This window comes from Ambystoma mexicanum, chromosome 1q (genome assembly GCF_040938575.1).
Source record: "Ambystoma mexicanum isolate Mex_15411 chromosome 1q, UKY_AmexF1_1, whole genome shotgun sequence".
Classification (NCBI taxonomy): domain Eukaryota; kingdom Metazoa; phylum Chordata; class Amphibia; order Caudata; family Ambystomatidae; genus Ambystoma; species Ambystoma mexicanum.
The window spans coordinates 1134925305-1134997393 of record NC_090922.1 but is presented as its reverse complement, the minus strand read 5'-3'; positions in this window follow the sequence as shown (position 1 = coordinate 1134997393).

Sequence of the window (72089 nt, the reverse complement as noted above, 5' to 3'; positions counted from 1 at the left end):
GTGGTAGGTGTTGGCACTGGGTATTGCAACCGAATTGTGAACATCATGGCAATCCAGGAGATCATGGTAGATGTTGATAAGCAATGAGTTTGAGTTGATTGACCTTGGAGATGGAGAGGAGGTCCTTGACATTATGCAGGAAGGCTGTATAGGAGAGGTGTGAGGCTCCTGGGACAGATGCCAAGGATGATAAAATGGAGATGTATCCGGGCATGAAAGAGAAATAGCTTACTGTGTGTGATAGCAGTAAAATGTTTTTTTTGTATATTCTCATTGACCCTTCTATTCAAAGGACAGTAGAACAAAAGATGATATAGAATATCCCGTTTACTTAGATTAAAAGCACAATAAATAATATCCCACTCCATTGATATTAGTAGTGCTCACACTCCTCAAAACTGACACATGATATGTTTTTGGCTACCTGCCATTTGTGACATGTGACATTTGGTGGGTCACTGTTGGGGGAGCAAACCTGCACACTTCCCCCCACATTGTTCTCCATATCCCCTCTGGCCCAAAACCAGCATCACAAAAAAGGATTGAAACTTTTACAATTGTCTTTCAAATTCCACCTTAAGAGTGCAGGCCATAGAAAACATTTTTAACACGTCCTTACGCCAATCCGGGATCTGTCAGTCCCCACTAGAGAGGGGGGAATTTGATAGAGCCTAGACAGGGATGACTGTATCCTTCTCCCTCTAAGGTCCCTTATTTTGTATATTTTGGTATGATCCAATTATTCAGTCAGAACCGCCCAAAATGTGTGTAACTTGATTTATGACTAGGTTTTCTCACGCACCGTGAGCATTGTTTACTCCTGAATCTGGTTTAAAAACATACATGTTGGTCCCTTGGAATTCATTCTGGTGCCAGAGGTGTGATTCTTGTGGGTCAGTATTAAGAAATGTGTGACATGATGTCAGAAAGGTACAGCAAGAATTGTTGCACTATCTAATGAAGGTAGAATCATCACAAAGGTCATGCTGACATTGGAACATGGCGCACTGTCATGTAATAATACAAAGGTTTTTCAGAATGATTACCTAATTCTCCAACAAGGTAAAAACTTAAGAATGTTCACTATATTTAACCTAAACTATTCTGGGTAAATGTACTTCGTAAATTGTGTTTTTTAACTGACTTGTAATTGCAGTGCTAGCTCACTTAGGAATGCCATGTTTTAGACCACTCATCATTACGTACAAATTGCATCTCCGCATCTACTGGGAATGGCTTTGCATTGTCTGTGTGTTTTTTGTTGGAATCAATGAGGAATACAAACCACAACATTTAGAAGATCCTGTGCTAATTGTCCTGTGCCAACTGAACTGACAGCTACTGCATCAGTGGTAGGAAAAGCAATTTTGAAACCTGTTATTCTTGCTTACTTATTTTCATTTATTTATTTATTTGTAAAGCGCCTAAGCCCAGAGGCATCAAGGTACTGTTGCTAACCAGTTACACAGTACATTTACTTAACTAATTTGCTGGATGGAAGCGAAAACGGTGCCTGGGGAGAAGTTTGTACAGCATCTCAGTGTACCCTAACACTGCCAGTTTAATGCTAAGGGCAGAGTGCAATGCAATTCTAATGCACAGATTGTGTGGCAAGACAAATTGAAACGTGCATTGCTTCTGAACCAAATGACTTGAACACTGTCGGCTAGAAAAAGCAGCACAATTCAAAGGAGTGCATATAATTTGATTGTGTAATTTGCACTGTTTTCATAAATGCTCAGGTTACCTTTTTCCCAAAGATAACCAAACATTTCTTGAGGGCTGGACTGTAGCATAAAAATGTGCTGTCCGGCCCACTTGCTTAAATTAGTGTTGGAAGCAAGCTTGCAGCTGTAACGCTTCTTACAAAAAGATAACCCTGACAGGGTCCGAAATGACGCATCACAAGGTGCGCCTCGCCCTGCGCCTCTCTCAAAGGACAATGGGATTACCCTCATTTCTGGGCATTTTAAAGTGCCTCATGTTTGTGAATTTGGGTGCACTTTAAAATGGCTAGAAATCATTGTTAGGACCCGGTCTGGGTCATATTGATATAAGAAAAGATACTGTGGCAGGTATACTTCATAGATGCTTTATTCCAGTTCTTCAGTTACAGGTACAAATCAGGTCTCATCAAGTCCATAAGGAGATAGGAAGAAATCACGAGGGAAACCCACTGGCTCCCACCACCCAGGCTATCAATCTTCAACTGCCTGGATTAGAACTCAATCATACACAAACACTCCAAGCTTACCTCATACATTCCACAAATGACATACAACATTCACAGGAGAAACCGGAGGAAGTAAGCCTAATCCTAAAGGAAGGCTACTCCTAACACCTCCTTCCCTTGCAATCACAAACACACACCGGGCCTCATTACGACCCAGGCGTTAAGGGTTAACGCCGTCGTTAACCCTTAACACCTATTCTGATTTTAACGGCTGCTTTTAGCAGCCGTTAAAATCCATGGCGGTAACCTGCCATGATGCTAATTACGCCACCGTAATTTACGGTGGCGTAATTAGCGCCTTCCCCACTCCCATTATGCCCTATGGGGCAAAAATGGGAATGGGGAAGGGAAAATGGGAAATGGGGATTTACCGCCCCACTCACCTTGGAATGGGGCGGTAAATCCGCCATCCACCATGGTGTAAACATAGTTTACACCATGGTGGTAAAGTTGGAGCAATTAGCGCCTGGGTTGTAATGACCCCCACCGTGACCTACAAATGGCATCACACCTACCATCATAAGGCCCTCAGGCACCTACATCATCCTCCTTCCCTACTGTCACAAACTCACCCCATGACACACACTTCACATCTAGACAAGACATCTAATGAACCAAGCACAACTCCACTGCCACAACACTCTAAGTAGCCAGGGAGATAAACAGCTAGACAAATAGGTGTAACTAACAATCCGATAAAGGCACTCCACCAACAAAACAGCAAAACGTCTGTCCTCCAAAGAATTCACACATCACCTTTCACCCGCCGCCACCACCAATGGGTAACCAGACTGCCATAATGGAGCACAAACCTGCCCCTCTGGTCTAATAACCAGCACTCCATACACAACATATGGAAAACAAGACACCTCTCATCCACCACTGCCACTGGTAGACCTCAGGGCTGACACACTTGAGCACAAACAGCCACCTATATGGGCTGGCACGAATTCCGCTACACACCAACAAGGACAATCTCTAACATACTACTCCAGACCAAAGTCATAGCAACTAGAGAGACAGGCATAACTACAATCAACTCAACACACTCACCTGACTCATCCTCAAACACTCAACATTCATAACAACACTCACAACAGAGGCAACCAATGGGGCACCCATCACCCATACCACTATACTTCCTCAAGGTGTTGGCCAGACACCTGAGCCCTCTTAGCTATACCAAAAACAAACCGGATGGCACAGCCACAAAGATGGTAAGTTGCCATGCTCCAAGAACCATCCAAAAAGATAATTCAGGATGATCCCAGAAGAAACTCAAAAGTTAAGAAACAACAAATGCCAGGTGGGGTACTGGCAAAAACAAACACATCGAACATCCACACTAACAAATACAACCTAAAATCCATATAGACCCCACACACAAACACCACTGATGAGAAGGCCTGCATCCAAAACAATTGTACCACTGGATACATCAACGAGGCCGTTCTCGACCAGCTCACTGCTGATCACTAACCATCACCTTCCTGTGGATGCATACTCATTAACTCAACAGCAGAGTCCCCAATCCAGCCTCAACTGGACATACACCCAAGCCACGTGGACACACCACCATGCACCACACACTCAATACAAGAGTCATCTGACCAGCTGCAACTGGTCACTACCCAAACCTCAAAACATGGCTTCAAACACACCATGCACAGCGCATTCTGCGCTAGAGTCACCTGGCCAACCACAGCTATTCACTACACAAGCCTAAAAACATGTGGCATCAAAACACATGGCTTCATACACACCATGTACTACACACTCTACACCAGAGTCCCTAACCATTCAAATATGCGCTGCAGACACTTTGAATAGTCACAAAACACATTAGCGGTGTGAGCAGGGCCCTACCCACACCTCACACTAAACATGTACATGCTTAAAAACCAACAAGCTTTTCAAAATATGCAACTCTCAAATTGCAAGTAACTCCCAAAGCCTAAAAGTCCATGTTGCCATGATGCAACCTAAATCCTGCAAATCCTCAATTTTGTTAAAAGCTAACGTGTTAGGCAGCATCAATAAAACACTTTACATGCAACATCAAATCAACATCACTCACCAAATGCACAAACATGCATCATACATAACCGCTTTAAAACCTTGTTGCATTCTTAAAGAATGTAACTTAATGTATCCTGCAAAACTCACCAATGTCATTAAAGAGTGTAAACATCCACACCCAATGTGTTATTAAAAGTCCAACACTGCAGCTTTGCAACATAACCCTCCTGCAAATCCTCAAAAAAGGTTAAACTCCTGACCTAAAAATTCAAAACCCTCAATTTCAATCATTCATCAACTAATCTGACATGAATCAGATCGCTGTCCGACTCACTAAAACACTTTGCTCATGTCCATTACCACTCATCCAAACCTGCGGCGAAATTACGTTTGCATTAATGGTACCAACACCAGGTAAAGAACACTTAAAATCATAACAGTATAGCGTCCTTCAAGAAAATGTCTTAATATAAACATCAAAGTCAACACAGCAAACAGAATAATGGTGCTTCCCGTGCAGCAAATAGTAAACTAGTGATGGCTCACTGCTTTTCACTTCTTCTCCGATGCTGACTTACTCCACTGAGAAGCAGCTGTTAACCTTTGTAGCTGCACCACACAGGTACGCTCCTAGCGATCCGCTTCTCATTTATCTAGCGATGCCAAGTTTGCTTAACTGAGCAGATCTTAATTTTCATAGCCGCTCACTAACCCTACCTCCGGACACCTCACTTCTCTTGGCCGCCTCCCACGAAAGGCCACATCACTTCTCAACGGTCTGTAAACTCAGCGAGAATTGCTTCCTGGTCACGTTATGACATTTTGGAAGGTGCCTTCTTCTAATCCTGACGCTGCTTGCAGCAGAGCAACAGACGTTTCAGGCATCTGACCGAATTATTTGACCAGGGTCAACATTCCAAGACATCGCACAGTCCCCAGCTGCTTGACTGACGTCATCATTGCAGCAATGGGCACAGAGCCTCACAAAGTTCCTCAGCCCCAACGGTCGCCTCGGCTGCCCAGTGGGTCACGTATTATTAGGCCTATCACCCACTGCTTTGGGACACACCAGGATTCACAGAAGCACAGAGAACATAACGATCCTTAATGAATCGGACAGTATATAGAATGCCTTTAGTTTAATAGGTGGTATAATTTAAAAAATGTCTGCGCCCAATACGAGCTGCCCTGCACTCTTGAACTGTATCAGCTTTGAATATATGGGCAGCCCTTCACCTTAGTCCAGTCCTTGGGCACAAAAATGCCCAACAAACATTAGGTGCACTCAACAGTTAGTAGCACAACATTTCCCAAAGTGCTAGCACCTCAGCTCCCCAGAGTGTTGGGAGGTCTCTGTCTCTTCACTAGGTGCCTCTGCCAGGATCCTCCTTTACTTCACCCTGGGTGAATAACAGGGCACTCTCTCTCCTCACTGAGCCCCTGCCCTAGGTGCCTACCTGGGCATCCAGGTTCTCTCATCCCTGGGTGGTAGGATGCTTTCTGGACTATGCGGGGCAGTGGGTTCCCTTTACTTGCACCAGACTCTCATTTGAATTTCCTCCTGCTCTGCACCCCCTGCAGCAGTATCTCCTTTCTCCTTTATCTGAACCACTCACACACAGGTACCTGTTGCTTCAGGGTCCATCCAACCAGTCCTCTTGAAGACCAGACCTCTTCGCCAATTGTTATGACCCAGTCTGGGTCATATTGACATAAGAAAAGATACAGTGGCAGGTATACTTCATAGATGCTTTATTCCAGTTCTTCAGTTACAGGTACAAATCAGTTCTCATCAAGTCCATAAGGAGATTGGAGGAAATCACGAGGGAAACCCACTGGCTCCCACCACCCAGGCTATCAATCTTCAACTGCCTGGATTAGAACTCAGTCATACACAAACACTCCAAGCTTACCTCATACATTCCACAAATGACATACAGCATTCACAGGAGAAACCAGAGGAAGGAAGGCTAATCCTAAAGGAAGGCTACTCCTAACAGCCCCCTTTGCTTGCCCAAATAGGGAAAAGGGGAAAAAGTGCATCTGAATGAGCGCATCTAAGAAGCAGTCATTCAGATGCCCTTTTTTCAATTGGGGTGCTACTTAATTGGGCGCTAGAGTGGTTATTCATGAATGAACACAATAAGGGAACAGTGTGTAAAAGGAAGATGGGCACCTATAATATGTTACAAGCTGTTCTATGATGAATTAATTGCTAGCAAGCACCAGCTTCAATATTTCAATTCCTTAAATACCTATCTGGGCCTTCATTTCAGAAACGTTTCCCTGTTGCAGTATTATTTTGCATGGTATTACCAGTGGGGTAGAATTGCATTGTGCAAAAATGCACTGTGTATTTGCAGTGGGGAATTTCTCTGTTGCAATTCAATTACTATCCTAAATTGCAAATACACATGTGAAGAGTTTCTTTAACGAAGACCCCGGAGATAACTGAATTTAATTTAAGGCACCATATGTTCGTGTGTGTGACGTGCTTTTAATATTTAGGAAAGCAACCGTTTAAGACAGGTATTGGAAGGAATACAATGCGGCAGAACTGCAATTGTGTAATGTCCAAGTCAAAAAAATGTTGCACGATGCACCTTGTACCATATTTTAAAATAATCCTTTTTTTTCTTTGTCATGGACATTGTAATATCACTGAATTTTTCCTAAATGCAACAAACCATGTTTTATTTTGGAAAATCATCCCACCCGTGACTAATCATTTATCACTGTGGCCGTCTAATGAGCAAGCAGCCACTCAATTGGCCTTTTCTAACATGACGCTCGTGACTCATTCCAGGCCCAAACATTCTTTTGACCTCACTGTTTTCATTACTGTAGGGCAGCAACATCAGCACAAGATGACAGCTCCTTTCATCTTGGAACAATGAGCCAGGTGAGACCTCGTCTCCCTTACCATCGTCCTGGTAGGCAGCTCCTCCATTGGCTCTTTTGTTTCACGTGACTCTCTTGACCACCTGTAGGCCTGAATTTCTTTGATGGAGGGGAGCTTTAGTCAACGGCGGTATGGGACCCAAAAGAGATAATTTTCAAAGTGGCCCCATATTACACATTTACAGCAAGCCCAACCCTTTCCCTATGAGAAAATGCTGAAATAAAATAGGTTACCAAACAAAAGCGACCTAGGGTACAGAGGCCTACCAGGAACTTTCCAATGTTCCCGATAGGTCAGTCCACCCGTGGCTTCAGTGACACTAGATACAGCTTCTTCCACCGTGTTGGAGTGAGCCCTGGTGAGACATTAACCAGGCAGCCTTCAAGCAGGCAGGCAACGCCTTCGCTTTCCCTTTTGTGTCATGTTCAATACACATACATTCAAGCTACGTGGCACACCTATGTCTAGCATTTTCAGTCAATGACCTTAAAACAAAGGGTAACATTTGGTTGGGCCTGTTCTGTCCAATTAAGACCAAAGTCCCCCCATCCCGGTCCCTCATTTGCCAAACCTGATCCAACCATGAGACGCCAATCACTCCTCACTTTTCATACCATTACTTACCCACCTATCTACCTAGACGACCTCAAAACCTGCATTCTGACCACACAGTGAGTGTTATTTGTCACAAATGGCCTACTTTCTATTTATTACTGAATGTTACTACAGGGAAAGCCATCTTGTTTTAAAAATGTTTGGTCACTTCCAGCCTACCTCATTATTTGTACGGTTATTTGCTACTGCCCTAAATGATTTACTGTTGCTTACTACCAGCCCAGCCTTTCTGATATTTATTTATGTTTGCTTGATACCAGTCTCCCTGAATTTTGTTTTAAACTTTTGGTTACTAACAGCCTCATGCTTCAGCAGGTTCAGTATTGAAAGGGCCCCTGGTCCCACTTTACTCTTCAGTAACCTGGCAAGGAAAGCACCACCCCCTGAGATCCCACAGTTCCTCAACTGCAAAGCCATCTACTTGCAACTCACCCACTTGCTTACTTGCCACACTCCTGCAAATATTACTACTTCTGTTCTCACTCATACTCTCTCAATGGGCCTCTGTCTATTCCCAGGCTCTCTACCTATATATTGCTTAAACCTCATAAAGGGTGCCTGAGTTGCATCTCTATCTCTCCCAATCTACCCACTCCATTCTCATCTACGCTAATAGTCTACCTCCTACAAATTCCCCATCTGCTTTTTGCCAACTGAAATCACACTGGGCTTCACACTGGGCATCCTGAATGCCCAACGCCTCTTGAGAAATACTTAATTTTGACTCCCATTGCCCCAAATCATCCTGATCACCATCAATGTGATATGGAGTGCCTCTCCTGACATCTGTCTACTCGCAGGTCTCCATGCTGACATTGCTAGCATTTCCCCTCATCAAACAAATAAAGAGGATGGAGTTGGTCAGTTGATAGCAACGACACACTATGGACCCTCTTCCCCCTTATGACCTCACTACATCCTCCTTTGAAAACAAAACATCGTCCTGAAACATCTTGCTCTCACCCTCTCAGTATCCCCCTGATGTACAGTCTTCATCTATGAATAACTCCAATCTGAATATTCTACTGAATATTCTACTGTTTTACTGGGTGACATCACCTTATCAAATATGACCAAGGCTCATCAACTGCATCCGGACTCCACTCTTTCTGACAACACTCTGGTCAGCGCATATACGTGCCACAATACTAGCAATTGAAACTCCCAAAATCACCTCCTCCTATCTTCCATTCTTAATTCCTCTCTATTGACACATCTCCAACTGACTGATCACTCATCCTCTTCATAATCTACACTCACCTCCAAAATTGCTCCCTCTTAGCTCAGCTATCACTTAAGAGCATTCAAACTAGAATTCATGGTCCCCTATCTCGTCAAGCCTTCACTACAAGCTATTTATCATTTGCCTGCCAAATGGATTGAATGTGTATGTTGAATTTAATATTTCCAACGCCCTTTGATTATCACTATCCTACCCACTCTTTTACACCACACCGCCAACCATGGATCTCCCCAGCCATCAACCAGTTAAGTATAACAATTGGCCCCCCATTTACAGTATGCATCTCATTCAAAAATGCTTCACTTATTCCCTACAAATAGCCTCTCATTGCCCTCACCACCACACTTACCGCTGCCAAATCATCATACTAAACATTACTCTTCATGCCATTCTTTCATTCCCTAGGAAACACTCCATATGCCCTTTCTCTCTGCTGATGACAATCAAAATGTACCACCCACTGTCTACCCTTCTCTCACTCCACCTCTCTCGCTACTATCATTTTGTTTCTATCCCACTTCAGAAACTGTTGCCCCACAGAGCTCATACCGAACCCTACTTTCTACCTCCATGCAATCTTTAATCTCTTCACTTCAAGCAGAATCTTTTCAGCCTATTACAACGTGTGCACTGCCATATCAACAAACACACACGTTATAATCCTTCATCCCACGAACCCTTTCTCTTCTGCTTTAAGACTCTGAAATCCTCAAAACCTGGATTATCACAGTCTCATCAAATGCATTGATTCACATGCAATATACAACTACTTTAATCTGGATTCTATAGTAAACACTTCACTGAATTGTTCTCACTCATGTCTTCAACTTTCTGACAATTGCTGGCCACTTTCACCTCTCCTCTCATTTTAAACTATTTGAGCACTCTGCTGCTTTGTTGATCTTCACTCCCACCTCCAAACCCTTTTCTCCCATGTTTCAAAGGAACCATTCTTAATTAGTTCAGCCTGATTTACAAAGTGTTTTTGAAAGGGATGTTACCAATTAAAAGTGCTTAGTAAATTAGAATTGCAGTCTCTTATCTCTTTTTTCAACATCATGGAACTTTATCAACACCACACAAACCTCATTTAGTGGAGGTCCATCAAGGAATCAGTACTGGCACCCCACATCATCACCCTTTATGCATGTTCCCTGGCTAACCAAATTTCATCCTTTGGCTTCCACTAATCATTTGTTGATGTGACCCATATTATTATCCCTTCCCATATCACACCCACGTTATCTTAAAGCTCATCACCAGGTACTTCACCACCATCCACCACAGGATGACCCTATGCTGCCTTATATTACACTCCACCAAAACAGACATTTCTTTCTCCTAGACTCCAATTCTAAACTTGTTATTCCAACTCCCATCTCCTTCTCTTCTGACCTCCTCAATCCAATACACATGGTTCAGTACCTTAGGTCTTCTTTCATAGTTACCTTAAAAGTGGCATTTCATTACTGCCACCACAGTCAGGGTGAACCGTCTCAACAAAAGGAGGCATCACCCACACCTCACTCACCCTTCAGAAAAATCTCTGAACACTAACATCTTTGTCTCCAATCCTTACTACTGCTCAAACCTACTCGCTGGCGTTCCCCTCTACCCCTTTACCTCCCTAAACAAAGTCTTCAATGTTGCTATACTCATCCTTAAAAACTTATCTGGATCATCTTCCACCACAACATACGATCACCACACTAAATGTCTCTCCAAGCAAACACAATCCCTATGTTTAAACTACTTGCCTCTAAATATACGTACAATGTTGTCTTGAATACCTTACTGATTTCATGACTCTATTCTGCCCCCCTTAGTCATCATCTCTCTACAACCTGCATGCCCCCACATTCTCTGCACTGCCTGTTCTCTATACCTCCCTTTTCAATGGAATGCTCTCATCTCAGACATCAAGTCAATCAATGGAATGGTTAAACATGCAACTCAAGCTCAACTTGCTAGATGGTGAATGGGCATTCCCAACAGCTTTGATATCCTTTCTCAAATGAATGCCAAGTTGGCCCTTTCCTAGAGCATCACATTTGAATGTATATATGAATATTGTGTTTTTGAAGACAACTTGAAAAGAAGAGCAGATGCAGAAGGATGCACTGCACACATCCTCCTTGATATATCAGCAGCATTTGACACAATTGAACACTGCATCTCCACTGACAGACTCCACTCCCTTGCCATCTGAGATTCTACCCTTAGATGGATTTCCTCCTTTCTTGCCAACTGCTCACAAATCATCACCCTCCCACCTTTCTCCTCTCCCCCCACCCTGTCTCCTCCACAGTCCCTAAGGGGGCATCTTTTTCTCCACTTCTCTTACACCTTTACCTAAGCCTCTTCCCCGCAATCATCCACTGTCACAATCCTTCCTGTTACAACTATGCCTATGACACACAGATCATTTTCAAAATCCCCAATGCACCTTCTCCCCCTCCCAGACCTCGCCTCCTGCCTCAACACCTCAACAAACTCGACCACTGGATGACAGCCAACCACCGCCTCCTCAACCCTGGTAAAACTGAAAAACTGGTTTGATGCAAGACAGCACTTCTCCCCTAACTCACACCTTGGCCACCCTCCTGGGCCCCCAACCCTCTGCTGCATCCTACTCAGGAAAGAACCTTGGATGCCCAATGAGCTCTGACTGAACACTCTCTTACCAGATCAACATCATCTCCAGATCTCTGCGTTCTCAGACAAACCTTCCCCTATCTCACCTACTCGCACAGAATCTCAGCAATTCTGGCCATCACCCTCTCATGCCTAGACTATGCCAACTCCCTCTGTATAGGTGGCTCTGCATTTCATCTCAGAAAACCCCAATGTTGCCAGGCTTCTCCTTGCCCTAACTCCAAGAGAACACATATCTCTTGCCCTAGGGCTGCTCAAGTGGTTGCCTATCAGCCAACGGGTTACCGTCAAGACCATGTCCATTGCTCACCATGCCATCCACAATTCAAGCCATAAGTACCCCCAAAACAAACCCACACAATACTAACCCAACAGAAACCTCTGATTCAGCTCTGCACTCCTACTTGTAATCACCCCTTTCAATCTTAATAGAATAGGAGGTTCCTCCTTCTCCATTCTAGTCCTCACACTCTGGGACTCCCTTCCTCTCAACATCCATAGAGGACCACCTTTCCTTCAAGAAGGCCATCAAAACATGTCTTTTCCCACCTGCCGCCTGGCAAACCCTCCCCCAAATTCACGGCGACAAATTGGCCCCAGGACACAACATGAGGTCTGCCCTGTGGTCACCTGTTGGCTATGTGATTCATCTCACTTAACCAGAAGGCACACACTCCCGTGACCCACTGAGAGCAGCCTTGCCCGGGGATCCAGCTGGGGGCTGAGGCATGGGCAGCCACTGGGGCAACTTCCATCCCCGGTTTGCCCTAGTTCAATTGTTGGCTGCCCGACTGAACAAACTACAGCAACAACCAGGTAAAGTGGTACGGGCAGGGAGCACAGACATCACACTCATTCCTATCATGGTATGGATCTGCATGGTGCTCTGTAGTTTTCCTGTGTATGTGTTGCACTTGGAGGAATGACATATGCTGTGCTAAGTGTTGCACTTGAAATTTACGTGGGTTCACTTGTGTGTTGCTCTTGGAGGAGCTGGGTGGGCTGGCCCATGTAGTCATCTGAAGGAATTGTGTGGGTTGACCCATGTGCTGCACTTGGGGATTTTGCATAGGTTGGTCCATGTGCTGCACTTAGAAGATTTCAGTGGGTTGACCAACATAGTGCATTTAGAGGAATTGTGTAGTTTTGCCCTTGTACAGTGTTTTGAAGTTTGTGTAGGCTAGCCTTGGTGCGGGTTGTATAGGTTAGCCAATATATTGTGCTTGAAAAAATTGTGCAGATCAACCCAGGTATTGCAATTAGATGAACTGTGTAGGCTAACCATGTGTGGCACTTGGAGGAACTGTATAGGTTAGCTCTTCTGTCAAACGCAAATTAATTGCATATCTGACTACATGTAGAATGAAGTCACTAATCCAAATTAACTCTAGACACTTTAAAATATGGCAAATATTAGAATACAGACAATGCACTTAAACCTATCGCATTCCATTCTTATAAAACTTTAGCTGACAGAACAGCCACTGTCACACCCACATCTGCTTTAACAACAAAAAAATGTGAACTGTAGCTACACACATAATGACAATCATCTTGCAGGGGCTCCTTCTGTGAATTTCAGTCCAATAAGATGTGCTCACAATCGTTGACAAATGTATTGTTTTGATGCCATTAAAGTGTTTAAATCTCAAAAATAAGGAATCCCGATCAGGGTTAAGGACTTTCCTAAACACATTCAATGTCCATAACATGGGCCTCAACCAGTATGTATAATGTGTTTGCATTTTGTTTAAACTATTCCATGTACATTCTGTAACCCTCACCTGCACCTTACCTTTCTTGATTTGACAATTTTTACACCTATGTATTGGCAACTTTTCATGTGATTTGGCAGTAAAAGTGGTCTAGTACTTTGGCAACCTCTTAGAAATAAAGTAACACTTCATTAAAACTAAAGTAGCAAGACCCCCTGATCTACATATCTGCAATCACCTCATTGAATTTATGTTTGTGAATAAAATGTCTGGGAAACCCCTTCCACATTTTCCAGAGAGAAGAAACGGTAGGAAGAGTCAGTAAGTCTAGGATTCCAGTAGATGCTAACTATAAGTAGGTTGGTAGAACACCCATTCCTGACCTTATCCCAAGAGATTGTGGTTACTAAGAGATATCAGAATCCACGTCCCACACTGTAACGGAAGGGCAAAATGAGTTTTTGATAGCAGCCAACAAACTCCCATAAGCACAGCTGGAAGGGCCATTGCTAGCTTTATTTAGGAATATAGTGTACCCATCCAAGATTGGAACAGCCAGCAACCAAACATCTTGCAATGAAAAGAACTAACATTTGGATATAAGAGGTGAATAATTCGAAGGGTTGAGAAAACTATAATGCGCCCTGGTATTCCATGATAAAGAATCATATGGGCCAAAGAATATGATAGCCTATAAGATAATATTAATAATAATACTAATAATAATAATAATAATAATAATAATAATAATAATACTGATAATAATTATTATTATTATGAGAAGGCTCTTTATGATAAACTCTAGCCAAGACCAGTCGACAGTCATTGTGACCCTGGGCATTCCTATAAGCTACATAGAAACTACTTTAACCCCCTCACCTTGACACTCATACCACAAGCGGTAGGCTCTTAAGGGGAATTGATTGATAATTGTCAGCTGATTTACATGCAAAACAACATCAAAACCTATCCCCCAAAATGTCTCAATTTCCTTCTGAATTGAATTTGCGATTAAATTTGACTTTAAATGTAGGACAACCTTGTCAGTTTGCTAGTCAATGAATTCTATTTGAAAAATGTCAGATGAATCTACAAGTCTCAATGTTGGAATTGTAGCAAATATAGATAACAAATATGCTCTGCTCAGTGGTGGTGCATCAGCATTCCTACAAATACCCTTGATAGTGATGAGCAATAGATATGGGTCATTTCATAAAAGGCTGGGTCATTGAAAATTACCCTTCTTGTGACAAGAGACCCCAAAGAAGCCAAACAAGTCTGAACCACTGTAGAAAAAGTGGAGGATTTATTCACATATGAAAGAGTGTATACAGCTCTGCAAATCCCTTAAGATAATCTTATTTAAATATCTATAGATATCAGTTTCTGTCCTTCAGACTTCAGTACATTTTCTACTGACAATTTCGGAGCGTTTATGAACATCTGCGCCCAGATGTAGTTAAATCTGTTTGGTCCTGCACGCTAAAAGTAGTTCAAATCAAATCAAATCAAATATCTAAATGGTCTCAATCCTTCGGATGTGTGATTTATATGCTTTATTTCAAGCTACTCATTGCAGATAAGGCATTTTTTCCCCTCCATTCCTTCCCCTCCCTCCCTGTGAATACACATGACAGCTCACTTTGTTTGGCGGTGTTTTTTCCTGGATTGAGGGCCATTTTTGTTTTCCGTGTCTGCTCAACAGTTGCATGGTGTATCCGACCATGGCTCTCTGGCTGCTTCTTTCTATATAAATGTTTGATGGCTTGATATATGCCAGAACTCAAAATGGGGACTAGGTAGTGCATGCATGAATTGTAGTCTATTTTACATTCACTTTTAGCATATTTACTGCTGTAAATAATGGCAGTGCCAAACAATGATTTCATTCAAAAAGACTTATATTTGTTTTAACTATTATCTTGTTAATTTTGTCACCAAATTACTACCTACAATGGTTCCATAAAAGCTGTAATAATTATATTGTTTCAGGTTTTTAAATTATTTTCCAGGTCATATAAACAGAATAATTCATATAACAGAGTTGGGATCTCCAAGAAATAAATTGCCATTTAGTGTTGCACCAGAATTTATATTGTCAAGATCAGTTATCAAAATACATTCAAGATGCACATATTTGTCCCGAGAAACATAGCTTTTAGTAAGCAGGGCTATATAATTAAGAATAATATAATTGGCCTATATAGACTATTGTGTATCTGTTGAGGCGCTGTGAAAATTATATTTTCATTAAAGTACTGAGCTTCTTATTGGTGATACATCCAGCACTGAGAATGTGCATCCTGATCCCTTCTGTAGATTTGCTCTGCCCATGTTTTCTCTGCAGTTTTGCAATGAGCACTCAGCAAAACCCAAACGACTTGGTGAGAATTCTAGCAAACATGAGCAGATTTTCCAAATCTAATCAGGCATTCTGGGCCACACATAATTGAAAGTCATACACTTATTATGTCCGGAATAATACAAGGTGCAATGTTTTAAGATGAATCAGTCACATGTAAATTGGGCACATACCTTCATTTAAGAAAATATTACACTGGGTGATATACTGTTGTTGGCTAGTGCTACATCAGATGGACTCATAATTATTGTACCATAAAAGAAGATGCAGAGCCATACCCCTTGTAATTAATGTATATGCCATTCTTTAAGTTGGGGTGGAAAGGAAGGGTTGACGGTGAACTGGGCGTGATGTTGCAAATACAAATGTATCGAGTAATATATATATTTATATAAAACAAAAAGGGAAGACTGGAAACCAGCACTCCGGCTGTGCTGATAGTGAAAAACTCAAACAAAACCATAGACAGACAGTGTTTACCGTGCAGCCAAAGTGTCCTTTATTGATTATAAATGCATGGACAAAGAAGGCAGCAACAGTTTAGTGCAAAAAAAGTTGAACGACGCGTTTCACCTTGCTCGGGCTTCGTCTGGTATGTGACAAGGAGAGAGGACTGTTGTGCTATAGACAAAAGTGTGTAAGTCCATCTACAGGTGAGTTAGCTATTGAAAGACAAAAACACGGCCATGTTGGAACTATGTAAACACTCTTTCAGTGCCCTCATTTAAATCATATTAAAGGGAATACAAAGTTGTAGTTCCCCTTGCAGTCGTCCAAAATGTCATTTAACCCAAGTGGGTTAAAGGTGGACGATTTGCATGGGATTATTGGTTAAATATTAATTCCGTTCAAATTTCCACCATTTCAGAAATTATACAGATGAATAGTTATTCAACATTTCCTTTTTGCACTAACAGCCCAAGTGGGCGAACGAAATACCATATCTAATACTGCAGTAAAGTGCCATGTGCTTTCAGAATACATATAAAATACAGATAATTCATATGTATTAAAGTGCTGTGTGCTATGTAAACACAGATGAACTATTAAATAACAAAGTGCTATGTGCTATCAAAAAGGTCATATTGTAAAACCACATGTGATTCATACATATACCTGTGAGGCTGTATGTAGCCCTTGCGGGTGCCTTTATGGTATGTCTCTATCACATGGGTTTCAACATGAGTACACATGGAGAAAAAGGAAATCAAAAAATATATATATACTGTAAATATTCATAGTGATACACATGAGTCCGGACCCCAAAGTTGATCTGATATAACAATAGAGGCAGTTTGTTACCCTTGCGGGCGCCTTTGTACTATAATTCGACCAACCCAGATTTTAGATAATCTTAATGAAGGATAACAGTTGTAAATACAAAAATGCATGTTACCTTTTCATGTTATTATGATGACATCTCTAATGTATAAAAGTGCATAGTGCTATATATTAAAATTACATTTTATAATTGGGATACAACCCTATTAAAATAAATAGATAATTCACAATTTGTAAATAGAGTCACTTGATGACATAAAGATTACAACTAGAGATGCAAAATGCTGAATATAACAATCATGTATTAATGTATGAGACCCAAAGATTTTAACAATTTAGGTCACAGCATTTTTGACATTAGGGTTTTCACCTTATCCTTTGTATAGATCCTATTAGCTATTATCAGTCTATTATCAAGGGGGTCCCTGCAATTCATGGATAATTTTAATCTTTCCATAACATCTGCAATTTAGTGATGATATATTATACATAAATGACACATCCACGGTAGTGGCCGTGTAGTTATAGTTAAGTTGCTGTTTCCATAGGAAGAGCACTTTTTGTGCGGCTTATAACTCCGCTCCCCCTGGACGAATCCTCACCAAACTTTGCAAAAATAGTATATGGCCCACTCTGATTTCTTTTGCAAACTCTGGTCAGGTTTGGTCCAGGGGGGCAAAGTTATAGGGGGGGTCCCAATACTTCTTTTTCTCCCGTAGACTGAATGGGGAAAAACTTTGCGCACGCCTACAGGCCAAACCGCTGGACGGATTTTCACTGAATTTGCGGCAGGAGCTTGGTCTCGAAAGCGTGCCTTTGTAAATTTGGTGACAATCTGTCCAGTAGTTTCCTTTAAAACGACCAAAAAGTATGTCTGAAAAAATTAGTGATATCTATGTCCGTTCTACCCAGTGCATGTTAAGTTGCCATTGACTTTACTAGTCTTTTTAAAACTACAGACCAAGTGCACCCTATCTTCCCATAGAGTACTCAAAGGGTTAATAGTTATCCCTTTTTGTCTGATTCTCATGTAACATTATGTTGTTCCTCTTTCTCTAAGATTTGGCTGGTGGCAATGGTATCTACCATTTTTATTCTACCGCGGACTATGAAAATAGCCTTGGTACTGTTAGAGGCTATGGTGGTAGCCTGAAACTCTAATCCGCTGGACCTCTTTTATTTTTATTTGGTTCTGGTCGGGTTTATTTGCCATTTCTTTTTGTAAAGGTCTTTCTCATGTTTTACTCTGCGCGCCAAACCAGGTTTGGTTTCTTTGTTCGCCGTCCTTTTGCACCTGAGTGTCTGGGTGGACAGGATGTTAGGGAGGGGTTTGAGGCCCCCTGCACAGGGTCTCCTTGGAGGCCCAAGTCACACTCTAGTTTGATTGGCTAGGTGGCTGTCCTGCTAGGACAGCCACCCTGCTGTGTGATTGACAGCCAGGCTGTGTCAATGGAGGAAAACTGCTTAAAAGCAGGTCTCTGGGACTTGGAAGGCAGAGTCACCACTGAACAAGAGAACCAACGAGGAGCTGAAGGAAGAGGACTGCTGCAACGACTGGACATCCCGGTGAAGCCCTGCTGAAGGCCTGAAACTCAGACTTCTTCCCTTGAGCTTGGTGGGACCAACCAGCTCGCCAAATACCAAACACTGGCCTCCCTCTCCTGGTCAAATTTGCTGTGCCACGATTCAGTGAACCAGATAGCCAGGAGGAACGGAACCTGCTCAGGTTTTAAGGAGCGCACCTTTTATTCAACGCTTTGCTCTGCTGCTGGCTTCTTCCCTGAGCAGTGCAGGTCCCTCCAGTCTTCCTCCTTCTTGTCATCACGATAGTCGCTCCAGAAACTGTGAGCCTGCAGGAACAACCGCCTCAGCTACAGCATTCTTCTTCATTTAAGGTACTGTGCAAATTCGGTTGTTCGTTCTGTCCGACCACGGTGTAAGTGTTTGAAATCTTTCACCTCTCCGAAGGCTTGTCCTTTCCTTCCGACCTCCTTCATTTTGAACTCTTGACAAACATTTAACCACAAACTACTCTGAACTGTGTGATCCTCTGCAAAGACTCTGAACCATTAACATTGGCTCAGGCCTATTGACTTGAATCCTAGTTGTAGTAAGCCTTTTCTAGATTGCCCTGCCTATCACTTGTTGTTGTTGTTGATTTTGGATAACCTTGTCTTTTCCTCCCTTTCAAATTGCTGGAGTGACATTTTGCTTACACTTCATTTTGAGCTTAACTTGTCCGGAATTGATTGGGGGTTATTGTAGTGTATTAAGATTGTGATTTTCTGCTTCTTTATGTTAGTGAACTGTTTTATAACTGATGGTGTAAATAAATGTATATTCTTTTACTCAGAAACCTTGAATCAGTGTTAGTTTGAACCATAGTAATTGCTGTCCTTTGTGCAACTTCTGATACTGCTCACTTTACTCTTGAGATAAGTCTGGCTGCTGAGCCATCGCAACCACTTAACTGTGTAGTACAGGCTTGTACCAAAGGTGAAATTGTACTTACACTTCTAGTCTTAATTGTGTTTGGTGTTCCTTAGGATACTGCATATGATTCTGCATAACAGCCTTAAGCCCCTTTTTTAAAATGGTCCCGGACTTCTTTTTTCACCATTTCATTTTGGAAAGGTTCTTCTAGTGTTTGTCTCTATGTGCTAGACCACGTTTATTCCCTTTGTTTGAGTGCCTTTGGTGGGCTTCAGGACTAAAGTCCGCCCTTGGTGTCTGAGTGTCTACGGTGGGCAGGAAGTGAGGGAGGTGCGCAAACTCCCTGTGCTTAGTCTACTAGGAGACTCAAATGCACTCTAGCGTGATTGGCTGGCTGACTGTCCAGCAAGGACAGCCACCCTGCTAGGTGAGTGACAGCTAAGCTGGATTGAAAGGGAGAGAACTGTTTAAAAGGTGAGTCTCATGGACTGTAAAGCAGAGTCGAGCACTGGAAAGAAAAAACCAAAGACAAGCTGGAAGAGGACAGCTGCTGCAACCACTGGACTGTTGGTTTTCCCAGTGAAGCCCTCTTGCAGGTCCGAATTACAAAACTCCATTCGACAGAGAAGCTCCTTCAAGGGGTCTTCTTCCTTTGAGTTGGTGGGACCAATCGGCACTGGCACGATTACCGGTGCTGTTAAACCCATTCCGCTTACCTCGTAATGAGGCCCTAAGTCTTGGTCCAGCTGCGTCCAGAAAAAGAGTGCTGATATTGTACCAAGGCATAGAAACAATAACCACAAATGATCCTAAAAGCCAGGACATTTTAAAAAAACAATGTGTTAGACACATACTACCCAAACAGAAGTACTGCTTTGTAAAACAAGTGCCTGTACCACATAGCCCAACATTTCTCCTACAAAAATAATGTTAAACCAAATGAAAAATGTGGAAAATACATGGTCTCAGCTTGCGAAGGAAACCTCGGCAAAATTACCAAACCCAGCCTAATTAATCATATGAAATGATCATTTGAAACTCCTCAACATACAGAACTTTACTACATGGCCCTACCACAATTTTTTAAACCATGGGGAAAAGACGAGGCTTTATTAGGTACCCATGACTCATTTAAAGCAGCATACAGTTTAAGTGAAAGCAGTATAACAAATATCAATTTCAAGCAATACAAAAACATGTTGGACAATGAACGCTAACAAGAGGAAGAAGTTCAAGCACAACTAAATGAATACACTTCTGAGGGCAGTGAATCTTCTGTTACAGGAGGCCAAGAACTACTTGGAGAGCCACTCATTGTAAATGAAGCAGAAATAGCCATGACTGAAGTAGAGAACACCATGCATCGCTATGAGCAATCAGAAGAAACTGTGTCAGTGCTGAAATCACAGCTAAATGATGAGCAACTTAGCATTTACCTAAAAATGATTAAAGACATTGAAATCGGGATGAAGCATGAACATAAAACTTGCAGCTGTCAACATTATAAACCTCTACTGCTCTATGTAAATGGTGAAGCTGGTTCTGGAAAAAATGTCTTAATTAAAATCATCAGCAAATTCCTACAAAGGTTTACAAAGAACAACCGTTCTGCTGTTGTAACAGCTTTCACAGGTGTAGCTGCCAATAGGATAGGAGGTGTTACTTTACACCGATTATTGCTCCTTTCAATAGAACACCAAAACAAATTTGAGTACTGCAAACTATCAATAGAAGGTGCTACCGAAGTACGCAGAATTCTGAAACAAATGAAAATGCTCCTAATAGATGAAGTAAGCATGGTTTCCAACCTAATGTTGGCTTTAATTCACCTCAGATTACAAGAAGTCCTTAAAAAGGACAACGAAGAACTCTTTGGAGGAGGAACACACATTATTTTTGGAGCTCCCCTACAATTATCACCATGGAAGGTGAACCTATTATTAAAACCCTAGGACACAAACAGTGCCCCAACACACTTGGCAGCATAGACAATGTAAATCTCTGGCAACATTTCCAATACAGAGAACTAACTCAAAACATGCATCAGTCTGCAGACCTCACCTATGCTAACATTTAAAAAAGCATTATAACTGGTCTTCTTTCTAAAGATGCACAATCCATCTTAAATAGTAGACTCATCAATGAGCTATATGGGCATGACACATCTGCTCCTGTTGTCATGGAACAATTAACATAGAAAAATGTAAAATGTATGTCCTCAATGCCAACCTTAGCAAGCTGTACACAATTCAATGAGACAATGTTAAAAAAAAAGAAATGCAACACACAGTGCATATTAGCTCAACAGATAAACTGGAAGTGCATGGCACAACACTCCCTATGTGTCAACATGCACCAGCACTACTAAGTAGCTTAGAAAAATGTATATCCAACATAGCTGGTTTGGAAAAAATGTTAATGGTGTGTTTAAAATGCAGAGTAATTCTAAAATGCAACCTTGACATGGAGCAGGGTTTAGTCAATGGAGAAATTGGTACAGTTGTTGGCTTCCAAACATATCCACATGACAGCCTTGGTCTCTTCCTCTCAACAACATTCAGTTTGTCAACATCCACTTTGACAAACTTTCAGAAGTTAAAAGGATAGGACGCTCAACAGAATGATTCCTTCTTTTCAAAACATGTATGTACACAGAGAACAATTCTCGCCATTAATTGACATTGGAAGCACAGTCTTTAAAGAAGGTATGCGTTATGTAGCAATTTCACATCTACGTATACTCGAAGGACAATTTCTAGTCAATTTTGATGCAAAAAAGGCAGGACTGACATTCCTCGCATCCTAGAGTACAACAGACTACGTGCACTCGACACACCCCATCTCGAAAATGTACCCTGTTCCTGAAAAGGTAAAGTTTTGAAAAGAAAATTAATGCAAACAGAACTTATAAGAGATCTCACAAAAATACCACCAAAGGAACTGAAAACAACTGCTTCTCCATCAACCACTATCTAGTGCAAACACAACTGCACATCCATCAGTAGATATAAAGAGAAATATTTCTTCTGAAGTGGAGGTCCAGGACATGACACAGAGATAGAACCCTGTGGTCCATTTAAATTTTCCAACACAGACGGTGTTAACTGCTATGCAAATGTAGCAATCAATCTTCTTTTCCATGTGCCACCAATTGTTCAAACCATTTACTTGAGTAGCCCAAACTAGTTGTGTTTGCAGATTCTTGCACTTCAGAAAAATAACACGAATAATACTGACAACACTTACAGTGTCACAGGAATAAAGCAAGAATTGGACTAATGTGCAGGAATGGCAAAATTCACCATAAACGCACAGGAAGATCCATGAGAATTTCGAATGTACTTATTGCAAGTACTGGAAACCAAAACATATCTATAAATGAAATCTTTCAGATTTCGTAGACGTGGAAACATGCATGAAGTCAGTGCAACCATGTTTCACAAGAGAACATCCCTAAAGAACGATTTATGTATGTATCTATACGAAATTGTGAATCCATTCCATTTCATCAGCTCATGCAAAATGCAAATCATTGCATATTATGCACTTTTTGCAATTCAGACATGTGTTCCACCTTGTACATAAACCCACATTGCTAATATGTAATTGTAATCATTTTAAGGTACAATGCAGATGGTACCAAAAACAACTAAAAGCTTACTAGCTTTACACACAGTGTATCTATTGGCAAGCAAATCTTCACAACAGTTGCCATAATCAACCACACTGGTGCCACAACCACTGCAGGGCACTATACTGTATACATTTAAAAAACGATGTGGTTGGTTTGAATGCAACAACACTTCCATTACTCTGAAACAGAGATTACCAGCAAATCTAACAAAAGCCTACTTAATAGTCCTTAAAACCTAGATTTAGTCCATGGCCTATATAACTATCAACAGTTAGTGCACTTTACACATTCCCTCAAGTACTGCACACTTCAAACAAACATACTGTAAACAATAAAGTCACATAAATGTAGTACATTTTGTTTAATGCTGCATAGATTTTTTCCCAATGACCCAATGATTATGCAAACAGAAACACAGTAATGTTGTTTCAAACATTGTACTTAGAATGTACTCATTATGAAGGTCTACGCAATTTAGTCACTGACCTGTAGAACTATCAACAGTTAGAATGCACCAACTGGCATCTAACTGCATCCATAGTACTGCAATGCTACTTTTGAATAGCAAAACAGTTAGAATACACCAACAGGTATCTAACTGCTTCAGAAAATACCCTTCAGAATACACCAACTGGTATCTAACTCCATCTATAGTACTGCAATGCGTCTTTTTTCAATACACCAACAGATATCAAAGTACTTCAAAAATACCTTTACAAAAAGAGTGTAACAGCACTTTTGAAAAGCAAAACAGTTAGAATACACCAACATGTATCTAAGTACTTCAAAAATACCCTTCATTGCATTTAATTGCAAATACACCATTACGATTCTTCCAACTGGAACACTGCTTGTAACAACAGATACACTTATGTGTACGCCTTAAACATTCTCTTAAGTACTGCACACTTCAAACAAGCATACAGTGACACTTAACGTGAAAGAAAGGTAGTAGGCAGAACACACAGTAATGTTGTTTGAAACATAGTACTTGAAATGTACTGATTACGAGGCTCTAAAATGTAAATGAATATGTGAAATTGTATGCAATTAAACATTTTAAGCCATTTTGCCTAACATATTATACTGTGTTTTTCACAGAAAAAGAAGCAACACATTCTCCTTCATTACCATTTACAACAAACTCAACCTCTAACCCCAATGGTACAGCAATCAAAAGTACTATTTGCGCTTCAATTGTATTGTGTCAACATGTTACAAATACAGTATACTGCCCACACACTATCTATAATTACTATACACATATTATCATCATGGCTGTATCCATGTAATCCATGGCCAGATTGAATAGCTGTAGACAAATTATTATAATGGTTGTGGCCAGCGGCTAGATTCTTGGGTGCATGGCGTATAGCCTATAGCCATGCACCCAAGAATGTAGCCACTGGCCACAACACCACAGCAAAATACAGCCATGCACCCAAGAAACTGGCTACTGGACTCAACCACCACACCACAACTTGTCCTGAACCTCCCAATTCAGATGATGTCTGCAGACATCCAAAGGGACCACCAACCCTATTTTTCAACTATAATAATATCACCATATAATCTAGATTCCACTCCCCTACCCTGACCAAGCCCTCTTGCAGTCACAAAATAACCACAAATGTGTGTCTTCAGCTGTCCGCCCAAGCCCTCTTTCATTCATGAAATAACCTAAGCTGTTCATCCAAAACCTCTTTCAGTCACCGAATGACCCCAAATATGTTTCTCAAGCTGTGTGCCCAAGACTCTTTCCGCGGACGACCGTAGTGTCCGCAGACTACCGCGCTGCCCGTACACTCTTCTACCTAAACAAAGAACCCTAAACATCATTTTTCAGTATCAGGTAATAAAATCGCAGCAAAAATGACGCTGGTAAAAAAAATCACAGCAAAAATGTTGTGGTTTGACCCGGGAAAGGTGTACCCCATTCTACCATTTAAGGAGATGGGGGTTGTGGGGGTTTACCCCGCTCCCTTATTTGATATAATGGTTTCGGGGGTTGCGGGAGTGTCCCCTGCATCCTTTACATGATTGTGGAGTCAAAACCACTGCATTTTTTGCCGCAATATTTTGTATTCACTGCCATTTCTGCTGGGATTTTAAGACATGGAATCCATTTTTCCACGGCCCCACCCTTCCCAGCCCCTCTTTCCAACACCAAATATCCCAAAATATGTTTTCCAGAGTTTTTCCCCACTGCGCTGTCCGTGGTCAGTGTGGCAGTCCCCGGATCGAACAGGGTGGGCGTTTCGGAAACTATGACACACCTCAAACTTTTCACCATCCAATCAGCAGGCATGTTTGAAGTCTGCAGACATCGTGTCTCCCCTGGTCCGATTGGAGGCCCGTACACGTAGCAAACATGGAAGTGATCACGCGGGCCGGACCTAGATATCACTAGTTTTTGTTGACCTACTTTTGGCTTGTTTTTAAAGAAAACTACTGGATGGATTTACACCAAATTTACAGAAGCATGCATGCTTTTGGGACCAGGACACTGCTCCTGCCGCAAATCTGGTGAATATTCATCCATCGGTTTGGGCTGTAGAGGTGAGTAAATCATTTGTTCTATTGCGTCTATGGAAAAAACAGAAATCTTGGATGCCCCTACATCTTTGCCCCCGTCATAAAACCTCACCAAACTTGCCAGAACAATTTAGACAGGGCCATATACTTTTTTTTGCAAAGTTTGGTAAGGATTCGTCCAGTGTGAGAAAAGTTAAAAGCCACCCAAAAAGTGCTCTTCCAATATTTTGGATATATATATAACCATAACGTCCCTTTAACAACGTTTTTTCATTGAATATATATATATATATATATATATATATATATATGTATATATATATATATATATATATATATATATATTACATGGCTATGGTTAAGTTGCTGTTTCCATAGGAAGAGCACTTTTTGGGTGGCTTATAGCTTCGCTCTCCCTGGACAGATCCTCACCAAACTTTGAAAAAAAGTATTTGGGTCACTCTGAATTTCTTTGCAAAGTTTGGTGAAGATTCGTCCAGGGGGGGCAAAGTTATAGGGGGGGTCCCAAAACCTTTTTTTTTCCCATAGACTGAATGGGAAAAAAAATTTGCTCGCGCCTACAGCCCAAACCGCTGGACGGATTTCCACCAAATTTGGACAAGGAGCAGCGGCTTGGTCCCGAAAGCGTGCTTTTGCAAATTTGGTGAAAATCCGTCCAGTAGTTTTTTTTAAAATGACCAAAAAGTAGGTAAAGAAAATTAGTGATATCTGTGTTCGGTTCGCGGACACACTTCCCTGTTCGCTCCGTGGACAGTGTCCTGATTGGCCAATCGTCTTGCGTGATGTTTGCGGACATGCAACGTGTTCGCTGATTGGACGGCGTGGAGCGTGAAGCACGTCAGATTTTTCGGTAGCGCCCGCCATCTTGGATTCGCGGACGTCCGCGGACAGCGCGGTGAAACTTTGTTCAAAATGAGTATTTAGTAGAGTGTGTTGGTGTGTAGGAGTGTATGAGATAGGATGAAAGTTGTGTTTTTTATGTGTTAGATGTTCTTTTTGTGTTCCATTTGATTGCGGACATCATGGGTGTTCTGAAATGTTCTAAATAAACTGACTGGGGGGTGTTCTAAGGACTCAATATGTGTCTGTTTTGTTCGCAAGCAAAGTGAAACTTTTCTAAGAATACTTGCGGTGTCCGGGGAGTGTTCGTAGGGGGTGTCCTGAGGACGCTGTCCTTATTGTTCTCTGTCAAGTTGAATGTGTTCTAAGAACACCCGCGGTGTCCTGAAATGTTCGCAAATAAACAAAATGGGGGTGTTCTGAAGACGTTTTTGAGAACACTCCCGGTGTCCTGAAATGTTCGTAGGGGGCGTCCTGAGTACGCTGTCCGTATTGTTCTCTGTCAAGTTGAATGTGTTCTAAGAACACCCGCGGTGTCCTAAAATGTTCGCAAATAAACAAAATGGGGGTGTTCTGAAGACGCTTCTAAGAACACTCGCGGTGTCCGGGGAGTGTTCGTAGGGGGTGTCCTGAGGACGCTGTCCGTATTGTTCTCTGTCAAGTTGAATGTGTCCTAAGAACACTCGTGGTGTCCTGAAATGTTCGCAAATAAACAAGATGGTGGTGTTCTGAAGACGCTTCTAAGAACACTCCCGGTGTCCTGGAATGTTCGTAGGGGGTGTCCTGAGGACGCTGTCCGTATTGCTCTCTGTCAAGTTGAATGTGTTCTAAGAACACCCGCGGGGTCCTGAAATGTTCGCAAATAAACCAAATGGGGGTGTTCTGAAGACGCTTCTAAGAACACTTGTGGTGTCCGGGGCGTGTTCGTAGGGGGTGTCCTGAGGACGCTGTCCGTATTGTTCTCTGTCAAGTTGAATGTGTCCTAAGAACACTCGCAGTGTTCTGAAATGTTCACAAATAAACAAGATGGTGGTGTTCTGAAGACGCTTCTAAGAACACTCGCGGTGTCCGGTGAGTGTTCGTAGGGGGTGTCCTGAGGACGCTGTCCGTATTGTTCTCTGTCAAGTTGAATGTGTCCTAAGAACACTCACGGTGTCCTGAAATGTCCGCAAATAAACAAGATGGTGGTGTTCTGAAGAAGCTTCTAAGAACACTCCCGGTGTCCTGGAATGTTCGTAGTGGGTGTCCTGAGGACGCTGTCCGTATTGTTCTCTGTCAAGTTGAATGTGTCCTAAGAACACTCGCGGTGTCCTGAAATGTTCGCAAATAAACAAGATGGTGGTGTTCTGAAGACGCTTCTAAGAACACTCGCGGTGTCCGGGGAGTGTTCGTAGGGTGTGTCCTGAGGACGCTGTCTGTATTGTTCTCTGTCAAGTTGAATGTGTTCTAAGAAAACCCGCGGTGTCCTGAAATGTTCGCAAATACACAAAATGGGGGTGTTCTGAAGACGTTTTTGAGAACACTCCCGGTGTCCTGGAATGTTCGTAGGGGGTGTCCTTAGGACGCTGTCCGTATTGTTCGTTGTTAAGTTGAAAGTGTTCTAAGAACTATCGCGTTGTTCTGAAATGTTCATAGGGGGTGTCCTGAAAACGGTGTCCGTATTGTTCGCTGGCAAGTTCAAAGTGTTCTAAGAACACTCACATTGTTCGCGGACATTAAAAGTTTCCCATAGATCATAGTTGAAATGTTTGACTCTATGGATGTGATATGCTGCGGTGGTTGTTGCCAGGGCATAGAGTCTTGGGTGCATGGCCATTTGGCCATGCACCCAAAACTGTATGCCCTGGCAACAACCACCGCAGCATATCACATTCGTATTTGCTTATAACTTTGGGTGAAATACAAATGTATGGTTCTCTGTCAAGTTGAATGTGTCCTAAGAACACTTGCGGTGTCCTGAAATGTTCGCAAATAAACAAGATGGTGGTGTTCTGAAGACGCTTCTAAGAACACTCGTGGTGTCCGGGGAGTGTTCGTAGGGGGTGTCCTGAGGACGCTGTCCGTATTGTTCTCTGTCAAGTTGAATGTGTCCTAAGAACACTCGCGGTGTCCTGAAATGTTCGCAAATAAACAAGATGTGGTGTTCTGAAGAAGCTTCTAAGAACACTCCCGGTGTCCTGGAATGTTCGTAGGGGGTGTCCTGAGGACGCTGTCCGTATTGTTCTCTGTCAAGTTGAATGTGTCGTAAGAACACTTGCGGTGTCCTGAAATGTTCGCAAATAAACAAGATGGTGGTGTTCTGAAGACGCTTCGAAGAACACTTGCGGTGTCCGGGGAGTGATCGTAGGGGGTGTCCTGAGGACGCTGTCCGTATTGTTCTCTGCCAAGTTGAATGTGTTCTAAGAACACCCGCGGTGTCCTGAAATGTTCGCAAATAAACAAAATGGGGGTGTTCTGAAGACGTTTTTGAGAACACTCCCGGTGTCCTGGAATTTTCGTAGGTGGTGTCCTTAGGACGCTGTCCGTATTGTTAGTTGTTAAGTTGAAAGTGTTCTAAGAACTATCGCGTTGTTCTGAAATGTTCGTAGGGGGTGTCCTGAAAACAGCGTCCGTATTGTTCGCTGGCAAGTTCAAAGTGTTGTAAAAACACTCACATTGTTCGCGAACATTAAAAGTTTCCCATAGATCATAGTTGAAATGTTTGACTCTATGGATGTGATATGCTGCGGTGGTTGTTGCCAGGGCATAGAGTCTTGGGGGCATGGCCATTTGGCCATGCACCCAAGACTTTATGCCCTGGCAACAACCACCGCAACATATCACATTCATATTTGCTTATAACTTTGGGTGAAAAACAAATGTATAAGGAACAAAGGTATTAGATACTATGGATGTGATATGCTGCTATGGTTGTCCTTATTATTGTATACTTACTGTTTGGTCTAGTAATGGGAGTCCATGTTTTTCTTCTTCATTTCTGTGATAAAAGAAAATAGCATGTTAGTATTAGTATTTTGTAATGACTTATTACATTGTATAAGCAATATACTTTTAATTTTTTTTCGACCCTCATATTTAGTAGAGTACACATCAGAGTACTGTGCAATTTGCTCAGTTTCAGTATTTGTTGCTAAAATCATTGGGTCTGTGGGAGAAAAAAACATCCATGTTGGATTAAAAAAAAACGTTTTCTGTTATGCTACAGTTTATTTGTTTGTTTGTTTTCAGTGTTCATTTGTTGTTTCTGGCTAATGCTTTATACTTTGCTTTGTTGTATTTTTTTTGGAGCAGTAACAGATTCTTCATTTGTTTTGATATTATAAAATTTTGGAGTAGTTAGATACCAATTGGCGTATTCTAACTGTGTATTTTTTGGTCTAATTTAGTGGTATTCATTTATCTGATTAGTTGTTGTAGAATCTTTGAGCAGTTAGATAGCTTTTGGAGTATTCTAACAGTTTATATTTTTTTAACACAAATTTACTTAAAGGTTTAAATAAAGTTCATTTATCAAATTTTGGTTTTAAGAACATCAAATAAGCGTTTGTAAGATTTGCTGGTAATCTCTGCTTTAGAGTAATGGTACTATCATTACATTCAAACCATCCACATTTCTTTTTTATGTATGCCGTGTAGTGCCCTGAATTGGTTGTGGCTCCTGCGTGGTAGATTATACCTATTGTTGTGAAGGTTTTCTTACCAAGTGATATTTGACTATGTGTGAATCCAGTCAGCTTGCAGTTGTTTTTGGTACCATCTGCATTGTAACGTAGAAGCATTAGTATTGCGTATTTACTATGTGTTTGTGAGGTAATTATGTTGGAAGCCAATTTATCTTCTTGTGGTATATTCCATTTCAGAACATATTGTATTTAAATGAATGGTTAGTGTGTTACATATATGGGTTACATTTCTTATGTATTACTATATATAATGTGTTTGTGTGCTGCTTTTTGAATTAGTTAAATGTTCCTATATTATGATATAACAATCACACATACCCCTCCACCCCCCCCCCACAGTTTTTAGGTAGTGGTGCTGTTCTCCGAACATGTCCGCGAACATTAAATAAGTTTGCGGACATCAAGTTCATAAGAAGAGATCTAGTCAGTTCCATATGACATGTATATAAAGTCAAAGTCATTATTGTTAAGTTGTGCTACTAAAAAACTATGAAATTCAGTGAAAAAACTTTGTTAAAGGGACGTTATGGTTAAGTTGCGCTACTAAAAACCTATGAAATTCAGTGAAAAAAACTTTGTTAAAGGGACGTTATGGTTCCAAGTAAAACCGAAAAACCCTTGAAATTCGCAAGTTATGGTAAGCTAAGCAACCATAACTCGCGCCACCACCGTGCACTGCTAAGACTAACACCCAGGACATCAAAGATGACATCACAAATGTCATTGATGACATCACTGATGACATCACATGTGTATGTACTTCTCATGAAATATGTGTAGAAGGGATTCTTATTACGAAAAAAGTGTCAAGAATCATTGCAAGAAATATACCCTAATAAGTGCATTGAACGATGCATTGATATAAATAGCATCCTATTATGGGGTTCTATCTAGTATACTAAGCTTCTCATACAGAAACATAACATTGTGTGCAGCGTACAAGATAAAGGTATGATATTCGTAATGTTAATATGTTGAATAATGAAATGATAATTGTTTTCTTAATAGATTTTTGTGTACTGTGAAATATGTAATAAGTGGCTAATAAAACCCATGTATTACATAATTGCATTACTATAGACAAAACACAAAGACACAAGAACACATACCAATATGGGTATATACAGGAAAAGTGAAGTTAGCAAAAAAGCACAAGTAGTAGCAGAAACAATTCATAACTTAACTGATTAGTTTCATGCAAATAAATTATTGCTCTGTTTCAAAGTTGCTATTTACCCTATGTATATGTATCACTTGATGTGATTGGACCCTAAGGAAAGTAGTGTGAGTACAATGTATACAAATATGACCATATACAGGGAAAGTACAGCCATAAAAAAAAACAATAGAACTATCAGAAAGTGCTCATAAGTCTAGTGATTATCTTTATGCACAAAAAGGATTGCTGTCTTTCAAGCTTGTGTTTTCCCATACGTATATGTTTCATATGATGTGACTGTACTCTAAGGGAATTACTGTAAGAACCTACTAGAAGGATATGTCTACAAATAAAATAAAATTCTTAGTTCTGACTGTTACTGAAGAAAACCATGTGGCCTAGATAAGTCAGCAAAAGAAAAAATAGTGAGCCAGACATGTGATGTCATCAGTGATGTCATCAATGACATTTGTGATGTCATCTTTGATGTCCTGGGTGTTAGTCTTAGCAGTGCACGATGGTGGCGCGAGTTAAGGTTGCTTAGCTTACCATAACTGGCGAATTTCAAGGGTTTTTTGGTTTTACTTGGAACCATAACGTCCCTTTAACAAAGTTTTTTTCACTGAATTTCATAGGTTTTTAGTAGCGCAACTTAACCATAACGTCCCTTTAACAAAGTTTTTTTCACTGAATATATATATATATTACATGGACGCAGCTTCGCGGAGGGACTTCCCTTTTCGCTCCACAGACAGTGCCCTGATTGGCCAAGCGGCTTGTGCGATGGCCGCGGACACCCGAAATGTTCGCTGATTGGACGGCGTGGTGCGTGAAGCGCATCAGATTTTCTGTGGCGCCCGCCATCTTACATTCACGGACGACCGCGGACAGCGTGGTGAAACTTGGATTAAAAACTGTATTTAGTGGAGTGTGTTGGTGTGTAAGTGTAATTAGGGAGGGTGATAAGTTCAATGTTCTTTTTTTTTATATGCTAGACGCTTTTGTTGTGTTCAATTTGTCTGCGGACAACACGGCTGTTCTGAAATGTTCTATATAAACTAAATGGTGTGGTGTTCTGAGGATGGATTATGTGGCCGTTTTGTTCGCAAGCAAGCTAAAATTGAGCTAAGAACACTCGCGGTGTCCTTAAATGTTCGTACATAAACAAAATGGGGGTGTCCTGAGGACGCTGCCGTATTGTGCTCTGGAAAGTTGAATGTGTTCTAAGAACACTCGCGGTGTCCTGAAATGCTCTGATTACTTACCGGTAATCTTCATTACTCCTAGTCCTACTCTTCCTCGTCACATTACTGACAACCCTCCTCAACCTCCCTGCGGGGAAGGTCCCATGCTCCGGCTTGGTAATATGAAACTGAGTGATGTGGATGTGGGGGAGGAGTTATAGGAATTTAAAGAAATAGAAGAAGGTCCTGTGTCGGAGGCAGGGGCCTCATGAAGTAAGTACTGGGACGAGGAAGAGTGGACGTGGAGGTAATGTTTGCAATTAAACAAAATGGGGGTGTTCTGAGAACGCTGTTCGTATTGTTCGTTGTCAGGTTGAAAGTGTTATAATAACCCTCCTTATGTCCGTTGACATTACAATTTCCTATGGCCCTTACCCGACTTTTTGTCCACTAAACAAACGATAAATCAGGCTGCTGTGCGTCAACATTATGTGATAATCCTATCACTTGCCCCATCGACCTGGCTGACCTGCTTTTGCGACACTAAATCATATATCCCACCCCTAAGCCTGACATTATCAAAGCATTCATATTCCCCGTCTCTCTCCGTGACGGTACAGGGTGCGTAGCCAAATGCGCCCAGTCGTCTCCAGTCCTACGCAACTTTACACAGAACCCGGAAAACAACACAGATCATCTCACAACACAGCGTGCAACAATTCGGAATATGAAACTGTGATTTAAAAGCAAACAGCAAGATTGTACATTTTGTAAAGTACTTTTATTTGACATCAAATGTTTAGAGAATATTCAGCGATTTGCATTGGTCTTTGCTGTCGATCTGCAAAAGTTCATCTTGAGTCACGCGCTGTTCCTTTGCGGTACACGGGGTGTTGGTTTATGATGAAATAAGCAGTATGGTGGCACTGATAATCGAAGGCTGTTCCAACAACGAGGCATTAGACCACCATAATGGTTGGTATGTTGCTTCTAGCCGCTAGTACCGCGTAAGGGGATATTGGTCCTTGGTGATTGTCCCATAAAATGGTGAGGGTCATGAAGATGTTTAGAAGTAGCTGCGCCTGGCAGTTAAAAAATCCGTCGGCCTGGGTCTGAAAATCGTGGCATTCACAGTACGGGAGGACATACCTGTTTTAAAAAACATAAATTAGTCTCACCAGCCGATCTTCATTAAAAATATTCATTTTATTTATTAGGGCGTGAAACTATTTGCTAGCGAGGATAGTGCAACAGAGTATGTTAACTTACTGCCATTAACCCACCCTCTGTCCTCTTACTTTTTCAGAGCCCTCTAAGCGAAATGGGACCAATTCGGCAGTGATAGTGCGCGGTAGAAAACACTATGCCACATTGAAGGAACAAGTACAACTTAACCAGGCTTTAACGCCACGCTATTGTTATTATATTCCGGTATAAAATTATCTAAAGGGTTACTTACATTATATTGGCATTTTCCATTGTCTAATCGTAGTGCAGTCCCAAAATACGACTCCATCTGTGCCAACGATCTTTCTCATAGTGATATAATATATAAAATTGGTTTCGTTTCAGAAATGTCACCCTTATTGTGTCTTATGTTTTTGCAACACTCCTTCAAAAGAAGTCTTTTAGCACGATCCCTGTCTGTCAAGGTCAAAAGACAATAGAACCTTATAGTGCGAGTCGTGGGTCTCTCCGGCACGCGAGCAAAAAATGGAAGCAGCTGAACTTCACTGTAAACGACCATAAATTCTTAGTTTGCAACATTCTGTGTACAGCCATCTCTGAGAAATTGCTTTTTACACTCCATCTTTGTATATTGTTTGCATGCTAATAAAAAAAACTTTGTTAAAGGGACGTTATGGTTCCAAGTAAAACCGAAAAACCCCTGAAATTCCCAAGTTATGGTAAGCTAAGCAACCATAACTCGTGCCACCACCGTGCACTGCTAAGACTAACAGCCAGGACATCAACGATGACATCACAAATGTCATTGATGACATCACTGATGACATCACATGTGTATGTACTTTTCATGAAATATGTGTACAAGGGATTCTTATTATAATGTTGCGAAAAAAGTGTCAAGGATCATTGCAATAAATATCATACCCTAATTAGTGCTTTGAACGATGCATTGATATAAATAGCATTCTATTATGGGGTTGTATCTAGTATACTAAGCTACTAATGCAGAAACATAGTATTATGTGCAGCGTACAAGATGAAGGTATAATATTCGTAATGTTAATATGTTGAATAATGAAATGATAATTGTTTTCTTAATAGATTTTTGTGTGAAATATGTAATAAGTAGCTAATAAAACCCATGTAGTACATAATTGCATTACTATAGAGAAAACAGAAAGAGACAAGAACACATACCAATATACATATATATATATAGGGTAAATAGCAGCTTTGAAACAGAGAAATAATAATTTATTTGCTTGAAAATAATGCTGTCTTTAAAGCTTGTGTCTTCCCCTCTGTATATGTTTCATATGATGTGACTGGACTCTAAGGGAATTACTATAAGAACCTACTTGTAGGATATGTCTACAAATAAAATACAATTTTTAGTTTCTGACTGTTACTGAAGAAAACCATGTGGCCTAGATATGTCAGCAAAAGACAAAAGAGTGAGCCAGAAGAACACTTGCGGTGTCCTGAAATGTTCGTACATAAAGAAAATGGGGGTCTTCTGAGGACATTGTCCGTATTGTTCGCTGGCAAGTTGCATGTGTTATAAGAACACTCGCGGTGTCCTGAAATGTTTGAAAATAAACAAAATGGGGGTGTTCTGAGGACGTTCTCCGTATTGTGTGACTGCTTAGCTGTATGCAATGAGGGAATGGCACAGAGAGTGAAGTGGAAATGGTAGAAGGGCTTTCCAAGAGTTACGCGATCCGCGTACACCGCGGCTGTCCGTGGACAGGGCGTGCTACATCCGGGGTTTTCCAGCAAATCCAGCATGGAAAGAAGACTGTAGAGATCAGCCAATCAGATGTTGAGGTTGTGGATTTGTGTTGAAAGAGACTGTGTGTAGTGAAGATAGCAGAAGTGGAGAAAGTCAGGGTGTTGGTGCTCGGAGATATGTTTGTGCATGGTTTACAACAGTATGCACAATGCAGGCGTGTTGCAAAGAATTGTGATGTTAAAGGAGTGGTGGTCGTGTGGAGCACTGTGCCTGATTGCAATGTACAGGGAATTGTACAAGTTTGTGAAGATATGGGCAGGATCAACAGTCCCCATGTGGTAGTTCTGCACTGTGGTACTTTGCGTTTGGGCTATGGCAGTGCCCCTACTTTGTTGGCAGATTTGGAACACTTGGTTCAAGCAGTAATGAACATCCTTCCAAATGCCAAAGTCATTTTTTCTGGATTACTACCTAGGGCAATATGGGACAATAGTTCAGTTTTTTGTCCTCAGCAAAACAATGCTAGGTGTGTAATCAACCGAGGCATGTGTGCCTTCATGCTTAGAGCTGGTATGTTTTTCTGTAATAATGAGAATAGTGATTCCAGTAATGCTGTTTATTTTAAAGAAGATGGCATTTCTTTATCTTTTATAGGAAATGCCATGCTGTTTTGGAATGTAAGGGTTGCTTTTGAGAAGGTTATGTGAAGATTTTAGGAGTAAAGTAAGAAAAAAAGAAGAAAAAAAATACAAAATAACAGGTGTCTGTCAAGCATCTGCAAAAAAAACAAAAAAAACGGCTCTTTTCCTTACTTTCTTTGCCTTACATTTGGGTCATTTAAAAAAAAAAAACTACTGGACGGATTTACACCAAATATGCAAAAGCACGCTTTTAGGACCAAGCCCCCGCTCCTGCTGCAAATTTGGTGTAAATCCGTCCAGCAGTTTGGGCTGTAGGCATGCGCAAAGTTTTTTCCCATTATGTCTATGGGAAAAAACAAAAGTTTTGGGACCCCCCCTATAACTTAGCCCTCCCTGGACCAAACCTCTCCAAACTTTGGGCCATATACTTTTTTTGCAAAGTTTGGTGAGGATTCGTCCAGAGGCAGCGAAGTTATAAGCCACCCAAAAAATGCTCTTCCTATGGAAACACCAACTTAACCATAACTACATGGACGCTACTGCGTCCATGTAATATATATATATATATATATATATATATATACAATGAAAAAACGTTGTTAAAGGGACATCATGGTTCTGTTGGACTAATAAAAACTTATGAAATTCAAAGAAAACACTTTCTTAAAGGGACGTTATGGTTTCAAGTAAAATAGAAAAACCCCAGAAATACGCCAGTTATGGTAAGATAAACAACCATAACTCGGGCCACCACTGGGCACTGCTAAGACTAACACACAGAACTTCAAAGATGACATCACAAATGTCATTGATGACATCACTGATGATACATGTGAAATACATTTTGATGAAAAGTCCCTACCAGGAGATGTGTTTATATTGTTGGTAACAAGATGTCAGGGGTGATTGGGATACCTATCACAAACTACTTAATCTATTAAATAATGTACTCATCTAATATCATTGTATTGGAGTGCTGTTGTTAATACAGAAACCTAATTATATATAAACATGTGTAATGACTGCAGCTTACACCATAGAATACACTACAATATAATCTTGTAATTTTGGATAGTACAATAATGAATGCTACTGTATCAGAGTTTTGAGTAATGTTAAACATGTAATAACTAGCTAACAATTCAAGACGTACAGCACTTGTGCTGGTAAAAACAATACATATGAAGAACCACAATGCATATAAGTCAGAGGCACATACGGGGAAACTAAAGTAAAGAAGAAAGAAACTGCATCAGAAAATGTTAATGACATTAAAGTTTATCTTCATGCATTCAAATGAATTGTGTGTTTGAGACCTGCTCATTTCCCCATGTATGTGCACCATGAGCTGAGACCAAACCCTAAGGAAATTACTCAAAGAACATATGAAAAAACTTTGTTAAAGGGACGTTATGGTTATGTTGGACTAATAAAAACCTATGAAATTCGAAGAAAACAGTTTGTTAAAGGGACGTTATGGTTTCAAGTAAAATAGAAAAACCCCAGAAATTTGCCAGTTATGGTAAGCTAAACAACGATAACTTGGGCCACCACCGGGCACTGCTAAGACTAACACCCAGGACATCAAAGATGACATCACAAATGTCATTGATGACATCACTGATTACATCACATGTGAAATACATTTTGATGAAAAGTCCCTACAAGGAGATGTGTTTATATTGTTGGTAACAAGATGTCAGGGGTGATCAGAATACCTATAACAAACTACTTCATCTATTAAAGAATATACTCATCTAATATCATTGTATTGGAGTGTTGTTGTTAATACAGAAACCTAATCATATATAAACATAGGCAATGACTGCAGCATGCACCATAGAATACACTACAATATAATCTTGTCATTTTGGATAGTACAATAATGAATGCTACCGTATCAGAGTTTAGAGTAATGTTAAACATGTAATAACTAGCTAACAATTCGAGACGTACAGCACTTGTGCTGGTAAAAACAATACATATGAAGAACCACAATGCATACAAGTCAGAGGCACATACAGGAAAACTAAAGTAAAGAAGAAAGAAACTGCATCAGAAAATGTTAATGACATTAAAGTTTATCTTCATGTATACAAATGAATTGTGTGTTTGAGGCCTGCTCATTTCCCCATGTATGTGCACCATGAGCTGAGAACAAACTGTAAGGAAAGTACTCAAAGAACATATGACAAGGTTAACGTCTAGCTATATAGAACCTTTTTCAATTTTATTATTCGGACTGCCAGTGAACAAAACCACCTGGCCTATATATATCATTCATATCTAAATGTATTATCGGTTTCCCAAATTAAGTGTAGATTCGTCAAAGGCACCTCATTTATATGCTTTACATTATTGTGGGACCCCCCTCTAATTTTGTCATGACAGAATTCCATTAAACTGTGCATACTCACTCAGAATCAGGTCAGAAATATACATGCAAAATGTCATGCAGTTCCATTAAGTGGTGCCAACGTTACAAGCCATCCAAGAACTGCATTTCACCAACCCTGTAATGCTGAGGTGTCCGCAAACTTTTCAGGACTGTTCGCGAACATCCAAACTGTTTGTGCACTTTCACGGCAAAAAACACCCATTTTTTTTGCTTCTTGCAGCCATATTCCATCTCATCCTCATCACCCCTCACCTCCTCAGTGATTATTTGATAAGTTTGACAAGTGCAATGTTGTGCTTTTTAATATGTTTTTACAGCGATGTCCGCGGATACTGGCCACTGTCCGCGGATGCAATATGGCAGGCTTTTCCAAAAATCTGACACACTTCACACTCTTCACCATCCAATCAGCGAACATGTCGCATGTCCGGCGACATGACGCAAGCCGATTAACCAATCGGTGTCCTGTCCACGGAGCGAACAGTGTTATGTCCGCGGACATAGAAAACACGAAATTTTTTGTGACCTACTTATTGGTCATTTAAAAATAAACTAATGGATGGATTTTCACCAAATTCACAAAAGCACGCTTTCAGGACCAAGCCGCTGCTCCTGCCGCAAATTTGGTGAAAATCCATCCAGCGGTTTGGGCTTTAGGTGTGAGCAAAGTGGGCATATACATTTTTTTTGCAAAGTTTGGTGTGGATTCGTCCAGGGGGATCGAAGTTATAAGCCGCCCAAAAAGTGCTCTTCCTATGGGTAGGCAACTTAACCATAACTACACAGCCACTACTGTGGCTGTGTAATATATATATATATATATATATATATATATATATATATATATATATATATATATATGTATATATATATATATATATATATATACATATATATATATATATATATCAGGCGGCCCGCGGTAGTGGCCGTGTAGTTACGGTTAAGTTGCTAAACTCGTAGGAAAAGCACTTTTCAGCGGCTTATAACTTCACTCCCCCTTGACGAAAAACAGCTGTGTTGGTGGCAGTGATGTCTATGTGCATTGTCGCAGAAGCTGACATGGAGACATACATGGTGGCATTACATTGCCGTGGGTGTGTTCAAGGCCTAGACCATTGGATGCATGGCCGAAGGACATAGGACATGCATTCAAGAGCCTATGCCTTGAGGACACACACACTAGTAATGCATTTTTCAATGTGCATGAGTAAGAGGGTTTAGGCATGTAAGGAATGGGTGTGGAGTTCATTTCAGCCGTTATATGCCCCTGTTGCATATAGATTGTGGTACAATACTTTGTGAATGGTAGTGGGTACGCCCATAGTATGTGATTGAAAGTGTACAGGGATGCAGGTGAGAGTGTCTTGTTTGTACATTATAGTAACCTGGTAACTGTTGCAATTTGTTACTGCATTACTCCATGGTGGTGCTCTGTGGTTGGAGTTGCTGCAGAGAAAAGACATGCTGTGTGGGCACTGGGTGCAATGCTTGTGCCAGTGGTGCACAGGTGCATAGTGGTAGTTGGCAATATGCTGACATGTATTGTTCAATGAAGGTGGGGGGAATGTGTGCAAGGAGCAGACCCACTGGAGCAATGCAGGTTTGGCAGTGCATGTGGAACAGGGTGGTGATGTTTGGAAAATGCATGTGAAGCACATTGTCGACATGCTACAGCAGACCAAGTGAGTTGCAAAGCATGAATTGTGCATTCTATGGTTGTGGTGATAATTGGAACATGCCACAGTATTTGGTGAGCAGCAGGAGATGGTGCAGTGAGAAGTTGAGTAGTGTGGCCATAGGGTGCAGTACGTACGTAATGTGACTATGGAAGTGGGTATGGTTGAAGGGCAGCTTATAGGTGATCTGTGTACAAATTTATTTAAGTAGGCCCAATGTTGTGAAGGTGGTGTGCATAGGTTGGCAGTGACACAATAGCGTGTGACTGGTAGTGCATAGGGGCCGTGCAGGCTGCACTATGGTTGTGGATTCTGCTAAGTGTGACATGTTTTCGTGCATGGGTGTTTTATACATTGGCGCTATGTATGTAACGTTTGTGCATAATGTTGGGTGCCCACATGGTCACTTGCTTGGATGTGCAGTGTTGTGGTGGGTGTGGAAAGGGTTGCAATGTTGTCTGCATACCAAAAGGTGTACTAGGGACATGTTAGAATGTTTCTGGATGCTGAAATACTGCCTTCTTTAGCAGACATTTCTGGTGGAGGGGCTTTGCAAACAAACGGAACGTGTACTGAGCGTGTTGAACAGTAAAATAGGAGATGTGTACAGAAATGACAGTATGCAATGCAGAGGTTGTGTATGTGATTGGTGCATGCGTGTTTTGAAATTTGACAGCACCCATTTTGGGGAGTGCTGCAAAAAGTGACTGTGCAAAAGGAAGAAGTATTGACACAGCTTTATTGGGCCGTGGCCCTCACTGTAGATGGGAAAACGCACATGCACATCCTCCCATTATGAGCAGGGGGGAAATGGAAATAGAATTGTGGGAAATATAAAATTAGGAGTTTAGGGAGTGGTTCATAGGAAGGGGCGTTACCATTTCATCACAATACTGTGTCGTGAGGGTGGTCGACATGGAGAGACGGACCGTGCTTATCGTTGGTGCACAGGTATTGCGTGCCGGTAATTTCGGGTTGAAGGAATGGACACTTTATGGGTCTGTCAGGGTGACAGCAGGTTCAGCGGGATGGTTCACCTTTGCAGATATGTGGTGTCCGTCATGAATGTGGACTGTATCATGGTGCACTATGGAAGTGCACATTTGGGTCACATGTCGTGTGGACGGGAAATCCGTCTACTGATGAGGTTGCTGACCGCAGTGATGCATATTTTCCCTATTGCAAAGGTTGTTTTCTCATGCATCACATTTAAAGAAGTGTGGGTCCATGATGGTGTAATTTGTCCCCAGTCAGCGGTTATAAGGTGTCTTATAAACAGATGTATGCATCGGTTTATGCAGACTGCTGGCATGTTCTCCACACACTATGAGATCATGAGGTCGCAAACTATGCAGTCGTACAAATGGCATTTATTTGAGCGCCATTGGCAATGCCATTTTCTTCTGCACTGTGCAAGAAGCATTGACCAGAATGTTGTAACAATGTGAGGACAGGCAAACAGAAATGCATACAAAGAGAAAATACAGAAAAAATATGCTTGCACGCACGTATAAAAAAAAAAAAAACTTTCACACATATACACTGGAAGACTGAATCCCCTGCCTACTCATATTGTTTACCACCCACCATCCTACCCGCCCTACCCCCTCTTCAATATCATGAAAAGGTAGTGGATTACATGGTACTTTCAGGATGGCACGTGCCACATCCTGGGTGGGCATGTGAATGAATATATGCGGATGGAGAAATCGTGCATACTTTCATTGAACTTTGAAGTGGACCTGCTTCGGACTGGCACGACATTTGTACTGTGAATGTGTAACGATACATTTGAAGTGTTGCACAGCAGAGACAGTGTTCGAAGATGGCGCCTTTAATGCGATTGGTGGATGTGTGTGTGTGCCTGTTTACCAGTAACCTAATGAGGTACAGCTGCAGAGAAGATAGTGCAAATGGAAGGAGGACTATACCAGTTTTACCGGAGTGCAGCCCACATGCTTCTTTGGGAGGTGCATGTGGCAAAATCTGTCCTGTACACCACCTTGCCCAATTGCCATTGCAGTGTGGGGATTAGCCAATCAAGTAGAGTGGGTGTGGTTAACAGGAAGGGGAGGTGAAAATGTGTGCACATTATACTCTGCATACTAAGGGTGGCTGACATGGCGAAACGTATTGTGTTGCCTGTAGGTGCTCCCTTTGTAATAGATGTGCACTGCAAAGAAACTTTGATGGTAATTTTGGTTTGGAAGGAGTGGACGCATTGTGGAACTGTGTGTATGAGTGCCATTTCGTCGATATGCATGCACTTTGCAAAGACCTCGCCAGATTCCAGTAGTAGATGTTACCGTAATTTCTTATTGCGCATGCATATGGGTTACATACCTTGCTTGCATCAGTGCCGTAGACTGAGGAGGTTGCTGGGTGTCATGAGGATGCTTTTTCCCACTGCCAAGGTGATTCTCTTATTTACAATACTGTGAAGAACATGGCCTACTGCTCATGGATGTTGTGCCAAGGCAGACGAAGGAAGGCGTCACATCAACTTTTTGGTCCACTCGTGAAATGTTCTTCTGCACCAGTGACCTTATTCCTTGTGGACATACGGAGTGTTTCCAAGAAAATGGCATTTTGTTGTCCTCCATTGGCAAAGAGTTGTGTTTGCTCATCTACAGGATACAGTGAAGTGTTTACTGAAATAATGTGCGTAGAAGAAAACTCAAAAGCTACTGAAAACAGAAAAAAATGTGTATTTGCAGAAGGATCTAAAAAAAAGAAACAGAAACTTTTAAGAGTCGCCCCTTACTACGAACTCCCCCTGCCCTGGATGCAAGTAATTCCCCCACGGACAAACGCAATACGAAAGTAACATGCACAGATTTTGCGGGTGGCAACCGCGAAAATTGAACTTTGGGGATTGTCCAATGAGTTACTTAGGGTGTGCAGCAAAAGGAAGAGCGACTCCTGAAGCACTGGGAACCGGCCCTCAACGTACTTGGGGACTCGCACGTGCCACATTCAACGCTCCTTACCATGTTGGACTATGGAAATGGGACTGTAGCGATTGCCCTATCATGTGCTGCTCAGAGTGTGCCTCACAGGAACGCTCACCAATAGAAAGAAGAACTCCTCTGGCTTTACTGGGGCGTGGTCCTGGTGATACTTGGAGAAAATCACTTGCCACATTCTGCGTTTGTGAGCATGCTGGCCAATAGAAATGTGACTATGCTCTTTGGACAATGAGGTGCTCAGGGTGTAGGTTACAGTAAAGAGCACTAATAGGGCGAAGAAGTCCTCCTGCTTCACCAGGGCGCTTCTGTCAGTGATTGGGGAAAGGCACGTGCCACATTTTGCCTTTCTCACCATGTGGGACAATGGGAATGGGATTATAGTCTTTGGCCAATCAGGTGCTCTGGGTGTGCATCACAGGAAAGGGAGGCATTCATTGTCCTGAACTTTGTGTAATGTGGCTGGGAAACATGGCAAGGTGCACAGTTTTCGTTGTGGGTGATTACTTTGTGGAAAATATGTGCGTGTATGCCCTCCAAGAAGATTAGTCTAGCAATTTAGATTTGGAGGGAGTGGATGTTTTGTGGAGTGGTATGGAATCTTGCTATGTTGGCAGACTGCTTCTAGAACGTCGACGCGTGGCCACTTTGGCAACTGTACTTGTTTGTCATTGTGCATTTTGGAGGCTTCTTTTTAGGTTCCATGCCTTGTTCTTGTTTGTTCAGTCAACTGAACATGTTGATGAAAGCAGTGCAGCACATTTTTCCTACTGCCAAGGTGCTTTTCTCATGTATACTGCCAAAAATCGACTGGCCTTATTCCAATGCTTCCTGCCCGCAGCCAGATGTCATAAGGTGTCTCATCAACATAAGCATGTGTGACTTCTTGAGTGCTGCTGGGATGTTCTCCTGTGAGAATGAAAACATTGCTTCCCAATACACACACCTTTCTTTTCAAGGGAAATGGCATGTCTTTGTCGGCTAGTGGTAATGAAATGTTAGTGCACAATCTACAGACTGCACTGAAGACCCTACTGTAAGATTGTGAGCTGCAGTTCAAAACACACATTCACATATGAAAACCGCAAAGAAAGTGTTTCCAGGGAAGCACCTTCAAAAAAAAAATAATTAAAGGTTCTTTTAAGAGCCACCACACCCAATAACGTGCACTGCCCTGGTACAAAGATATTCCACCACTCCTGCGCACGTGCAGCATGAACAGTCCACAAATATCGCGATAGATGCATGGTGGCTCATGGTACATACGCCCCTTTTGCAGATGAGGCTCGTAGAAATTGGCCTGCAGAGGTTACGGGATTGGGCAATGAAGTTTGTGGTTGTGGTGTGTACGGCCCGACGGAGCTACACTATATTTGTTCACAGAAATGCAGAGGGTGCAGTTATGGGTGTGTGTTTTACGAGGCACAGCATGCAAATTTCAGGGTATGCCGACATACATTCAGTGAAAGTGAATGCAAAACACTGTGCACTCAGTACTAATTTACCAATCTATGATGTACATGTGTTCTGCTATGGTCTAAGTACAATGAAGTGCCTGATTTTGGTTTGTGTGCTTGATACGCAAACATGCTGACATTATTGTTGTTCATTGTGCAGGGAACGTTGCACATCATGTTACAGGAGTTCCAGTGCCGTTTGCGATGCAGGAGGCACTTGCCCAGTTCATGCGTTTCTTTCCAATCTCTTGCATAACTTGCTATTGCAGTATACAGCTACTGATGTGGCAGCGTAGTTTTCTATTTGGTCCGTCAATGGAAACAGTGCGGTACATTGCAAAGAAGTCTATTTGTGCATTTCATTGTCATGTGCCAAGGGCATACTTCGCCCATGCCATCATGATGTTTCACAGCACGAGTATTTTTCCCTACCTACAACGTTCAACTTACTGTGTCAGCTATCGCGATTTCTGCACACACCATCTAAATTAGCTTGGTGCCTTTCTTGCAAGTAGTGATATTTTCTTGAAGTAAGTGTTGTGCTGCAACTGTCTTCAAAACGCTTTGCAACAGGTGTAGAAACCTCTTTGTACAGTGCACTCCTTTCTAACCAACTGCACTACAGTGTTCTACACAATGCCATGCCTCCCACCCTGCATTCGTGCATTGAAAATTCTGTTGTTCATCTGTGAAAGGTGCTTTCTTTGTTTAACTTGTTTTGTTCCCCAGTGCATCTTTATTTATTATTATGTTCTCATACACACCATAGAAGGAAAGCCAGGAAAGGTCTGGTACCGAAGGGGCAGCACCTGCCTAGATATTATAGGGGGGGGGGGTGCTGGGAGACGGAATTATTGGGTGGCCATCACCTACATAGGCAATGCTCATTGTAATACTCCTGTAATGACTGTTACAATGCACTTCCAAGTGCATTCCCTGTGTACAGTAGCACATTGCACTACATGTGCAATACAATTCCCTTTGCTAGGTAAGGGTCTGTAGTGCAGCATTTGCTTTGTAAAGGTTGTTTTACAGCTCTGCTGCCGTACACGAGTGCCCCTCTTGTTGCCCACAGCAGATGTGGCAAATGCTGGATATGAAAGTACCCAATGACATTCTTTGAAAGGCAGTAGCCGCAACACTACTTCTTTGTCCTTCAACTTTAGTTGTCGTCACATGCTGTACAAACACTTTATGCTATGCCATTATTGTTAGCACCCACAGCTTCTTTTCCTATGCTGCAAAACCATTTATTTTGAGCAACCCATACACATACAGTGCTTTCCAACCACCAGTAAGCTTGTTTGTGTTCTGCATATTTTGCTGTTTTTACTTGCCTTTACATGCACTAGTATGTGCGTGCGGAAGGGGCACCAGCTTTGCAATTTTGCAGCCTTATTACAAACTGTCCCACTTGCAGTTACATCTTCTCTTCAACTGTCTAACCGGCAGGTGACCTGTTTGTACTTTCCATCTCACTGCTCAGTGCACACACAATGTATCACTTTTACAAGTCATTGAAAGGGAAGCAGCAGATAAATCTAAGTAATGCCACATTTAACATGCCCACATCACTGTGCAGGTTGCTGTTCTTTGCTTAGTAGTGGCCGTTATACAGTTAGGAGTATTTTAGTCACACATTGCTAAGTTTGCAGAGCCTCCCACGAAGTGGACAGCAATACCGTAAATGTGGTAGCCTACTGCATGAATATGTAGGGCTGACGACAGGGGCGGTGTTATTAGCATAAACTGCATGACCTATGCATGGGTCTAGGTGTGGAACGTAAACACGTGTGAGTCCACAACTACTTAAAAGTGCATTTCAAGATGCGGACATGTGGACACTAATGGAGTCCTATGGATACTTGCCATGTAATTGCACATACGCCAACCAGTTGAAGTCTATATATGTTACTAAAAACTTTTCTCTTTACTGAACAAACTACCGTAAAGCAAGGTTATGCTTAAAGTGCCCTTCTAAAAACCTATGAATTTCACTAACACAAAACCTTGTTATGGTTAGGTTGCACTAGCAAAAACCCATGTAATTCAATGGAAAAACATTGTTACAGGGACGTTATGGTTCCAGGTAAAACCCCTGAACTTCGACAGTTATGGTAAGCTAAGCAACCATAACTTGTGCCACCAGTGTGCACTGCAAGGACTAACACCCATGACATCAAAGATGCCATCACAAATCTCATTTGCAAACACTGTGCTAGAAGGTCTCTTTGCACAAAGAATTGCAGAAGGCTATGGTGGAAGTGTGCAAGGTAAGGGGCAGGCATCCTGGGTGTATGCATGAACTGTATGTATTTGTTTGTAGTTAGTAACATGCAGGCTGTGCTGCGTGTGCGTGATATTTTTTGAAAAGTGTTCAGCAAATGGGGAACTGTGGAAAACAAAAAACAACTTTGCAGTTTACATGGTAAGTGGCAGGAATCCTACTGGTGTGCATGCATTGTGTATGATATCATATGATGTGTAATCGTATGCTATGGCATTCATACTGCGCCTACACACACATCTAGCAAAGTGCAATGAGGCAAGGGAGGGAAAACAGAGGGCAGACAGAGACAACGGCCCTACTAGGCCAGGTGTGACTTAGATCGGCCAAGTGCATAGGTGGAGGAAGGGGAAGGTACAGTACATGTGAAGAAGAACAAATGACAATAAGTAAAAATACGGGTACATTGTGCCAAGTGCATGGATAAGTGCACACAACAGGTGGTGGATGGACTGTTAGACATACAGAAAACAGTCCTCAAGTTTGGGGTTTGCTAGAAAGCCAGTGCAGGGGTTAGCCTGGCGGGGGTGGAGACATGGGCCTGACATCAAAGAGTCGCCAGGTTATCAGTGTACAATCAGTTTATGTCAGGCAGTTAGCCGGGGAGAGGAGCAGAAATAGCAGACACAAAGAGAAAGGCTTTGAGGTACTTCCGGAACCCGCAATGGTTCCCCTCAAGTGTCAGGGAGGCAGGGCGGCTGTTGCAGAGGGAGTCCCCAGGTGATAAAGCCTATCTACTACCAACTGTTTTTTTGCAGAAGTGCCTGACCCTGAGGGATTTGAGGCGGATGAGGGAAGAGCTTGCGCACGCAGATATATAGGCAGTTAGAGTTGAAGGTGTTGAGGTCCCAGGGCCCAGAAGGCCTTCTGCATAATGCAGAGTCTTCTCACTTTATTGCTCACAGCCACTGGAAGCTATTTCGGTGCAGGAGAGATACCATCCCAAGTAGCGCACTCCTCTTCTGGATGCGTTCCTGAGGGCAGAGAGTAAAAGAGGCAGATTTAAAAAGAGCCAGTTGCAATAGTGCAGCCAAGACAGAAGTACAGCTGTGCAGAGAGTGATCTTTTGGAAAGTTGCTTTTGCGTGGTACAACACAATCAATGCTTCTATTGGTGGCATTTGTGTACGATTTATGTAGGAGGTGGGTAAGGAAAACATTTTGTAGCATTGTCGGAAGGAAAGAAGAGACTCCTGTTTCGATATAACACTGTATGATATAGGTAAATGAGAAGGTTTCAGGCACATATCACTGAAGTGTCACTTCATGGTAGGGGATGGGGAAAAAAAACAGTATGCTCTTAAAGACCGTAATGGTCGCTCAGTGGCAGATACCGTGCACATAGGCACTTATAACACAGTCATACACAAAGTTTTCATACCTCCATTTTGTGGTGATGGGTGCGCAAGTGGATGAATGTGGATGCACAAATCTTGCAATCTTTTACTTAACTTTGAACTGGACGTGCTGTCCAGTCACTGCACACTAGCAGGCTGAATTTGTAATGGTACCTATGAAGTGTTGTGCAGAACTGACAGCGTTAGATCATAACATCGTGGATGGCATTGGTGGAATCGTGTGTGTCCATTTACCTGTACCCAATGAGGCTGTGCTGGACAAAAGGTAATGGAAAGGGAGAAGGACTGCTCCTAATTTACTGGGGTGTGACCCTCGTAGTACTTTGGGAACAGCACATGCCACAATCTGCCCTTCTTACCTTGTTGGCCAATGGACATGGGACTTTTAGGATTATCCAATTAGGTACTGTGGGTGTGGTTCAAAGGAAGGGCCAATGGACATGGGACTTTTAGGATTATCCAATTAGGTACTGTGGGTGTGGTTCAAAGGAAGGGACGGTCAAAGTGCTGTATATTATACTCTGTGTAGTGAGACTGGCAGACATGGCGAAATGCATTGTGTTGCCTATAGGTGATGCCTTTCTACTAGATCTGCAAGAGTATGCCCTGGAAAGAAACTTTGATGGCAATTTCGGGTTGGAAGGAGTGGTCACATTGTGGCATTGTGTTTACAAGCGCATTTATGCTGACATGCATTCACTTTGCAAAGACCTGGCCACTTTTGCTAGAGCCGATGTTATCATCATCCACTACGGCGGCATGCATATGGGTTACGTGTCTTATTTAGGCTAGTTCCATCGACTGAAGAGGTTGCTAAAATCTAGTGAAGAGGCTTTTTCCCACTTCCAAGGTGCTTTTTGCATCCATAACACCGCAAACAGTATGATACATTGCTCCTGGAAGCTGTTTCGAGCCAGAGGCAGGAAGGTGTCTCATCAACAGAATCATGTATACTTTTTTGTCTGCTGCAGGGATGTTCTTGTGAAACAATGTCCTAATTAGTTGTAGAAATGCAGAATATTTCTAAGCAAATGGCATTTCTTTGTCACCCATTGGTAATGCTGTTTTGTTTGCCCATCCACAAGATGCGGTAAAGAGTTTACTGTAACAATGTCCGCACAAGAAAACAGAAACTGAAAAAAAAAGTAAAAAAAGGTGTTTCTTTTGGAGCATTTAAAACAAAGGCTCTTTTCAGAGCCACCCCTTACAACAAACTCTTCCTACCCTCGTTGCAAGTTATTGCCCCATGCTTGCAAGCACCATAAAAGCCACATCCGGGGATTTTCAGGATGGTGGCCATTGTAATGGGACTGTGGAACCACAGGGATTGCGCAGCAACATTTCTGGGTGTGGTGTGTACGCAGAGAACTGTTGTGCAGAACTGATAGTGTTGCATGGAGAGCTCTTCAATGTCATTGGTGGAAGCGTGTGGAACTTTTTAATAGTACTGAATGACGGCATACTGCAAAGAAGTGTCATGATCTCTGCTTCCAAAAGATCAGGACTTGCCCGACTCCCTTGGAAGCAGACCCATAACCCCGGTTCCGAGTGCCAGCCAGTCCCAATTGGGACCTTTTGGACCCTGTCCTGGCGCCAGCGGCACCAGGCTCATAAAGATGCCCAGTCCCAGCGCTGGAAGCGCCAGGCTCATAATGCTTGGGTGGACTTACCTGCAGCAGACCATGCTGCTTACTTACCTGCCAGTTGAACCCCTGATCCTCTTCTGTTTGGGACTACTTTTCCTGTTGGGTGGGGCAGGAGCCACTCCCTAGGTTCAGAACACTGGAACTCTTCTGGAAAGCAGGAACTCTTTTCTTAGGCGTGGCTGTGGAAGGAGACACCGAAGCACTACAGGAGGCTATTTAAACCACACCCGATGGATGAATCTTGCTTTGCGTTATTCTGCATTCTCTGCAGCAGAACGCTCATCGTGTCTTCTGCTTCTGTTCCTTGGCCTAAGGGAACAAAGGCTTACCATCCTGGAATCCAGTCTTCAGCAGCACTTGTAAAGACAAAGAAAGAACAGGTTAGCACTACGGTCTTCAGTGGCAGCGCATCTCTTACCTGGTCCATCGGCTGTCACCAACGCCTCGCGCTGCATTCCGGCATCTGAAAGACAAAGGCTTACCTACTCTTCGCATGCTCCGGAGGTCTTCGCACTGCATTCCGGCATCTGAAAGACAAAAGCTTACCAGCTCTTCGCACGCTCCGGAGGCCTTCGGCGCTGCATCCCGCATCTGAAAGACAAAAGAAGGTGCGTTTAAAGACATTGGGCAACTTTATTACTCACGTGCCATTACTCCTTCCCACGCCGAATCCAGTGGGTATTCCAGCACCCTTTAGCTTCTCTAAAGCTCCGAACTTGTACCTGCAAGATAAAAGGGACAGTTAGTGCGCATTGTGAAGCAGGCTACAAGCGCTTACTTACGTGCTTCCAGGCGCTTCTATTCCTCACGCGGGTTCGATCCTCAACTCTCATCAGCCCGCCATCCGCCATCGCCGAAACACTGCAAAACAAGAGATATCATTACAAAAGACTTTTAAGACATTTGAAGTGCCCAGAACTTACCGTTCGTGCAGTTAACAACGGACAGCAGTCCTCTGAGGTCAAGAGGCCTGCACCCTTATCCAGTGAAGAAACTGGTTACGGCACCCTGCCCCGAGGCAGATGGAGAGCTCGGCGTTCACTTACCTAAGGTGAGGGTGTTAACATTTGGGGTTCTACAGGAGAAGAGAAAGGGAAGAGGAGAGAGGCACCCAATAACCCCAGTTCATTAATCCCATATTTTCTATCTGCAGACATCTTACTCTTCGAGTCAGACATACAGTGCACAGAGGTCCAGCCCAAAGAGCCAACCGTGTGTTACACATCACCTTTGAAGATACGGCATTCACCCAGTAAAGACCGGCGCCTCTGCGGGAATCAGGTGAGCGTTACAAGAAGAAACTGGAAAGGGAAGGATTGTTTCTGCTTCATTGGGACACGGCCCTCGCCGTCTTTGGGGAAATGCACGTGCACATACTCCCCTTTGCCCCTAGCTATCCATGAGATTGGGGCAATGGGGAATATCACAGCTGCAGGTGTGGGTCACAGCAAGGCCCGTTCATAATTTTCTCCATTACTGTGCGTACTCAGCTGGACTGACATGGTTGCTATTAGTTGCAGACACACTGTAGCACAGCAGATTTGGTGCACCATTACTTACATAGCAAACCTATGCGGCCTGCTCCTCTGTTCTAAAAAGCTGCAAACAGAAGGCACAGCACCTCTGGGGTGTGCCCTTTTGTAGGGTTGCTGTGGACAACTTTCACCCGGAAAGCAGGCCTACATTGTTCCAAAACATACATACATGTGCAAGGGTAAATTGTGGTGTGTTTGTAAGCGTGTACTTTCTGAAAAACACTGCATACATTGCTCAACCCTGCACTTTGCTGCTGTTCGAGGGTCCTCCATGAAATAAGGGCCCACGTGCAGTCGCATGATGACGTTACCACTGTTCTCCTTTCGACGTCTGTCCACCACACGTGCTCTGAACATTTTGGGAGATGTTTGCTATTTATAGGGTACCTCAGGTGGGAGGTTTATCTGAATAGCTACCTGTAGGAAGTGGGTGGATGCTCCAACCTATTTAATGTTCCTTTGCATATGCTGCACAGTGGCGATGCTACCAGGACACAGAGAATCAGATACACATTTGTGTACTTGCACTACGCACAAATGTCCGCTCCCACACGCATTGATAGGTGGTGGACAACATGCGGACATGCAGAGCCTGCTGGTGGCGTACGAATGCCTCCATTGTCATTGTGGATAGGCCAGACAGCTTTGGTGTCCGTAGGACACCTACCTTTTTCTTAATTGAGATCATTGCAACGAGGACTGTGTGCCGCTACGCCAGAACACCATTTCAGGTAAAAAAGAATACCACATAACAACATTCTTATTATTACTGTTTACTTGTACACATCCATATACCCCATTTGGAAAGGGAATGGATAGCAGAAGTGAATACTTATTGTGGGGAAATATGGATTTTCACAACTTGGTTGTGAGGGGAGGAAGAGATTGATGTAATACTGTAACATCTCCCATGAAACAGTTTTTGAGGGAATGGCGGGCTCCGACATGGGGAAGGAGTACACATGCAGGTGTGCCAGTGCTTTTTCAGTTTGTCCAAAATATGTCCTTGTACGCAACCTTTAAACTGACACAATTGTTCACCAATGTTTCCGCTTTGACTTCCACGCTGTCCATTTCCCTATGCACAGAGTTTCTTTTGTTTCCTATGCCTGTATGCTGTTGTGGAAGGGTTGCCGCTTGTACTGCCTTGCTTTCCTTTCCAATATGTTCTCTTACCGAAAAGAGAAGCTTTTTGGTGTACATGCAGCAATATATATTACATAATTTATGTTTCACAGCACTGTGCGTACCAATGGGGTTACTATAGAAAGTCCTTGTGTCATGAGGGAAATTTTCTTCCTGCCACTCTAAGGTGCTTGCCATTGCTGTGTTACAAAAAGACATGTTATGCTGCTGTACTACTGCATACTGCAGCACCTGTGCAATTTTTAGGGTCCTTATTACATTGTAGTGACGTTCAGGTCTTTCCAGTCATTACGTTCGTTCTCTGTTCCCCTATACAGTAGCAGTGCGGTAAGCTTGGTGAAGGCAGACGTCACTTCTGTTGCTGATGCATTCCGTTATGGTGTACTCCCTATGCCTTTGTCCTGTTTGCTTCATAAGTACACAATTTGCAAACTTACTCTATTTTCCCTGGAAATTCTTGCACATGGTGCTGTTTGTCTATGTTCTTTGCTTTTGGTGATTGGTAACGCTATGTAAGAGAGCACCTGCCTTCCTCAGCAGTTTGGATGCCACACGATCTCTGCAAACAGACGCATAGTCTGCGACTGCTTTCCGCATTAACATGGTGCCAGCAGTTGCACTATGTTGCGCAGTTCTTCTTTACAAACTAAAAGTATTCTGCTAAAAACCAAAGAAATTCACTGACAACAAACGTTGTTGAAGAGACGCTAAGGTTAAGGTGCACTAGTAAAAACCTATACAATTCAATGGACACATTTGTTACAGCGACATCATGGTTACAGGTAAAACCGAAAAAAAACAGAAATTAGCCAGTTATGTTAAGCTAAGCAACCATAACTCACACTACCCCTGTGCATTGCAAGGAATAACATCCATGACATCAAAGATGACATCACACTTGTCATTCATGACATGACTGAAGAACTCACATGTGTGGCTCCCTCTTTTATTATTCAGTGACATATGTACACTGGGTGCTTGTCTTCACTCAGAGTCAAGATCTAAAAGTGGGAAAAGTGCTATATTACCTGCAACCATAACGTCCCTGTAACAACGTTTTTTGTCTGTGAATATATATATATATATATATATATATATATATATATATATATATATATATATATATATATATATATATTATATAGGTTTGATCACACAGGGAAACATACAAAATAAGCATAAATAAGGAGTTTATATAAATGTGCATGTGAGTTTATTCAGACATTATAGTTAGCAGTTATACAATGCATTTTTTTAGGCACCTGGGACATTTTGTTTTTTTGGGACTGGGGGTTGAAGGAGGAAGAATGAGTCATCCAGTTAAATGTCACCTTGCTAGCAGGATGAAGGATTATGAATGAACAGTTCTGCAAAGGAGCAGATATAATCTTGCTCATTCCGCTGAAGTCACACAGAGGGGTTCACCATTTGCATGGGCGTGCAAAAAGGTTGGTGCCAAAGGCCATGGTGTCTGGAAGTCAATTGTTTTCACAGGTTGAAACTAGAGGCCGTATGTTCTGGAGAAGTGGTCGCGTAAATGAGTATGTCTTAAGAGGAGCCAGGAGTCTAGGGTGGATGAGATCGCAATCTATAGTTCAAAGAAAACCTGTTCGTCCAAGCCTCCCTCGTATTGTTACAATGTCCAAGCAGACCATGTGCAAATCATTTTTTAGTTTAAAGGCTCTAGGCCAGTTGTTACTAAGTAATGTATTATGTTGTATGTGAATGTTTCATTATACCATGCTGTTACGACTTACAGCAGACCAATCCCCAGCAAAGGCAGACTTTTAATATGAATTGAAGATGGTCGTAAAGATTGTTGATGACAAATGGGAAAGAATGAATTTGTAAAAAATGAAAGTTCTTTGTAAATGTTTTGTCCAATCATCTAATATCTCGGAGTGTTTTAACTATTTTAAAAATGTATACAAATGAAACAATTGATCAAGTTTGTTGAGACTTGAGTTGGTTTGGTTTCACAGGAGTTTTCCCCAGCCCCCCGGATTTTTGTACAATAAACCTTGCTTTATGTAAAAATGTGCACTCGTTCCTTAGGTCGTGGACCCCAGTTCGGTCTCAGGTAATTAAGGTCTACCGCTACATTTATGATTTTATACTTTCTTGATCTTGTGCTCTTGTTCCTCAAGTATCATTACCATAGATTACTGAATGTAATGCAGCCAACACCGCCCATATTCAATAGTGGAATTTCAAACACTTTGTTACATTTTATTGTGGATGGCAATGCCAATTCCACAGTGATCGGGTTGATGTATGAGGACTTTTCTGAAAGCTAAGTCCTGTCAAGTAATCAATAAAGAACAATCACCCTTCATTTCTTTTCTTTATAATGTGTGTAGTTACCTTTGAATTATATTGGCTAACATTGAAAGATAAGTAACACCTCCTTGTTTTGTCCATGTGTAAGAAGTGTATTTTTATTGGAACCGGAAATGGAATCAAATATGGGGAATAATCATTAATATGGTAGACATGTGTTTGTCTCTTTATTTGTGGTCGGTCACTCTATTGAAGAATTCTACTTTAGTATAGTATGGCAGTCACCGCACTATATTTAAATTGATAATTGAGTTCCATAGGACAACCAAAAAAATAAATTGCTTATAACCTTTGACTCGTATGACAGAAGTGGCTGACATTTTGCAAGCAAAATTTTACTCACAGCCCACCCAGACTGGACATTTTGAGAGAGAGCCATTAAAAAATAAAAAAAAAGTGAATAAGAATGTAAAAAACACTGTTTCGGCTTAGTAATCAATTCATTTTCCCTTAGAGAAAAAGTCAAATTTTTGCTCAAGTGCACAGCCAAAACCCCTGGATGAAATTGGACCAGGTACAAAACAACTTGGGCATGGACCATTGACTAAATCTCCAGGAAGGGTCTGAGGTTATTGCATCCAGTAGTTTTTAAAGATTTTGTCAGAGAAGGGGGAGCCATAAATCCCCAAAATATAGTTATATCTCCCAAGGTACTTTGCAGCAGAGGGGCTGAGAGGCATTTGGACAAATGAAAAAGCAGCCACGTTTTCCCAAAGTTCTATTCTCTTTGACTTGCTTGATGGATCTGGATGAATTTTTGAAAACAAGAGGATTATCAAGCACCCCTTCCCCAAACTGAACATTTTGGAAACAAAACATGATCAAATGAAAAAGTTACTAAGAAAACAAAACACCACAGTTTTCAGTCCATTCATTTTTCCATAGAGCAAATGTGCAGTTTTTGGACAGCCGTAGCGTGAAATCCGATTGGCAGATTTGTACAAAATAAGAAACAATTTGGGCACAAAGCATTCACTTAATTTCCTTGACTGGTTTGGGCTAAATCCATCTCCTAGTTTTAAAAATATTCGACAGAGATATGGGATGCCCCACTGTTCCTAGAACCTTAATATATATATCAGACTTATTGCATTGCAGCAGAGTGGATAAGAGGCTTTTCAGAAATTAATATCTGCTATTTTTTGCTTGATTCCTGCGATATTACTGGGAGAAGCCAAAAATGAAAGAATTCAAAATGCAATTTGGAGAAGGAAAAAAGATACCATCAAAGTTTGGAATGAAGTCCCTCATGACCTAACAGAGTCTAATAATGTTCTCGACTTCAGAAAGGGACTCAAAACTCTTCCTTGTATGTAGCCACTCCTGTGGTAACACTGATTGTTTTGAACCACAGCACTTAGATGGCATGGATTTAGTCGCTGTATGAATACTAATAGCAATAGAAATCACATGAGCCTAGAGGTTGGGAGTGGGAAAGAAGACACCATGTGATATTGGAGGTTTGTGGGTAGGTGGAAGAGCCAGTTATGGGTAGAACATTTTTGGTTTATCAGAGGAAGACTGTGGGAATCTCCCAAGATTACACTGGCCATGCCACAAGATGAGCTCAGAAAAAAATGTGCGTCACACAAAACGATGAGTGAAAGTGGGTAATGGGAGAGGGTTAGGGTGTGAAAAGGCAATTGAGTGAGTGAGAGGAAATGGAAAAAAGAAAGGAGACACATGTTGAGTGCCTGTGAGGATGTGAAATACTTTTTAATTTGAAACAATGTTTCTCGTTATCACGGGAATCAGCAAACCGCTACTCTACCTCAGGACCTCAGTAATTTATGTTATTGGAAATGATTACTGTGAAATGATCATGGGAATAAAGAGTATGAAAACAATTGTTTAATATTTGCAATGCCTACATCTACTTGGCAGCAGGCAATGGGCGTTTGGTAACACAGTAATGGTTTGACATGGCCAGTGGCCATGGCGAGTGGGCCCAAAAGAAAGATATTGGTGCAACTTGCATTTCAAGGCCATGGTTAGTGGGCCCAAAAAGAAACTCTTGGTAGAACATGCGCAGTGACCACGGCTGAAGTCAATGTCTAGGGGGCCGGAGGAAACTAAGGCATAGCAAAACCCTTGAAATTCAGTAAAAAATCAATTTGTTAAGGGAGAGTAAGGTGATCAAATTTAATGCAACAAAACCCCTGAAATTCAGCACTAGCATTTTAATCAAGTCCACCTGGGAGAAAAAAAATATGTCACACTAACCAAACAGTGATATGGGCAATGGCCAGGAGGGGGACAGGGGGGAGAGTGGAGGAACCATGGAACGAGCAGTGAGGCACTTGGTGAGTGCCTCTGAGGACAGGGAAGAGTTTCGGATTTGCAAGCATTATCGGGGGACTACCGGGGAAATCTGGCATCCTTGGGCAGTTCAATATCACTGGATGTGTAGCTTGTTGCCATTATTCTGGGAATATTGGGGGACTCCCATGGGAATGGGGAGAGAGAAAAATAATTTACACCTGCAGAGATCACATCTCCTAGACAAGGTGTAATGCATATCTGTGCCCAAGGCCACGGCTAGTGACCCTGAAGAAACCTGTTGGTGCAGCATCTACAGTAGCCATTACTAGAGGGCCCTAAAGAAACCTCAGAGAGGCATTAAGGATTAAGGTAGTGTTAGTCATAGTATGTCCCATGCTACTGACGACTTGTATGTTTTAGACATAGTCAGGTTTTTGTCCATCTCAACTACGCCTGCTGCCAGCGCAAGCCTGGGTCAGGAAATGCAGACAGTCACCCGCTGGACAACTCCATCTAGAAAATTATTCAGGCTGTTGGTCACATCCTCAGCATTGTGCTCCTATAAGGCCAATTAGTCATGTCATGTGATGTTTTGTCCTTTGGCTTGTGAAGTCTGGTGTGAATAGGATGCTGCCATAGAAAGTGAATCTCTGCATCTGGGTGGGGGCACAAGAAAAAAAAGAAAAATGGTTATGAAAGAGCACCCGATCGGGGATGTAAGTGCGTCACGCAAAACCATGGGTGTTGGGAGAAATGGGAGAGGGCTGGGGAGGGAAAGAAGAGGTGAGAGAGTAGGATAACCACAGTTATTTTTGGGTGGTGGGCACAACAGATAATAGCTTGTACTTGGAGTGCATTTACAAGATAACCGTGATTATGGAGAGAAAAGTTACAAACAAAAGACAGTTAAAAGTATTGCCCATGGATAGTGGCCCTTTCGTGTTTTAAATTATAGAATGGGCACGGCAGAAGGCCATGCTCCCAAAGCAGGGCTGAACACCATGGCTAGTGGCCCATAAAAACAATTATATAACTAAAACCTTGAAATTCAACGGACAAAACTTTTGTTAAAGTGCAGTTAAGTTGATCAGATTTAACACAAGAAAACCCTAGAAATTTAGCGGCTGTGGGAAGTCATGACCAGCTTGACTCTGCATGCTCCCCTTGATATCGCCTAAAAGGCAATATCCCTCATACTGCCATTTGGTATGTTATTGTGAATCCCTTCTCTCATAATATGTATGTGCTCATGGGCTTTGCAATGGGAACAAGCTGAGTTAAACTGGTTGTGACAACCACATCTGCAGAGTTTCAAAAGTGTTGTTGCGTTAAATCTGATCAACTAAAGAGCACTACAACTAAAGTTTTTTTCAGTGAATATATTGATAGTTATTCCATCTCTTTGAACAATAACATTGAGAAAAAAACACAACATAAACCAGGCTGCAAAATTAAGTGATTAGAAACTCTAAGTAGATATGCCAACTGCTAGTTGACTAGCTTTAGGAATTTGATGAAATACAACTAAATGTGTCACTTTGGTGAGCAGAACCGAAAAAGTGTTGCACCACATACATAACATATTTATGAACATATGGCATAGGCATGTGTTCAGCGAAAATGCTCAAAAACCTCAAAGGGTTGTCTGTACTCCTGCACTGTTTTAGCCATTTCATTTTACCAATATCTTGCAAATTAGGACATTATTTTGTCAAGGCCGTTCTGCAAAAAACAGAGTCATGGCAATTTATCATCGCTTGTTGTAGAGTTGAAATGGGTAAGTATAAATAAGGACATAAACAGTGCATATGTTATCTTTAGCAACTATTTCTCAAGTAACGTATCAGTACAGGTGTGCAACCTCCATCAGGTTGGTGAGCAAAATCTTTGTTTAAGAAGTTATACACCTTGAGGACCCTTTTGAGGCATTATTCTGAATTCAGGAGATGATATCTGTATAGGATAGCTGATTATATATTATCAGCAGCCAATCTATATGAATTGCACAGTTAAAATAGGCAAATGTAGTAATGAAGTGCGTAATTGCTTCAACCTGAACACCTAGGCCATCAGGTCACCCCTGTGCCACCTGACGTGCTAGATGCCATCTGCCCCTCTCCTCCCTGCTATCCTATACAGCTGTGTCTCTCCTCTGTGCCCCTTTGTATCCTACCCCCGCTGTATATCTGTTCTGTTGTTACCTCTGAAAGGTGCACTGTTATGCATCTGTACTGTTGTATACCTCTGTAAACCGCTCAGTTGCGTATTTGTATTTGTGTATTCCTCTTTAAAGTGCTCTGTTGCTTCTCAAAGCTAGGTCCACACTCAATAAATACAATAATAATAAAAATAATAATTGCGTAGTACTTTTTTTTTTATATAATTTTCATGGAATTTGTCTTCAATTGTTCCGATTTCTTCAAAAGTCAATTCAAATATTTTCTTTCTAAGCCAATGAATTCTCATGAGTGAATCACTAATGGATGCTGATTGCTATTGCATGTTATTGGAAATAAAGCTGCTGTTACTAAGTCATAATTGCCATAATATAACTCATGATGTGTGCATTGAAGTATCTGTTTCAATAATGAACAAGTATATAACGTTTTGGTAAAGAGGCCCATCTTGTACTGGCCCTGAAGTAATCATGTCCTGGAAAATTGTAAATGTCTTTCAATTAAAGTTGCAAAACATGATTGGCATGAAGGTGTAATTCAAACAAGAATAATGCATTTTTTTATAAACAAATGTTAGTTTTGTAGACACAGACAATAAAGGGTTGTAAACATAATACCCATATCAGGAATACATAAGAGATATGTAAAGTACAGTGTGCAAAAAAGTGCAAAAAGTGCAGCATCCCCAATTCTAAAAGTCTAAAGTGTAAAAGTAGCCATCAGCTTCTGATGAGTGAGGATAACAAGGACTCCAAATTGACTGGCAATCTAACGCATTGAATTAATGAAATCAAACAAACAAGGAACTTTGATTGAGTAGCAGCCATAGCATTTTTTTTTCATTATGACACCTGTCTTTCCATTGCCAAGTGACAAACTGAGGTGTACAACTTTGTCTAAGAGTTTGTACATTGTTCTCACTGTTGCTGACTGCTGATAAAAAAGATAATGGGCCTGATTTGTAAAAACATTTTTCAATAGCGAAATACCATTGAAACACGCTGTGTAAATCAGGCCTAAGTACTATATTAGAAATATATATAATTTACAAAAGTTTGACAAGGCCATTACATTAATGCCTCCACTTTCTTTTGGGCTGCATTTGGGACTGGATCTTGAGTATGCCACATTTGGAATATTAAATCCACATTCCCCATTTTTCATACACATCTATTTGTCTTAGCTTTTACTACACAGTTCATATTAGCATTTTGATACAGAAAAATATTAACTGCAGATGTTGTCAATATGAACATTTGAAAAATAGCCTGAATATACTTGCAAAGCATCACCTAAGAATGGCTGATGACTGTTTGTTGACATCCCACACTTCAGGAAAGAAAAAGACCTGTCCCTTTCAAAGAACATCACGGCAATTGCTGAACAGTCACTTAACGCTAATTCTCCACTTGGGAGCTTCCCCACTGTTGCTTTCCCTAACCTTTCCAGCTGCGTCAGCTAGCCCCACACCCTACCAGTAATCCACTGTGTGTGTCCCCTTTGTGCAGCACTGTGTTGCTCCCCATCTAGGTGTGCATCCATTGATGTATGCACATACATGTATTTATACATACATAGATAGGCAAATACAGGCAATTCAATTTAAATGTGAACAAGAGGAAGTAGTATAACTCAAAGAACATTACATCAAATACATTCATGGTGGTTGGGAAAGAAAGGATTGAAGACACATGTCGTGTGTTAAATATGATTAAAGCCTATACATAAACAGTGCACATGTCTATTTGGTTATAGAGAGGCATAATCTGTAGTTCATGGAATTTAATTGCTATGGTTTTGGCGTCAAATACATCATTGTCTCTCCTATTAATGGAAACATATAGGCTTGCCATGTTGAGTGTTTGTATGCAAGACAAAAGACAATACATGTCATGTTATTTCAGTGCCTGGTCTTTTCGTTAGGCCTCCTCTCCAGGTGTACAATATAGAGGTTTATGCAGTTTCTATGTAAATGTTAGGATGGTGCAATCAAATGTTTTGTGGACTTTGTCAAAAGCCTCAGGTGTAGTGCGAGCAGCTATGCGTTTGAAATCGTGCCCTGGCTGCATGGCCTCCGTTCTCAGACCAGTATATTATCATACAACGTACTTTTGTTCATTTTCCTCCTCTTGAACTGGTAATAACGTAGATGTATTTTTTTTTTTTAAATGTAACAGGAACTTTTCAGAAAAATATGGACTCATTGACCTCCATAATGGGAGTAAAAGCCCTAGCCAATCTCCCATGCTCCTGCTATGAGCCTTAACATTGTGCCAAGCTAAGAACTACCATTACCTCCACTGTGCCCTACTGACATCCCATCCCTGAACAGCCCTTTCTATCATGCCCTCCCTGATCCCACTCATTCTCCCTGCTATCCCTCCTTGCTCTCTCATTAGTGGCCTCTACTTTCTCTCACATAATGTGCCACCATGTATCATCTCACCCTCACCATCCATTCCCATTCTCCATTCACCACCTAAACAACATCCTGGTCACTCTTCTCACACACACTCTATTCATTACAATCCCATCTACCCCTAGAGGTTTGCTATACAGACTCCTTCCTCCCTCTCTCCTGGGTTTCACCTCTTTCCGGACATCCTTAAGTGTCAGTCACTCATTTCTCACTGACCCCCATTGCAAGAGCTCTGTGATTGCAATCACTGAAACATGGATCCTTCCAGTGGCACAATCACTCTGGCTGTCCTCAATACACATGTTCCTTTCTTTTACCTCTCTGCTCAGCTTCACAAAAAAACTGTGGTTTTGGTGTGATAAACTGCAAAGTAATATAATTGGTTCCTTTCCCCAGCTCTGGCTTCCCCATCCTGTTTTGGGCACACCTCAGTTCAACTTCTTCCTACAGCCCCTCCTGTGGTCCCTCTCAAACACATTGTGTATAGGCACTATATAAATAGACTATCTTATCATATCATATCATATCATATCCCCACCATGCATACTTAACCTCCTCTTTAGTGCCCTGGACCTTTTATTTGAAACTCTCCTTAAATATGTGCCGGCAATCATCATGAGTGAGCACAACTTGAATACTATTTCCATGGTCCTGTAAGAGGTTTTGTCTTAGTTGGGTAAATTTGGGATTTAGCAGTATTTTCCTACCATAAAATTGGTGGTAATTTGGTGGTAAATTAGCCTTACATTTAGTGTTGCTTAAGTATCACTCTATTTTAGTGACCATATCCTGTTAGCTTGTATTGGTGGTCATTTTAGTGGTATCTTACTTTGTGGTATTTTATCTTATTCCTGTGGTATGGTGGTGAGCATGGTATTTTTTATTATACTATAGCCCCATCATAAAACAAACCTTTCCTTTCTATTAGTAACCCTTCTAGTCGCCTGTAGAGAGCCCCGCACTTAGAACACTTCAGAGAACCCAATGAGTTTATTCAAAGCCCCACCTATAGTTTGTGGCTGATATTACTGTCTTATGTACATACAGTAATCTATGAGCCAGATTGGGTACCCTTTCACATCAGCATGCAAGGAAGGAATCACTCATTACATTGCACACACATCTTTTACCTTGTAGATATTTACTACTGACTTTCTCTTGTTTGCTATTTCAACTACAGTGGTAATTTGGTAACTGCACTACTGCACTGGTATAAACATCACCTCTGCGCCTCATATATAAATAATTCAGAGATGCATGAATGACACCAAAGTTTCAGTTTTTTTTATCTGCACTTTGTGTTACATTACAGTTACAAATCACAAAATCTTACCACATGATATTTACAGCATCACCTGCAAGATATAAAAAGACAAAACAGAAACAAGCAGGTATTTTGCAAACATGAATTTAAATTCTTACACTTTGAATATATATAGAGAAAAATAAACATACAATTATTTCCAACCTTCTGCACTGCCAATGGATTCTAGCAACACACGAGCACTATTGTTTTTTTTTTTGCTTTTTTTCTCACTTTGCCCAAAGCTTATCAAGGCCAGTGATCTGAAATTCCCGGACGACCTTGCTGTCTTTTGCAGTCCCAGTCTCAGTGCGAAACTCCTCCATACATGTGTGGGGGACAGCCAACTGATTAGATTCCAAGTTAGCACTCGACCCACATATAGCCTCACAGAGATAGCACCGTCTGTCTGTCTCCTGAACCCAGCATGAACTGCCCACTCCCATCACTTTACTTCTTTAGGAAAACTCTGATTCAGCCCTCTGTTGACGTGGCTTGTCTACCTACAATTTCTACCAATCAGAGTAAAAAGAATGTGCCCTGTGCCAGCCTTCGTTTTCAATACAATGAAGACTTCCTGCATCTTACATATTTCTGCTCTCCACAAGCTGCAGAAAATGTTAATGTGCACTTCCTCATGGAAAAATTAATTTCAAACAGTGCACCCAAGGATTGTATTTCATTATGCACAGAAGACTGTTTAACAATGTTAGAGAAGTTGAAATTAGTACTTTAGTAATGTTAGTAATGTTAATCAGTTATGTATTCTAATGCAGTTTCCATACATCCAATATAAATTGTGCACCTCTTTATTTTAACTGGCAGTACACTGTTTTTTTAATTTATTTTTTTATGTGTGCTCTGAATGCCTGCAGTTTCAAACCATCCAATCCCACAATCCTTCACTGCACTCATTACCACCCTCTCACCAAAGGAAAATGTGCACACCAAGCTTGACCAAGGCAAACCCTCTTTCTGGGTTGCTTACTACTGTGGAAGAGAGTTAATTGTCCCCTTCTGGGGATAGGAACCTGAGTTGGACTTGGACTTGGACACAGTAACTTTAGACCCAACGAGACTGCAAACACTGACTGATTTGTCTACGGGTGGATGCACATGTTGGGCTGACATTTGGCAAGCACAAAAGGAGTGTTTCACTTTTGTTTATCTCTGAAAGCAGGTGACAGAGCATGTTTATGGCAAAACCGCTGGCTTCAGAGTGTGATGGAAGAATGATATCCTCTACAGAGTGATCATGAATACTCAGGTGGTTAATGCAGAAGTCTGGACATCTCTCAATCAGAGACATTGCTAGGGGGGGCTGAGGGGCTATAGCCCTGGGTCTTTTGGTTGTAGACACAAAAATACACTTGCACACCAATTTCTGAATGGTAATTTCGATAGAAAATGAACAATTTGAATTTATGAAATGTAATATCAGAGTTCAAGGTGCAGGGGAGAAAGACTCGGCCTTGGTATCTAGGCCGGAATCTTAGAAACATGAGAAAGTGTGCAGGGGACACAGTTTTCCATAATCTGGATTTCTTTGTTTCTTTTGGTTGTAAACCCTGATAGAATCTCAAGGGTTACAACCAAAAATGCTAGCTAGCCCCAACTCTCTAAAGTCCAAAAATGAGCGTTGCCCCAGATCTTTTCCAGACCTAGAAACACCCCTGCTCTCAAACTACCGGAGGCTTCTACAGGACTTAGCACTTTGATGGTCACTTAGGTGTGACCAAGACACTGGTTATGTTCTCAAATCAAAAATGGCTTGGCATCTGTTAATTTAGTAGGAACAAATATGGCCCTGCAAACTCAAGTAATGTTCAGTCCTTTTAAGAGAACATATATGAATAGATATGTGCATTTATGGTCCATTGAATCCCCAGCTAGCAACTGGGTACCATGTCCTTGTGGTCATGGAACATGATTCCATGCAATGGCAATTGCATTTTCCCTTAGTGTGGGTATCCCAAAGAGGTTATCTCTGACACAGGAACTAACCCGATAAGAGCATCTGAGAAGGTGCTGCAGGATTGATGTTGAGTGATACATGCAAATGTTCTGTGCACTTCTCCAAACCCAATACAGTGAACTAGTTAACAGCTATAACATGTTCCTGAGTGGCCATATATGTGCTTCCAAGTAGAACATTGCATGTTTAAATGCTATGCCACTTGTCAGCCTATAAAAAGGTGGCACAGAACAAGTTGATGTAAAAACCTAGAGATTCTGTTTGGCCTTCTGTGAGAAGCCCCCGGAGTCTGGTAAGAGAAGGGTATGGGCATAAACCATGAATGTTCATGGCATAATGTACAATATATTAGAACTCCAATTCTAAAACATTCAGCACATGGAAAAGTCCCAGAAATATCTGAGACCAAGTGAAGAGTTGGTGAAAGACTGCCATGACCAGAAAGCCAATATGACACATAGACCAGCTTGATTATAATTGTTTAACCTGTGAAACCATGTGTCCTTCAAGATGAGTGGGCAGAATCCAACACTATTTGTATTTGTATTTGTATTTGTATTGTGTTTATTTATATTGCGCAGCCTGCCCACGGCATCAGGGCGCATGTTTGGAAAGGTAGTTACAGGAAAGTGTTACAGATGGCAGTTGCAGATTACAGATTATATATACAAGTATTACAGATTATATATACAAAGTACATCAAATATGTACAAACAATTTACAAGGGTGAGTCGATCGCCATAATATCAATATCAGTGAGGATACCATACTTGTTAACAACATGTGTAAATATTTCTCTCTTTTATTAACTACATGATCATCTCATCTCCAAATCTCAGCAATATTGTGGCTCCAAGTATCATTGAGAAAGAAGAAATAGAGGCTTTATGGATGCTGTCTATCAATTCACCACTAGGTGTCTTCTTGTCATTCAAAACACAATGAAATACCTGCTCCCAAATGTCCTGGCCACAACACACATGGATATACTCTATACTAGCAGATAGGTATGTAGGTGCGTGTCATAACTAGTAGCGTTGGTGGGAGCCAACATTCAATCCTGATAAACCCTTCAATCAACTAGATGAACCCCTCAAACAAATGGGGCCGAGGGTTAAATCCTCATCAACAATGTTATTTTTCCCCAAAATACAGTAGACACCATTTATCATATTTTATTATGAAAAACAGGCTAACTACGTACATGGTGAAGTATGTGGGTTCTGCAATGAAGTGGAAACCATTAAAAAAAGAGTCTAGGAATCTGAGAGGTGAGTATCGAGCCTTGATGACAGAATGAGAATAACCTACTCTGAAAGGATATACATATGGGTGCCTCTATTCTACTTTAAGTAGCCAATGGGGGTAGCAGTGTAACCTACCCTACACCTAACCTGCATTTTCACAATGGAAGGTTAACACCTTTTACCCCTTCTGGTTTATGACCTTATGTTCCCACATTGCACTTGTCTTTTCCCCGCACATACCTACACTATTACTGCTTTCCCTGGCTAACCCTTATTTTTTCATTAACACTTTTAATTAGCAAAATGCACTATTCAGTAACATGTGCCTTGAAATGTAAATCAGTTGCAGGCTCTCATTATAATGCCCACACACCAATGTATTTAGTATACAGTACATGTAATACCCAAACCATTGTAGCAGTTGAATTTATCTTCAGTTTATTTTCTGAGCGACTCAAAAAGTTGTTAGGATGGAAATGAGCCTATCACACCTGCCCTAGGTGATTTAAGGTGAGGTGAATCCTATATGAGATCATTTAGTGTACAATGGGGGAAAAAAGAGCCGCATTATGAAACTGGGTGCGGATATAATGTAATGCAAAATAAGAAATCATTGTACCGTCTACCTCACCATGCAATACAGCAAGATACCCTATCAAAAAGGCAAATGGGGCAGTTGGAGGATGATCCAGGATCTCCGCCCCATTAATGATGTAGTACAAAAAAGAATTTCCACTTGTTCCTAACCCGTCATTCCATTTTGTGCAGCATCCCCAAGGAAGTAACCCATTTCATAGTTGTAGACTTGAAGAATGCCTTTTTCTCAGTACCCCTGCACCCAGACTCACAATACTTCACAGCATTTAACCTGGGCGGAAAGCACTATGGACATACTCATTTTCCCCAAGGGAACTGCAAAAGACCCAGTATTTTCAATAGGACACTGCACAAAGACTTAGGTTACATTCAGGTAGCCAGCACACTAATTCAATATATAGATGTTCTACTGGTTTTCAGTGACAGTGAGCAAAGCTGTCAGAGGGACTACATTACATTATTGCAACTGCTAGCAGAAAAGGGGTACAAGGTAGACAAGGCAAAGCTCCAGTACTGCCAACTAGAAGTACTCTACCTAGGACAACTTATCTTTAAAAATGGAAAAAGAATAATCCCTGACGGGTGACAATAGTGTGTGCCACTCCCAAGCCGCTCACAGTGAAAGACATGCAGAAGTTTTTAGGATTGTGTAATTATTGCAGGGCATGAATTCTTGGCTATGCAGCATACACAAGGCCACTCTTACAGGGATTCAAGGGAACACAGAAAGAGAACAACGCAATAGAGTGGATGGCAGACAAGAGCCGAAGTTCCAATGACCTAAAGGACATACTCTCAACAGCACCCCTCCTGCCAACCCAGATTACACTCAGGAGTTTAAAATGTGTTCACACTCAAATTGCACAACCATGACAGCAGTACTCACGCAGAAAAGTACAATAGGCCACAAGCCTCTGGACTATTACAGTGGCAAACTTGGCTCTTGCTACTGCAGCCTTTGTGATTGAAATAGTTCCACAATTGTAATGGGGTGCTCGGTAACACTATATGTGGAGTACTCATTATTTGCTATCCTGGACCGTTCAAAGTCCACACTCACCACCCAGTGGGAATCCACCTATGATATCATACTATAAAGCCCACATATCCACATTGTAAGGTGTAAAGCAGTGAACCCAGCAACGTTCATCACACAACCATACACCACCGATGATTTGCAACAGCATGACTGTGCAACATATGAAGGCAAAGGAGATGATATTCCCACAGCCAAAGACAGCCACCTGGAAGAGGGCAACATATTTTATGTTGACCGGTCAGCATTAATTGATCAGGATACGGGGCAGAGACATGTTGGGGCTGCAGTGGTGGGTCTAGAGGAAAATTAACATGAGACACTTAATGAAATGATTTCCAATGCATTACTCCGCCAAGGCAACAGAGCTTGTAACTCTCATTGAGGCCTTTTGGGCATCCAAAGGATGTTATGTCACTATATATTCAGATTCTGCTTATGTCATAACAACAGTGCATGCAGGTCTTTCACAGAGGAGAAGGAGATGATTTAGGCGATCCGATGGCTTGCCAGTGCAGCCTGTCGCCCTGCTCAACACACTGATTTCCACCCTCGCAGAACCGTCTGTACTGGTGGTCGTTAAATGCGCAGCACATACCAACAACACTGATGAAATCTTGTTGGAAATGCAGCCGCTGACGAGGCAGCAAAAGCTGCAGCATATCTGCCAGTGCCCACCTCTGAAAAATATGTTATGACAACATTAACCACCAGACCAGAAGCAGACACATATACAGCCCTCCCAATAACACAAATAACCAAACTGCAGCATAGGTCGCCACCAGAAGAGCAAGGCATATGGCTCAAACATGGGTGTGTACAATCCCCAACTAATCTCTTATGGGGGTAGCAAAGTACAGTGAACATGTTGATGCATGTGGAATTGCTGCACATGGCTTTTGAGCAATAGCATTACCATTCTCATAGCTCCAAGCAACACATGGCAGCAGATATCCAGGAAGACTGGTTTATTCCCAGTCTACAGGAACAACTCTCAACACTGGTCATTCAATGCACTTTAGCACAGGGATGACACTCAGGACATTGTGGGGCACACTGTCCCAACTCCATCAGACCATTCCGAGAGCTGCATATTGACTATGCAGACATGGGGGAGAGATGCAATGGGGCTCGATAGCTGATTGTGGTGGTGTGCCCATTTTCAAGATGGGTTGAGGCTGGTCCCTGCGCCCACCCAGATGCCAAGTGTGCCATAAAATTCCTTGTGTGGGAGGTTTTGGGGTCAGATAATGGCAAACACTTCTTCAATTAGCTCTTTAAAAAGATCACAGCATTATTAGGGATATAGCACTGTATGTGTTACAATTTAACACCCACAAGTAAATGGAGTGGTGGAACGAATAAACAGCCTGCTCAAAAGCAGTCTCTACAAATTATCCAATACCCTGAAAACTGGGTGATTGTCTGCCCCTGGCCCACTACCATCTGGGCATGCAACCCAGCAAGGACCACCATCTGTCCCCCCATGAGATAGTGAATGGCTGACGCATGCAAACACACATTTCCCCTGTGGGATGAGTGTTAGATGCTCATAGAGCAGTGGCAAATCTGGGAGAAGAGTTCAAGCAATATCTGAACCAGTTAACACAGCCAATCAGGTGCGTGTCAAGGCAAATAGCACAGCCGAAAACAGAGGATTCACAAATATCACCAGCCCCGCAAACTGACCCAACACCCAACCAACCATTGTTGCCAGTGGAGCTGGGGTATATCAGGAGCTTTGTGAGGAAATGGAAGCAATACAAGGTTCATGGGTCATACAAGGTTGGGTTTTCCACCCATCTCGCAGTAAAGGTGGAAGAGCTTCAATATTGGATACACCACTCAGACATTCACAGGGCCCCACCCAATTCAGCAACACATGGCCAAGAGTAATGAAACTAATCTACCTCAGTTTATGTAGCATAATGCTGACCATATAAGTGTATGTGAAAGAGTTATACATATATGCATTGCTGCTAGGTGCATGATCTACTCCAATTAAACTTACACCATGTTCCCTGAATCGCCATACCTTCCAATGCCTTTGTCTTTCCCGTTTTATCCAGTAAAAGTGTTGTAAATATGATGACTTTAACATTGAATTGTTCATTGTCGAGAACTAGAAAATACATTAGTAGTACTAGGATGTATTCTTATGATTTTGGCCTTCAATTTAGGGCCATTGTGTTTATAATTTTAATGTTTCTATTAGGGATATATTGGGGAGCATCTTTTTATCTGGGCTGGCCATCTAAACGGAGGGCAGTCCACAGGTATCTGGAATGAAAGTATAACCTCCAATGTAACTGAATTAATCCCAAACCTGAATGAAAGAATGAATGAAAGTGTGAAAGTTAATTTAAAAGAACCAAACAATATAACCAGAACCAAGTATGATATGACCTCCACAAATAGTAGCAATTCCCACACAACTGTATGTATTAGTATACTATGGCTCATGCTAGTCACCACCTTCCAAGATGGCGGTCTGTACCAACTTTCCCTTTGTCTCTGCCTGACTAGCTCTTGCCATAGTACGATTGGTCCCTGGCTGTTACTTATGGGCCAATCCCATGCCGGCAGGTGGACTCCGGCCCTCCTCCCCAAAGCCCACCTTCTAAGGCCCTGTTTGTTTTCCCTGTTCGTTTTGCCCCCTTGCCGCTACTCCCTGTATGCATGGTCACCCCCCACCCTCTGCTACTCCCGGTAAGCATGGTCACCCCCCCACCCTCTGCAACTCCCGGTATGCATGGTTACACCCCACCACCCTCCACTACTCCTTGTATGCATGGTCACCCCCCCACCCTCTGCTGCTCCCTGTGTGCATAGTCAACCCCCACCCTGCGCTACTCCCTGTATGCATGGTCAACCCCCTACCCTCTGCTACTCCCTGTATGCATGGTTAGACCCCACCACCCTCCACTACTCCCTGTATGCATGGTCACCCCACCACCCTCCGCTACTCCCTGTATGCATGGTTACACCCCCCACCCTCAGCTACTCCTTGTATACATGGTTACACCCCCTCACGCTCCACTACTCCCTGTATGCATGGTCACCTCCCCCACCCTTCGCTACTCCCTGTATGCATGGTCACCTCCCCCACCCCCAGTACTCCCTGTATGCATGGTCACCCCCCACCCTCCGCTACTCCCTGTAAGCATGGTCACTCCCCTCCACCCTCTGCTACTCCCTGTATGCATGGTCACCCCTCCACCCTCCGCTACTCCCGGTATGCATGGTCCCCCCCCACCCTGCGCTACTCCCGGTATGCATGGTTACACCCCCCCACTCTCCACTACTCCCTGTATTCATGGTCAACACCCACCATCTGCTACTCCCAGTATGCATGGTTACACCCCCCCACCCTCTGCTAATCTCTGTATGCATGGTCACCCACCCCACCCTCCGCTACTCCCTGTATGCATGATCACCCCCCCCTACCCTCCGCTACTCTCTGTATGCATGGTCAACCACCTACCCTCTGCTACTCCCTGTATGCATGGTTACACCCCCCACCCTCCGCTATTCCCTGTATGCATGATCAGCCCCCCACCCTCCGCTACTCCCGGTATGCATATTTACACCCCCCCACCCTGCGCTACTCCCTGTATGCATGGTCACCCTGCCACCCTCTACTACTCCCTGTATGCATGGTCACCCCCCACCCTCCGCTACTCCCTGTATGCATGGTTACACCCCCATCCTCTGCTACTCCCTGTATGCATGGTTACACACCCCCCACCCTCAACTACTCCCTGTATGCATGGTCACCTTTCCACCCTCCACTACTCCCTGTATGCATGGTCACCCCCCCACCCTCCGCTACTCCCTGTATGCATGGTCACCCCCCCACCCTCCGCTACTCCCTGTATGCATGGTGAACCCCCTACCCTCTGCTACTCCCTGTATGCATGGTTACACCCCCCCACCGTCTGCTATTCCCTGTATGCATGGTCAGCCCCCCACTCTCCGCTACACCCTGTATGCATGTTTACACCCCCCCACCCTCCGCTACTCCCTGTATGCATGGTCACCCGGCCACCCTCCACTACTCCCTGTATGCATGGTCACCCCCCACCCTCCGCTACTACCTGTATGCATGGTTACACCCCCCCATCCTCCGCTACTCCCTGTATGCATGGTTACACACCCCCACCCGCTGCTACTCCCTGCATGCATGG